Here is a 62,719-nt window from a genome sequence, read left to right as displayed (position 1 = left end):
GGCCCTGACTCCTGACTCCTGAGGCTGGAAACCTGATAAAAAGAGAGACAAACAGGTGTGTTTTCCTACTTCTGACAACCTCAGGGGTGTTTGTAATGTTTCCAACAAGTGGTTTAATCACATGTGGTGTTGGGAGCTCCCAGTATATTTCCACAGATTTTCTCCGTAAAGCTAAACTCTAAGCTCCTGAGCTCTGGAGAGGCACAACTGTAACCCTGACTGATAGATTCGGGCTTGTTTCCAAAGCAGCTTAGATCTATAACTGGATCAGAACTCTGCGTCTTAGCATTGAGCGTGACTAGCAACCAACTAGCAACACCGGAGGTGACTGTCAGACAGCTGAGGGAGAGTGAATCAGCAAGAAACTGCTTATCGATAAACCTGTTGTTTTTTTTCACTGGAGCATCTCAGCAATTCTGATTCATAAAGTTCACCAAAATGTTGTTTCTGACAATATTTGTTTCATTATTCACATACCACTGCTTGTGTTGGGGTCAATCGGGGCATTTTTTCATCAGTCACATATTGAACTTCATGCCAGTTTTCAAACATTAGTAGATAATGGAGAAGTAAAGCTCAGGGACTTGTTGCCCCAATATGAGAAAATGGCAGAAAATCTATGCTGACATCTAGAGCCTGAAGGAAGTATTTCTTCTTTTTCTTCACAGTTAAAGTCACAGGAGACGTAAAAAGTTTTTTTTTTAAAAACTCTGGCCAGGTCTTTACAATGTCTGTGCTTCATTCTTGCATACAGAGGGATTAAATAGCAAAAAATAGTGTAAGTTTAAAGATGCTTTGACATGCATTTAATGCTTCACTAAAGTCAAACCTAAAGAACAGACATGAAAAACTAGTTTTGCTGTATGAGTGAAGTTAAATGCATCATTAATAATAATAATTTAAAAAATATATTTTGTCTCTTACTTGTAGTTCTGTTTTTCAGTCTGGATTGTTTTGGTGTGAGTTTCAAAGGGATGGAGATATCAGCCTGTCTTTTCTCTAATATAATGTAACCAGACAGGACTTGTGGTGTCCAAAGTGCCAAAAAGTAAATTGGAAAAACTAAACAGCAATGTCTCTTTCCAGACATCATGACTCGGTTACTCAAGTTAATCCACAGATGTTGTTATGAGCAGTTTTTGTAGGAAATATCATAAAAAGAAAATAAGTCCAACATGAAACTGCTCGCTACAATGAACATCTGCGGTTTATCTTGAGTAACCGGGTCAATTCTTTGGCGCTTTGAGGGCCACAAGCTTGGTGCCATGTAGCTTTATTATATTCAAAAGGCTCAATCAAGGGAGGATCAATTCAGCTGATACCTCCATAACTCTTCACCCAAACCAAAGCAATCAGGTAAGAGAAATCTAAAATATGTACTTCTGATTTTTGGGTGAACTTTAATCAGCATGAGCCTATTGCCACCACGACTCACAAACCCCCATTTAAACACTCTCATACTATACACTGGTGGATGAAGTATTCAGAGCCCTTAATTAATTAGTTCTAATACCACAATGTGAAATTATTCAATTACAAGTAAAAGTCCTGCATTCAAAACTTACTTCAGTAAAAGTACAAAAACATCAGCATCAAAATGTAGGCCTACTTAAAGTATCAAAAGTAAAAGTACTCGTGATACAGAATGGACCCACTGTTTTATATATTCTAAATATATTATTAGTTTATTTGTATTGATGCATTCATGTAAGCAGTTTTTTTAATTTTCGAAAGATAGGACCAATTTCATCTACTTAATATACTGTTATGAGGATTAATTTTAAAAATGTCAAATCACTTTAAATGTATCACTTTTTTTACTGTAAAATCTCAATCTGAAAAGTAACTAAAGCTGGCAGCTAAATGAAGTGGAGTAAAAAGTATAATGTTTGCCTCAAAATGTAGTGGAGTAGAAGTATAAAGTTACATAAAATGGAAATAAAAGAGTAAAGTACAAGAACCTCAAAATTGTTCTAAAGTACAGTACTTGAGTAAATCTACTTAGTTACATTTCACTACTGATACTATATCAATATGCAAATCATCACCTTTTGCAAGATGAAATATACCCGTAATTAATTCACAATTGCTGAACAATCTGTACTGTTTTACATACAATTAGCATAAAAATGCACTTTTTTCAAATGTCTTTATTGGGTTTTTGCACAGAAATAAATAACACACAATTGGCAGTTTCTTGTTTACAGTGTTAATTCTTTTACACCCCACTCCCACCCGCACCACTCTTCGGTCCCTTCCCCTCTCAGAGGTCGGCAAATGTACACAATTTTAATACAAACTCAGATAAGATTGTTCTTTAAAGTGGTATTTAACATTTTATGCCTTTGCACCACGATGAGGACTAACTGACAATTAACAACAAAATGTAACAACTATGCGACAAGAATAAATCTTATACACAACACAAAACAATATCATACATCCCATAAGTCTCCATAAATAACACACGCTTCTTGCTTTGTCACACTCTTACGTGTCTCTATTTCAAGGTCAGTGACCCCTCTCATATGTAAGTATAAGCTGGTCTAAAAAAGACGTGAATCATAAGAGGATCTGTGAGGGATCACTGTATCACTGAACACACCTTGTGACCTGTTAACCTGCTAATCTTTTCTTATATTTTCACACTATAGTCTCTCTTTTTTCTAACCTGAGCAGGACATCGTCTTTACAATCACTTTATAAAGTCGGTGACACATTCATGTGCTGTCAAATTCACATTTTGTTCCATTTCAAAGCATTGTGCACAAAGTCTATCTATGTTAAGAGACCGTAGCGGTCATGCATCTATATTCATCTGACGATGCAGTGCAACTGGGAGAGATCCGGGTGGATTCACATGTTGGTTCAGGTGGTATCCAGGGTGGCTGTCCTGGTTCCTCTGCCTGACAACAACACAGCAGTGCAGTGTGTCAATCCAACCAGGTGTCTCCCAGTCCAGCTCACAACACAGGCTGGTAGCACCCAAAGTCATCTTCTAATAATCTCATTCAGCATCAAAGCGATATGTACATGATTATGTACAAGATATGTACACAAAAAAAGTGCAAAGTAGCATTGTTCATACATCAAAAGGTCACACAGCTCTTATGTTTCCAGTTTTTTCTCTGTGCATCTTCAGAAGTTGAGTGCAGCCAAACAGATTTAGAGCTTTACTTATTCATCTGGTATTTTATCAAAGGGGAGAGGTATCAGAAAGACCAAAACTCATCCTGTCAACTCCAGAATCAAATCAGACTGATATATACATGTCTTGATTCTCTGATTTGAAGCTGCTTCTGGTGTGATTTCTCCCAAAGAGCAAACAAGTCGAGACGTAACATCACTCACTGGCTGGGACCTGAGAGCTCTGTGTTTCATCATGGAAATCACCAAAATGCCAGATGAAAAAGTAACTGATTATGGGGATTTTAGAAGAGTTTTCTCGGGGGCTTGATGTGTTTTAAAAAAAAATGTAAATGCTAATTTCTGACTGAATACTCCCATGATAAGGCACGGGACACGGGGACGGACTGTGATTCAAGAATAACGTCAAGCAAGGTCATCAAAAAACATCAAAAGCTGCCTCTCTGTTCCACTGCATTTTATCCACAGGAGAAAAACTGCATCAAAAGGGGTGGCTAGTGTTTAAAAAAAAGTGAGGATTTTGTTTTACTCTTTACTGCACAACAGCTGCTACTGCACGGAGCCTTAAGGCCACAATCTTTTCATCTCAAACACAATAAAATCATAATGAAAACCAGAACAAGGATGACACTGAACTTGAACCACACAGAGGGGGATTCATGACGCACAGAAAAACAAACAGAAACATAAAAGCTGGCGGCGTCACTTCCCTTACTCTTGTCTCTCCATGTTGCTGTTAAAGTTTGACATTTTGGGAAATATGCTTGTTCTGCTTTCTTCAGATAGCCGGTAGCCGATTAGCTTAGCTTAGCTTAGCATAAAGAGTGGAAACCAAGGGAAACAACTAGCTTGGCTGTGTCAATTCACTTGCTGTACCAGCACCTCAAAGCTCAATAATTAAAACTTTTAAAGTGTTTTAAGCTTCTTCTTTTTTTATTTACAGTGCCACTTTTGGTGGAGAAATTCTGTTTCACAGATCTGTCGATTGAATCAACTTTTCAATTAGTGCACAAAATGCTAGTGAGTCGACGACGGTCCTAAATTTGCTGTTTGGTGACAATTTCTTAACCACAACCACTAACTTCCTTGTGTGGCGACTGCTGGGAGCTAAGAAACAGTGCCAATAAGCATATTTCCTAAAATGTCAAACTTTAACTTTAAGAAAAAGACGTGTGTGTGTGTGTGTTCGTGCGTGTTCGTATGTAGGCCCCCGTCCTCCATCCGGCTCATCTAAAGAGGTGACTGGCTGGCTTGTAGTTCAGCGTGAGTTGGCGGGAGCTGTAGCCGGACATGCCGATCCCCATGAGCCCCAGCAGGACGGCCATGCGCGGCATCGCAGGGCCATCCCGGGTCTGCAGCACCGTCTGGGCTGCCTGAGTCTGAAAGAGAGAGCAGGGGTCACCACCACCCATGTAGCCACCACAAGCGCCGGCAGGCACCATCAACGTCAGCGTGCCAGCAGCGTTCCTCCTGGCTCTGGCTGCGGTAGAGTCCTTAAAGAGGTGACCCTGGTCACACACCTGCCTCATCCCAGCGATGGTTTTACCAAAAGGGAAGAGCCGCCCTAGAGTCTCCATTCTGTCAACATATATTCAACCTCATACTGCCTGTGTGTCAGTCCTGTGCAGGTTTGGAGACATCTCAGAAATTTGAGCCAATCCAAGACATGCCCTAAAGTCAGATATAGATTCAGTTATTTTATAAGCTCATTGCTGTTCCATGGGTTTCCAAATGTTGTGATTTTGAATTATTTTAGATATACTTTAAGCATTGGGTGTTCTTTAGCAGATTAAGCATCTTTCTAAGGCTAAATAAACAATTTCATTTATTTTAATTACCTGAAAAAGGCATTAAAAAGCTTAAAGTATGGACCTTTCCATAGCTCAGGAAAAGTATATATCTGAGACAGGACAGCAACAGAATGGTGTTTTCTTAGTCATAAGTGGACAACATAAGCCTGACCGATTACATGAACGAGTGAGAATAATCCAACATGAACTCTTTAGTGCAAATAATGGGGTTTGACATCGTCCATTAATCAAAACAAAAAACACAAGTCACATTGTAGGTTTCTAAATTCAGTCGCAGGTCTCTGAAATGATTGGGAACATGAGATCTCATGCTATTCCTCTGGAGATCCAATTAGAGGGCATGTACCTGACCCTGGAGAGCTAAGGCACGTCTGATTCAAATCCATTCAAAGACAGGCCGCTGTAATCCTCTATTCTAAATCTGCCATGACACACACAAATGGACACTTTGTGTACAGTGATGAGTCAGTGGCATCGGTTTAAAATAGGGACTGCTCGATACATCTGTATTACTTGTGATGCGGCACTTTTAATGCCATGTCGCTCCAAGTTTGGTTCAACATTTAATAATTTAGGCTGATAAATTACATGTTTTTCAGAGGTTCATAAACTCTGTTTGCTACAATTTACACCAACAAAATGTGCAGAACCGAAATCTCAACAGTTGTTTGTTTTTATAGGCTCTAATGGAATTTGCTCCACTGTTGCATCCCTGCAGATGCCCCCTGATGTCCAACACTAATCTATCCAAAGAAGAAAATCGCCCTAAAGCATCTTACGCACCTGGAGGTATCTTATATATCCGGGGGTCAGTCGAGGGATGCGAAAAAACATTGTTGTTCTCTCCAGTGTGTCACAGCTGAGACCACAAAAAAACCCTCTGAAACCAGCCCTCAGGACTGTCTGCTAGGCAACTTTATCACTGTGGAGCCCCTCTGTGTCTCTCTGGCCTCGGTTTTCTCCACCAGAGTGTGGCAGCAGCAGCAGCAGCAGCAGCAGCTCTCCCCTGTGTCCTAAAGACACGCTCCCTCACTTCACTCAGCTGCACCGACACCTGCACTGTGATGATCTCCCCTGAGGGAGACCGGTCCCTACAGGTAGCATATAAAGCCTTGGCTTCATTGCGTAAGCTGGTCACATGGTGCTGGACTGTGTTTGTGTCTCTTCGTGTGTATGTGCATTTGTGTCAGTGGAGGATTAGCAGAGTTGGGGTGGATTATACCTGTGGGAGATGTTCTAAGTCCATTGGCCACCAATTATGTATGGAAGAAGCACACAAGCACATCAGCTGGTGACAAAGAGACACTGTGGTGACGTCTGCTGGGCTCACTGAGAGGCACTTTAACAATTAGGTGCAATTAAAGGACAAATCGCATTGCAACAGTGGATGCTGGCACGGATGTATATAGGCATAACAAAACAAAAAGTGTCTGGGTTGCAACAGTTTGAGATTTTCACGGTACGACAACCGTCTCAGGCAGTATACAATATTACAACATTATTAGCAGTAGTAGTAGTTACAATAAAGTTTTTAAAATGGAAATAATTAAGAAAGCTGTACCTCGCCAGTTTAAAGAAAATAAATAAGGATGAAAAAGGATCAGGATCTTTCAAAAAAATTATCTCTCTTTAGAAAGAAATAAAACAAATATTGTGTGTGTGGAACAAGTTGACAAGTTTGACATTTTTTACAATATGTTATCCGTAATCAATCCATACATGTTCTATTCCTCTTGAGGGTCATGATAGGGGGCTGCAGCCAATCCCAGCATGCACTGGATTTAAAAATACAAAACAACAACTTCTAAAACAGGCCCCTACTTCATCACTTTGTCTCACCTTCATTTGTATGGACATTTTAGAGTCACCATATTACCTGACCTTGTTTTGTTTATTTGTGTGTGGGGGTTTTTTCTTCACTTTTTCAATCAACTTTGTATAGCAAGGTGACTATTATAGATATCTATAGATTTGAGTTTAGACATTAATCTTCTTCTCAAAGAAATCTTATCTTAAAGATGAATCAGAAACAGCAAGCAGTTCAATAAAAAATCAGTTTAAACAAGAGTATACAGCACAATCTTAAATGTGCACAGTGAACAACATTTTCAGTGTTTGTTGGATGTAACGTATGTGCTGGGACTGGAGATGAAATAGCTTTGAATAATGCATCAGATTTCAAGTTTTGAAATGTTAATTATGTTGGTCTCTGTCCTAAAAAAGATGTAGATAAATTTAATTTAATAATCCAAAATAGAGATGCAAAGTAACTGAAGAGGGGAAGCAGAAATTAATAGGCATGTGCTTTGTCAACATCATTCTTGTTACAGGTTTAAAAAATAAAAAATAAAAAACACGATAATGAAGCCATCTCAATTTTTCCTGAGGAAGTCAGGCCTGTTTTTAAACACAGACTAGAACATATTTTTCTAAATGTCTAAAATGTGACGAAGAATTACTTTCAGGACGCAGAGCTTGTGTGTCTCCTCTTGTTATCTCTTTGGTGTCACGAATACAGGGTATTGCCACTGCGTCTTCTAAGAAGGATTTCACAGACTCATCAATGAAGACATGCTATGCACTGACAGGTTCGCTACAAGCTGCATCACAAAAGGAAGAGCGTTTACTTGAAACTTAATAACCTGACTCTACCTGTCTCAGTGCTCACATTCTGAAAATACACTAAAAAGAAGATTAATTTTGCCTGTGGGAGAAAAGTGATTTATCTCAATGTGCAGACAGTCTGGAGCCAAAAAGGTTTGCTGACATGTGTGTCAGTGTCTTTGTTTGTCACATGGAAAGCATAGAGGCCTATTTTCACAAACCACTGTGGAATACAACTGGAAATAGGCTAACAATTGTTGTGAAGAACAGCTCAGGATCCCTTAAATCACATGCCAAGAACGGATTAGCCCAATGTAACAGACATGCAAGACTGCTTAAAGCAACGTCTAATCACTTAATCACACACACACACACAAAAAACAATGCAATTAAAGTTTTATGTAAATAAGTCCCAGCTGATGGTATTCTGAGGCACACAAAGATCAAAATCATGAAGTTGCCATTCTCACTTGGAATTTATTCATTATTTACTATTGAAGTAGACCATAAAATGCTAATAAAACCTTCTCACCTAGAAGGACCCGGGGGGTCCTGATCTGTGGCAAACCAATGGAAAATAATCAGCGGATACTTCAGGACAGCACTAAATCTGAACCAGTCACATATGTTGGACGTGACGGGAGAGAGGGGGGGGGATTAATAATTCAAAGATCATAAGTAGTCTAATATTATTTATTTAAAGTAAGGACAATTGAGGCACAAGATGTATTGTTAATTACAATAGTTATTTTCAGTATAATTAGTATTTCAATTTGTTTTTATTTATTTCCATGCCAAATTTTCCTCTAGAATGATTTGGATATGTATATAACTTTATAAATGCAGTTTAACCCCTTATTAAAAAAATAAAAATAAACTGCCAGCTACTTTGAAATGCTTTTTATGTAATGGTGATGTCGTAAATAAATGAATAAATGAATTCAAAGGAACAAAAAATAATCAAAGCAGGTGCCACCAATGAAATAAATACAAATAAACCAAACAAATGCAACAATAACAAAAGCACTCAGGCACTTGTACAGACAGTCGCTACATCCCGCGCGTCATTACCGCGTACCGTCAGCAAAGGAAGGACCCCTGAACTCTGTAGAAACAGAACGCGGGCTAATGTAAACTTCAAAAAAACAGAGTTTCTATAACAAAGTCTCCATGCAAATAAAAGTCAAACTGGGGGAGCTTGAAACACATGCGGAATTAACGTTTTGTCGCTGCCGTGTCGCCACAGAAGAGTGAAGTTTTTCTTCTGAGCTGGTAAAAACTAGCTGGCTAATTTTAGCTTAGCTAACAGCTAAAGCTGCTACAGCTGCGCAGTTTCGTTTCACAGAAAACACCGAAACACCCTCACTGACACTAACCAGACGAGTCTGTTCACTTTAGCTGTGTTTAGCTGCTGCAATATATCGTGGAAAGTGGTATGGGCCGACTTAACCAAACTTTGATAGCCGACTGCTGCTAACTGCAACATAACCACAGAGGTAACTGCTCATATTTGCAGGAAATTTATTTTTAGATGGTGGCATAATTGTCAAGTTCTCGCAACGTGCATGATCAAGACATCGCTTTTGTTATTTGTTGCATTGAATCGACACAGTTTACACCTTTAGCAAATGTAATTTTAGCACACGGAAGTCGCTAAATGTCGCAAGATAACTAAACGAGATATTTATATGATCTTTAATGTGAAGACTTGTTGACAATAAACATTTTTGATTCTACAGAAATGCAGTCACCTAATATCTAAGCATAAATATTTTGGAATGGGCAAGCATGGGCATTTCTAACTTTCCTCAAATTCCCTTTTTTTGCCCTAGAAAGTGAAGTAAACAGTGCAGATAAAATGACAACACTACAAATGGCCTTGTTGCAGCTACCTGCAACACACTTTAATATTTACTTTTAACCATGCTTACTATTTAGTTTACTGCTTTGTATATTTTGCTAATTTTGCAGTATTTTTATATGGTATTTTCTTTATTTAACTGACTAATTTATCGTGCCTGCATTGTACACTTTCTAGCAGTTTGACACAATATACATACAAGTATGTATATGTTTAGTTCAGAGCAGAATATTGGATCCACAGTACTAGTGGACAATGTTAAAAGGCTGTCTTTGTATGAATTATTTATATTGAGCATGTGACAAAATATGTAAGTCTGTGAATATGCATTGCTACCCTTGCAAACCTAATGCCAAGTGTCAGAATTTAACAGCTGAAAGTGATGTGTTAAACCGTTACATTTGCAGACTAAAGCTTTACAGATGTTTATCTGTAAAGCTTTAGTCAGCAAATGTTTGGCATATTTACTGAAATAATCATTAATTAAACTGAATGCATGTGGTATCCATTAATCAGTAAATTGACTAATTGTTCAAGCTTCAGCACTTTCTGTAACAAAACTTTGGCTTGCTGCCTTTGTTGTTTTCTTGACATGTACAAGAAGATATATTCTGCTGCTCGGTTTCTTTAACATTTTGTTGAAGTCATCTTAATCCATGGTTGGGTATTCTTTTCACACTCTTCTTGTCCTCTCCGCTCGGTTTCAGCCAGGATGAAGCGAAGAGCTGCTGAAGCAGCGTCAGCTCTGCTGCAGGGGACGAAGAGGCATCGTGAGGACAGCAGCTCAGATGAAGAGTCACAATTATCAAGACATGGTAGATGGATTCATTTTCCTCTTCCAAACAATGCCTTTCATGATTTTAGCTAAAAATCTGATGTTTTGCATGCCAAAGTAAACACAGAAATATTTCTATGCTATTCGATTCTATGCTTTCTATGAATAGATAAATAGATGATGATATTCTTATTAAGTTGTGATTTAGGGTCAATTGATTTAACCTTCTGAAACTCAAGCACTTTGCTCCTGTGACATTTTTACTCACTGTTGCTCACTGGCCTCGTTTTTCATGCCATATATAAGAAGTCCTGCACCTCTATGGAAACAACACAATCATGATTGGCTGTAGGAGGAACTTTAAAATGTCTTTTATAAAGTATAATACAGTTTTAATGATATAAATCATTTTTTTTAAAAAGGTATGTTTCTTTGATAACTTTTTTTTTTTAATTGGAAAAAAGCTTTTCATAGTATTCAGAAGTATCTAGTAGTAGTATCTAGCTATGATTAATAAATTTGCAGATTAAAAAAAAAAAAAAAAAGAAAACCTGCCTTTCAAACACGCCAGTGGGTTGTGGGTTTCAGAGGGTTAAAGTACATCTTTCAAGTAGGTCAGTAGAGATATGATTTGCCATGACAGTTTTTTCAAGTGTAGTCGAAGAACCAGAAGAAGAAGAGGAAGCGACTCTACGGCTGTGGTTTTGTTTCATTTTATAACTCAATTCTGCACAACGTTGCAATACTCAGAAGTGAATTGAGGAGCATGATTTCCTTCTGTAGGTTTATTTATATATTGTTTACTTTGGTGTCTCTGTCTGCTCCTGTTTCTACATGAATTGTTCCTGCCTGTGTGTCCTTGGTTTGTCTAGACTCGAGCCAAAATGATTCCCTCAGTGACCAGGAGGATCACAGACCAGGATTCTCTATGCCCTCCATATCGTCCTTTGATGACCAAGACACTGACCCCTCACAGGCTTCCTCCAACTTCTCCATGTACAACAGTGTGTCACAGAAACTTATGGTAATGAGGCACACACTAACACGAGATATTTAACTGTCTCAGAATCTGGGTTACAGAATTTTGGATTGTCTTTTCTTTACTACCATATGCTCTCCCACCCCCTCCACCTTTAGGCCAAGATGGGTTTCCGTGAAGGTGAAGGTCTGGGGAAGTTTGGTCAGGGACGCAAAGAGATTGTGGAGGCCTCTACCCAGCGGGGGCGAAGAGGTCTTGGTCTCACGCTGCAGGGCTTTCAGGGGGAGCTCAATGTCGACTGGCGTGATGAACCAGAGGTACACACAAGTAAATAATAACCATGAAATGTGTTCAGTGGCTTTTTCTGTAAACTGTCAGTTAATTTTCTTCTTTTTTTCACTCCTGAGAACAATTTTCTTATGTGTACATCATGATGATCTGATGAACTGTTTTCTTCCTTTGTTTTTAATTTTTGTGTTTGTCTGTGCAGCCCAGTGCCTCACAGAAGGTAGACTGGTTCCCAGAATGCACCACAGAGAACCCAGATGCTGATGAGCTGAGGGACTGGATGAAAGTGGGAGATGTAAATACAAAAAATTCAGACATTCACTTGTGACATACCATGACTGAACATTTGCTCTCAGTTTGCGCTAAAAATATTGGGATATATATCTTATATCGATATTCAGCATAAATATATCGAGATATGACTTTTGTTCCATATCTCCCAGCCCTAATATATACATATATATAGATTATAGATTTACTGTACACTGTGTGCACTCAGACACACTCATTCGCCTCATTTTGTTTTCAAAGTTTTATTTTTAACTGCTTACAGAGAAAACTTAGGATTGAGGATGAGACAGAGTTTTGCTCTGAAGATCTCCTGCACACTCTTCTAAGGTGCAAGGTGAGTTGTAATCTATCTTTCATTTTATTCCCTTTTTTATTTTATACGTTAACAGCAGTTGATAAGCAGTTGGCTTGAAGGCATTAACCAAGCTGAAAAAAAAGGTGTTTACTTTATTGATAAGCCATTGATTTCCCTTTTTCATCACTGTATTGTTGTAAAAAGAGGATATCAATGGACCTTTTTTGTGTGAAGTTGCCTCCTACGTTTGATGGACACAAACCATGACACTGTAATATATTCCTGAGTTGTTTAACCACTGTATGTATTTCATGTTCAGACAGTATTTGATAACCTGGAGGGCGAGGAGATGAGGAGAGCAAGGACACGCTCCAACCCGTACGAGACGATCAGAGGAGGTATCTTCCTCAACAGGTCAGTCTTTAGGTAGTTAACAATTTGGATTATATTATAAAAGTAATTTGTGTCTTTTTGAGGATTTATTGAACTTAATTTCTTTTGCACTTATTGAATTCAAAGGTTAATGTCTGCTTTTTAATAACAGCAAATGCAAAACACAGCTTTGTGTGTGTGCATGTTGATCGATACAATGAAAATTCTGTGAAAATAAGTCACACAATTCAAATGAATAAATAGAGTATATGATTAATTCCTGCCTTGTGAAAAAGTTTTGTGACAAGTTGTTACACAAATATCAAGAAATATAGTTGCTTTTTTTTTTAACAAACACTTCTAATTGCTTGTGTTTTATTACCATTTTATTATGAGCAACGTGTTCCCATACCTAGTAGTTAATGCCAGAAAAATAGATTCCAGCTTTTTAATGGATTAACATGAAAAACAGCTGCAACTAAGGATTAATTTCCATTATCGATAACCTGCCAGATTGTGTTCTCGATGAATCAGTTAATTGTTTGGTGTTTTCAAAGTCCAAGGTGATGATATTTTAACTTGTCCTGTTTTTTTCAGTCTAAATCCAAATATATTCAGTTTAATATGACAGAAACAGCCACAACTTTTGCTTGTAAAATTACTGTTAACGAATGTTATAATAATCAATTCAATTATTTTTTTGTCAATCAACTTGACTAGTCAATTAATTGTCGTTGCAGCTGTAAAGAATACTGTTTATCATGCAAACCCTTCAAAGACAGTGACAGGTTGTATTTTGTTCTTTCTGTATTTAGAGCAGCTATGAAAATGTCCAACATCGACCACTGCTTCGACCAAATGTTCACCAACCCAAAGGACTCACAAGGGGTAAGTTGTTGAAAGTAACAGCTGAAATGTGTTACACTGAACATTTGTTCACACAGATGGTGAGACAAACCTCTCTCATTATGTAGAAACCTCTGACAAAGGACCGCGAGGGCGAGCTTCTGTACTTCGGGGACGTCTGCGCGGGGCCCGGAGGCTTCTCGGAGTACATACTGTGGAAGAGGCGCTGGCACGCCAAGGGCTTCGGCATGACACTGAAGGGACCCTGTGACTTCAAACTGGAAGACTTCTACGCAGCGCCCAGCGAGCTGTTTGAGCCTTACTACGGTACGCACACATCACGCTCGGGAAGGAAACTGATCACGTCTCAGGTGATTGATGACTCAGTGAAAGCTTGAACTCTGTGTGTCCCAGGTGAGGGAGGGGTGGACGGGGACGGAGACATTACTCGGCCAGAAAACATGACCGCCTTCCGAAACTTTGTCCTGGAGAGTACGGAGAGAAGAGGGCTGCACTTCCTCATGGCAGACGGGGTGAGATTTTTTTTTCACGTCGTTTCCTTTTTTGACAGAAGATAGATGAGGAATTTTGTTGACTGATGAATCACTGTTGATGTGTCGACTGTCTCCGGTAGGGTTTCTCTGTGGAAGGCCAGGAAAACATCCAGGAGATCCTGAGCAAACAGCTGCTGCTCTGTCAGTTCCTCACTGCTCTCTCTACACTCAGGACAGGTGTGTGAACGGATGAGTTAGTCTGCATACCTGTCTAACAACAGATTCTATTTTAAAGATATATAATATAGGTTTTGCGATGAATGCAAACCATTAGATGCTATATCTATGTTTTATTCTAAATCCCCCTTTTTTGTTTCTTGTCTGTTATTTATTCTATGTTCCTAACTATGCTGTTTTGTATTGTTCTCTGTTTGTTAAATGAACAAAATCCAGAACATATAAATGTTGTAAAAAAAAATAAATATATATATATATATATATATATTTATTATGAATTTTTCAGCATTAAAACATCTAAAAATGACAAGATGATGTTACATGATTAAGAGTTGTTTACTAAAAAAATCTCAAATGTTTTCCAACAATTTTAAAACTTATTTAATTGAAGTAACAGTTGAAGTAATAGTCATACATTTACTTTATATGCAGTTTTAAGTGAGGTTTTTATGATACACTGTTTAGATGTTGGTTGTTTTTAGATATATATATATATATATTTTAACTGGATGAAGGAATTTAATCATCGAATGTCTGATATGTCTGTCTTAAGTTATCAGAGAAAAGAAGTTAGCAGCAACTCTGCTTGAAGAATCAGAGAAATATTTTTAATGTGAAACTGCTTTATTCAGTGTTATTACTGGTGTTAATCATCGGGTCCGGTTGTTTTGGAGAGGAACAATTTGTGGAAAATTCGGTTCATGGTAGAAAAACTTTTGAAAGTAAAGCAATGAAAGAATCCTAATAGAGAGAAACTGACTGCAATGGTGGTGAAGACAACACCTCTGATGATCCCACGCTGCTTGACAACATTACCTAACTCTTCTTTTATTGTTTATTAACTCTGGTAGAGAACTCATTGTGTTTCTAAATTTTCTAAAACCTCTGTGAAACTGATGAAAACATTCCTGTTCAGTCTCGATTAACCATCATATTCATGCTATGGTCTTATTGTCTTTTTGTCTTCTCCAGGTGGTCACTTTGTCTGTAAGACCTTTGACCTCTTCACTCCCTTCTGCGTGGGTCTGGTCTACCTGGTCTACCTCTGCTTCGACAGGATCTCTCTCTTCAAACCCGTCACCAGCAGACCTGCCAACTCGGAGAGGTGAGGCTCCGTCTATGTTTAAATATACAGTGTTATCTGATATCTAGCCATTTTCCATGGTTTTCTTGATGATGATTATGGTTATTATCAAGAAAACCATGGAAAATGTCTAGATATCAGCTCTTAAATTAAACTCTTATAAGCTAGTTTTGTTGTTAGCATTATATTTGTCCAAACAGATGTATCTTTTGTTGTACCAGGCATTAAAATTAACAAGAAATTGAAGAAAACATGGGTGGTCTAATCATTTTTTGTCCATGACTGTATGTGCGAGATCTGCCTGTAGTTACTTATGCAGTATTAATGACAGGGTTATTATAATATTTTAAGTGAATATTGATACTAAAGTAAAAACATTGTGTAACATACGTTGACCTCAGGGTTATTGTTTTTTTTAAGCTTTATTGCCTTGACAAATTTTATAAAACAAATCAGAATCATAATATTTTTCCAAAACAAAGCCCAATTAAAAACAAGTCAAAGCCTGAAACAGTTATTAGGTCATGAAAATATTATAATATTTTTTGCGCTGATGGGGGAAACAGTTTTAGCAACATATAACCCTCTATGGATCTCATTTTTATTCACTCATTGTCAGCGGTTAGTACATTTACTCAAGTACTGTACTTAAGTATAATTTTGAGGAACTTGTATTTTAGAGTATTTCCACATTTGTAACTTTATACTTCTACTCCACTACATTTTGAGGCAAATATTGTACTTTTTTAGTCCACTACATTTAGCTGACAGCTTTCGTTACAGTTCAGGTCGAGATTTAACACAAAAACATGTTTTATTTAAAATCATCATCATTTTTTTAAATTAAACTTCATAACATATGTTAAGTAGTTAATATGAGCTTTATCTTTACACAATTACATTTTAATTGTTTAATCTGCTTGCATAAATGCATCAATACAAATAATCTAATAATATATTTGGAATATATAAAACGATCTGAGTGGGTCCATTCTGCATAACAAGTACTTTTACTTTTAACAATACTTTAGTGCATTTTGATGCTGATGCTTTTGTACTTTTACTTAAGTAAGTTTTGAATGCAGAACTTTTACTTGTAGTGGAGTAATTTCACAGTGTGGTATTAGTACTTTTACTTAAGTAAGAGATCTGAATACTTTCTCCACCACTGCTCGTTGTCATCCGCAGGTACATAGTGTGCCGCGGTCTGAAGCCCGGTTCAGACGCCGTCAGGGAGTACATGTTCAGAATCAACCTGAAACTGAACCAGCTGAAGAACTCCGACAGAGACGTAACTGAAGTGGTTCCCCTGAGCATCATCAAGGACGACGCTGACTTCTACCCATTTATGGTCAACTCCAATGAGAGGTAGAGACACGACAGTGACAGCGGCTTTTCATTATTTCATTTCAAACTGTGTGACTGACAGAAGCTGAATTAACTCTCACTGCAGCCTCTGTGTGGTCCAGATCAAGGCCTTGGCTAAGATTCACGCCTATGTCGTAGACCAGTGAGTAACTTTTCACCTTCTCATCTGTGTGTATTTAACTCTGCTGTGGTACGGCTATGTGTGATGGCGTTAATGTTTGTTTCTCTAGGACCCTGTCAGAGCCGCGGCAGGCAGAAATTAGAAAGGAGTGTCTAAAACTTTGGGGGGTGAGTGAAAAAAATGTGATACATGTGAAGTTGGACTAAAATAGAGCTAAGAGAATTAAACTGCATTATTTAACAAACTACACTGTATGTCCATTTGCAGGTGCCAGACAAAGCCAGAGTCACTCCTGCTTCCTCAGACCCCAAGTCCAAATTCTATGAACTGGTTAAGGTCAGTTAATAAGTCTGGGATTAATGAAGAAATACAAGATAATGCTGATAAAACTGTCAGATAATTTCACGCATCGCGAGGGACAATTTGGGCTTTTTTATATTTTCAATCATTTTGCCTGTGTTGATGCTTATGGAGTTTTTTTTGTTTTTCAAAATGTTTTTATTCAATCTCAGCTCATATAATTTGTCTATAATAAACTATGAAGCCAACATATAAACATTCAGACCCATAAGGACAAAAAAATGTTCCATTGAAACCCATTAAAACCACAAGTTTTGATCCCATGACCATTAAAACATACAAGCATGCCCTCTATTAACATCAGACTTTCAATCTAGAGCCATGGCTTTAAATTTGTAGTTTTTACTATCTGCCACTAGACGAAGCCATTTCTAATGTTCATCCAAAGGGGTAAATACATGCTGTTTTCCTGGTTTCCACTGGAGTTATTACATGTTATGGAGCTCTGCAGAGGTATTGCTAATCATAGACATAACCTAGACGGTGAAAATCCCACTATCATTTAGTATGCAATCTGTATATATATATATACATATATATATATATATATATATATATATATATAATTTTTTTTTTTTTTTACATTAACAAAAAGCAACAGAGGCATTTTGTCAACTAACAGGCATTTAAATGGTTAAAATTCTGAAAATTAATGATTATTTGGTAGTTATGATTAAGCCTGATGTTGGTTAAAAATTGAACTTGGTGAAAGTGGAAAATAATAGCAGCTTTTTTATCAGATGCTCGTAAAAAAATAAGAATACATCAAAATCAATGTCGCAGTTGTGACAAATCTGAGCCTGTGAAATGCACTTAATGTGAGCATTAAGTATACAAAAAGTGCTACATTTTTTTGTTTTTATTTTAATTTAAAAAGTGACCTTTTAAAGTTGAAATTGTGAAAGATGGTAAGACGGAAAATGAAAAAATAATAGGAAGTGTAAAATAAAAAAAATATGACAGACTTTCGCTGCAGACATTTTTGTCCTCTAACGACATTCGTGCAACTTTATTGAAGGTTTAAAATGAAATTAAAATAAAAAGTTAAGCATTGTTGTACACTTTAGTAAATCCCAAACAGTATTTCCCGGATTTTGCAAAAATAAAATTTTCTCTCCACATTGATTCCAGCAATGGAAAACACTTTAAAAAAAAGTTTATTCAAAATGTTAAATCTGTCTCCATATCTGTCCTCCCACTCTCTTTTTTACATCTGTTGCACTTCAGAACCCAGATGTGGAGTCGTTCCAGTGTAAACTCACACCTCTGAACTCCACGACTCTCGAGAAGTTGCGTCATATTCTCGACCACAGGTGCATTGTGGGAGGTGGAGAGCAGATCTTCCTTCTGGCACTCGGCGTAAGTCTTCAAAGGCACAACATTTTTTTAAAAATGCAGGTCTTGAACTGCATCTTATTCAATCCTCATCTTGGACCCAAATAATTTAATTAGTATTTTTCTAGATTTTTTTATATATGACAGCTATATTGTTATAACAAACAGAATTGAGACATCCAGGCCAGTATCACCACATTCAGCTATTTACTGTGTTATTGTTCCCTTTCCTTCTGGAAGAGATTAAGGCTGACAGGCCAATCTCTCCCAATGTTTTTATTCTTTTATTCAGAGTGATAGCGATGACCGGAGAGGATTTACTTCTTTTTTTAAAGAGCTTGATAGCCTGTGATTGAACCTGTTTTCATCTCTATCTGTTCTCTCCATTTCCCACTGGCGTGTGTAGAAGTCTCAGATATACACATGGGATGGGAAGATGCCTTTGCGCTGGAGGAAACTGGAGAATTTCAAGCTCGAGCTGCCAAGAGATACACTTCTGAGCGTGGAGATCGTCCAAGAGCTGAAGGGCGAGGTGAGAGGAGGGGCTGGAAACATCACGAAATCTGGGAGCCAGCATCCCAATCACTTAACTCCTGGCTTCAGCTCTGCTAATGATTAAATAATAACTAACAAGTGCTCTCATGAGATGATTTGTACTTTTGTTTTTGGACCGTTTTCTCTCAAAACTCTTAAAGCTCATTTGTCTCTGTAGGAGTTTGTAGTCAATATTATCCATGTCTCCATAACAGTGGTAACAGAAACTCCATTCAGAGAACAGTTGCTTTTAGAAATTAGAAATACAACTGAATAAACTAGTTATTTGCTGCCCATTGTTGTGGTTTTTCATGTATAAATACAGTTTCTTTGGTCCTCAGGGCAAAGCTCAGCGCAGAATCAACGCTGTCCACGTAATGGATGCACTAATACTGAACGGCACTGATGTGAGAGAGCAGCACTTCAACCAACGGTGGGACAAATTTTATGAATTTATACTTATTGATCTTCAAAATTATGACAAAAGTGGATTACTCATGTCTCTGTACAATTTACTTTTCACACCAGTTTTCTATAGTTTACTAAATAATGCCCGTTATCCAGGATCCAGATGGCTGAGAAGTTTGTGAAGGCAGTGGCCAAACCCAGCAGACCGGACATGAACCCTATCAGGTATTCATTTAAATCAGTTAAAGCATTTTGAATGCCGCTTTGTAACTTATTTGCAGGGATTTTATTCTCACTGAAAGAAGAGAGGATAGTTAGAGAGACTTTATGACAGTGTGAGAAGCTGAAAGGTCACACTTACACAATACTAGACACACCGCATCATAAAACATTAGGGAATGTTATGGACATTTAAACACCAGGCTTACAAGTAGCTTAAGCTCAAAGTAATATTTTCTGATCATGTAAACCCCACATGGTCAGCAAGTCCATGTGACATTAAAATCAAATTCAGCATTTCTTAGATGCTGACAAATATTGCATATGAACCATAGACTGTATAAAATATGATATGGACTTGATTTTTTGACATCCCAACTAGTTTAGAGGCCAAAGTGTATCTTTAATAAGATGTGATGCTGAAACTTAAAGCCTTAAGTACAAACACACTGAGAGTGGATAAATTTGTAAGTTGTTTAAATTAGGTGACTGAACTTTTTTTTGCAGAAAACAACATTTAAGACAAAAAATATTCCTCAACGCAAGCCTTGTCATGTAGATATAGGGGATCTATTGGCAGACATGGAATAAAAGAATCATAATTCTGTTTTCCTCAGTGTATAATCACCTGAAACTAATGTTGTGTTTTCTTTAACTTAGCATGTTTCTACAGTAGCCCAGAATGGACAAACCAACCACTGGCTTTAGAGAGAGACTCGTGTGTTTTTACATTACCTTACGGCCACCGTAGGTTCTACTAGGTGAGGTTAGGGCTGTTTGGTTGCTTGCAATCTGCAACCTCGCCACTAGATGCCACTAAAACCCACACACTGAAACATTAAACCATGTCTGGAGAGGATCTTCAATGTAGCGTCTGTCTTTTCCCTAACAGAGTGAAGGAGGTTTACAGACTGGAGGAAATGGAGAAGATCTTTGTCAGGTAAGATAGGAAAAATAATGTTGGACAGTGGGTCCAACATTATTTTAAAAATATCAGGTCTAGTTTTATCAACAAATCGTTAAGGATTTTTCTTTTTCTCATCCAGACTAGAGATGAAGGTGACAAAGAGTTCAGGAGGAGTCCCTCGTCTGTCCTACACGGGCAGAGATGACCGACACTTCCTTCCCACCGGCCTTTACATCGTTAAGACTGTCAGTGGTAGGTATTTGTTTGCGATGAAGTTCATAGATTAGTTATTAGTGTTTAATCAGTGTTTTTGCCTGAACACTGGTAACACTGACTCCCACGACAAGCCTACTGGGTCATAGCCTCAACAGTCCTGTGGGCTAAATACTTAAATAAGTTATGTTTCAATTAAAAATGTGCATAACATCTCCTCCCTCTTCATCCCTCAGAGCCGTGGACGATGGCATACAGCAAAAACTCCAAGATGAAGTTCTTCTTTAATAAAACCACCAAGGACTCCACCTATGAAATGCCACCCAACGCTGCTGCCCCCTTCCAGTATGTAGCATCTTCTTTACCCATAAAGAAAACTATTAATGTCTGATTTAATTAAGTGAGTCAGAAAATGCATGTGAGGAATTATCTGTTAATGAAGTTATTGTGTGTCACAGCAGCCCTGATGATCTTATGTATCCTTTGTGTTCGTCCTCAGTGTTTGCCACTCGGAGCGGCTCTTCTGGGCCTGGGTGGACGGGGTGATAGTCCATGACTCTCAGACGCGCATGGACCCAGAGAAACTGTCCAAAGATGATGTTTTGTCCTTCGTCCACCAGAATCACCAGCCCTGAAATCCTCTCAGAGCACTGGAGCTTCACCAGCTACAACCTGGACAAAGATTGCACTAATTTGTGAAATGATACAGAGCCTTTAGAAAGGGTTATCATACAATGCCTTAATTAATATTTATTTTGACAGTAAAAGAGGGATTCATAAAATGCTGCCAAATCTACCGACACATAGATCATCATGAAAGTTTTCTATTAATCCCTGCTTTTGTTGTCCAGTTAAATATCAATTAATAAACTGTTTTAGAGACGTCGTTAAAGCTCTCTTGTTCCTCTGTATTATGTCGCTTGGGAAATTATCACCAGGCTGTATCTGGAGTCCTGAAGCTCCAGTGATGAATTGTTTGCTGCTATTTCCAGCGGTAACATTTGGACTTTGACATTTGACAAACCACTCTGTCTTTCTGCCTTTTCCACTGCCCTTGGCTTTATGAATCGTAATGAATACGACTCGCCTCATAGGACAACACAGAGACAAAAAGCTGCTGCCGCTGTCTCTCCGTTGGATTGCATGTTCCTGTATATCAAGTTTTTACACTTCCTCGTCCCCACAACGCTTGTGTGTCCTACATCAACGACGAAAGAGATGCATCTGCAATTTGGATACTGCTAGATAGAGCTACAAATGTTAAACTATGCATTCATATCTGCAAACACAGTCTCGCTTGCCTTGCTCTGCACCTCGTCTCCATATAGACCAGCATCTGTTCACCCATTCACACCAACAGGCCTCTTTGTCAAAACTGTAGCTGAAGCCCAAATACAACAGACAAGTTAATGTTCATTGTAAAGGATGTTCTGATTTATCCTTACCATCACTTCCAACCTTCATGTCGGGCACAGATGTAGCAGCTTTTTCTCGTTCATTACTGAGCTGATGATATGTGAGTGTGTGTGTGTGAGTGTGTGTGTGTGTGTGTCAAACTTTTCAAAGACGTCCTGTTAGGTTTTAGGCTGTTTTTACTCTGACTCCTCTTTGTGATTGTGCCTCATATTGCCTGGACTGTGTGTTTCTTAAAAGCCGCAAATGACTTATTTTTTCTTGTAAAGTTAGCTATCAGTCCCTATGATGTAAATAATTATAATGTAGTAAATAAATGGGAGATGCTCTTCCCAGAAATAACTTTGAACTGCCTGGAAGATTTTGATTTTTTTTTGAAAAACTGGCTGGATGAAGCTGTTTGCACACTATATATGGTAACTTAATTATGTTTTACATACAGACCAAGAAACCGACATGTACTCTAACACTTGACTACTTCAAGCCCTGGGTTTTCTGTACACCAGGCATTGCAGTAGTAATTATCTAGGTCACATGCTTCAGATTATTTATCTTCATTTAGTCAGCCTGATCAGAAATCCTCATGGCTGCCAGTGATGCAGAACATCTGGACTAGGCGGTGAGTAATTGTATATTAATCATAGTTATTTTTAATTTAAAAAACCTATAAAATCCTAAAAAAACAACATATCTATCATCCTCATATGCTGATGAAGAAAAAAAAGCATCTAGCAATTTTTGAAAATCATGTTTCCCCCAAGATAAATTGTCCAAGAAAGTTGGTCAATGTGTACTGTTCAGACTTTAGTTTAACAGAAAATGTATTGCTATTCTATGGAATATTAGATTACATAATAATTATATATATAATTATAATTATTTTAACGTGTTTAATATTACACTAAACAAAAAATGTAAATGCAACATTTGGTTTGAAATGATTTTTTTTTTCTATGCACACAAAAGGGTTTTCCCCATATTTTGTGTACACATTTGAAGAGATAATCCATCCACCTGACAGGTGTGACAGGATGATCATTACACAGCTGTGAGTTTTGTTCCAATTGTCCACCAGAGTCATTGCCTCAGGATTTCATGGGTTAATTTTAGGGATTGATTCATATTGCCTAATAAATATATGTTTTAAAGTTGAAGCTTCAGATTTAATAAGCAGCCTCCTAGTTTTATTGGATTTCAGGCTGTTTAGTAACAAGCAGTTTCCAAGCAGACTTCTGGTTTGCTTGGATATCAGACTGTTTTGCAACAAGCACATTTTATTATGAATTTCCACAGTGAAACAGACAGTTTAATTTTTATTAATTTTTAACATAATGTATTTTACTGTACAGTCTATATCCAGGGGCATTTTATTCTGATATTCCACAGTGAAAAGTGTTTTAAGTTTGTGAGAAGATACCTTAGGTCTTAGGTAGAACAACTCCACAGTGAACAGTCTGTGAATATCATGCAATTTATCTTTTTTCCATATTTATCTGGTATTTGGCCCTGGTTGTGTAACACTTTATTCTGAAAACTGAAAACCGCACGTCGACACAACAAATCTATTTGCAATTTGATTATTTCACGTTGTGTGTTCATGTAAAGTTAATTCTTCATCTCCTCTCTACAGGTAAGAGTGTTATATTGAAAAAAGAGAAAGAATAACAGTAAAGTTTTTATCCTTCATGTCAGCTCGCTCTGACCAGTTTCAATGAATTTACCATAAATATTGCAATACGGGCGCACTACATTATATAGGGGCGGCTGGTTTGACTATGGCAGGGATGGGCAACTTAAATGCTAGAGGGGGCCACAATTTACCACAGGGCCACATATAGGACCATGCACTTAACCAGATATGATGAAACTGCAATTTTCAATATGTTTACAGTACAGTAACTTAACATATTTCATGCTCAAATGCATGTATAACAGTATAAATAGGAATAAAAAAGGTTTGAAGCAAATAAAAAATAACCACTTACTGTGATTTCTTTTTTTTTCAGTGTAAGAACAGCAGACCAACATTAATTGCAAGAAGTAAATTTGTAATTACTGCATTTTTAAGAGTTCATGCTCAAATGCATGTAGTTGTACTGAGGACCACTTCAAGTGAGGGTGCGGGCCGTATGCGGCCCCCGGGCCGCCAGTTTCCCATCCCTGGGCTAAGGAGAGCGAATAACGACTCACTTGACCACAGTCACCTGTCGGGTGGATGGATTAACTTGGCAAACGCTCAATAATAAAATTCACGAAAAAAAAAATGTCAATAAACATTTGTAGAAATGTTTGCTTATGTTCAAATAAGTAGTAGATATAAGTAGTAGCATTAAAATATTTTAATAACCTATTTTCCACACGTTACAGACATAGACTGTATAGAAAGTTACAGATCGGGACTTTTATTTTGAAGTTGCACTCGCTCAGCCAATCAGATTTTAGCTTTATGTAACCGGAAGCAATGTTATGAAAACAAACGCGCTGCACGCCCAGACAGTTGTTACCAAACGCGTTCATTTTCAGGTAATTATGTATTTCTTTGGGCATTGTTCAATATTTTGATACTTACAAATTGTAACATTGTGTTTTAATAAAAGCTTAAAGTTAGACGGTGAAGAGTTACATATTATCTGAATTTTAACAGAAAATGTATTTGGATAGTTGTTTTATAAGTGAAGATGCGGTTGAATAGATGACTAGTCTCGTGACATGATATGAAGCGCTATGTATCCGTTCTTTTCTCTAACTAAACGTATTGCAGGTGTTGCAAAAGGTGACTTTTGTCGTTATTTTACCTCAAAGAGACAGTTTTGACCAACCTGACAAGTGTCATGCTGAAAGCTGTGGGACAAGTTCTGTTCTCATCTGGACTGCAGAACCCGAAATACACAGCAGATGAGAAAAAGGTAAATGTTTTCCAGATTGCCTTGTATAAAAGGACAGTAAACCTTTGGCCTGATGATGGTTGTACTATTTGCTATGCTGTCATGTGACAACAGATGTGTTACGGTAGTGCTGGAATTAAGTTAAATCTGCACCTTATGCATGGAATATGCAACAGAAAGACTGGAAACTAACTGACTTAATTTCTCTGTGCACTTTTAAATCCAAAGTGATTGTTATTGAGGCCAATTCCACAATATGCACTTGTTTCTCATAATGCGTTTAAGGTCTGTGTCTTATGTAAATATGTAACTGTATTTTGTGTTTGCTGCCTCTTGGCCAGGGCTCCCATAAAAATGAGGTTCTTAATCTCAATGGGATATTTCCTGGTTAAATAAAGGTTAAATTAATAATAAAAAGTTTAATGCAAGTAGATTCTACGTTCATCTTCATCATCTTAGCATAATAAAAGCATTCTCTTGTAAATATGTTAACATTTCTTCACTGGTTTCACACATTTTTAAAACATTTTTGTTTACACAGCCATCATAGAAAGACCTTTGTTTACCGGTGTCAAACAAAAACACCTATCATCACATCGTGCCTGTTTGCTTGCATAATTTGACCTGTGTAAAAGTCGTTTTGCACAACTCTTCAATCAGCTTTCAGTTATAGACCAGGTCAAATCCTAGTATATGCACAATGCAGGTGCAGAGGGAAACAGGGTTTGTTATTTCTCATAAAAGAAAAGAAAAGAAAAGAAAAGAAAGAAAAGACAGTTCATGCTGCTGGATTTTTTTTTGGCACATACTATAATTATGTATTTAATCATCTAGGCAAAACTCCTGATCACTTTGGGCTGCAACTAATAATCTGCTGATTATTTTTTTCAGTTAATCCTTGGGTCTATAAAACTGTCAGAACAGTGAAGACAATCCATCCCAGTTTCTTAAAGTCCGGAGTGATGTCTTTAAATGTCTTGCTTTGTCAGTTCAAAACCCCAAAATATTCAGGTTAACATAAATATAAACATATAAAACAGACAATGCAGGACATCTCTATAACTGGAGGGCTGAAAACAGCATTTCTGCAACTTTTTTTGTGAAAAATGTAACAATTAATTGATCATGAAAGTAATTGGTGATCATTTTTCTGTTGATTAATAAATCAATTTACTTATTGTTGCAGCTCTACTGATCAGTTCACCGAATGTGGTCCAACATGGACATTTTCCACTAGTATCTTACATTATATTGATTAAATAGTTTATTTAAAAAACACACCAAACAGTTATTCATAATGAGTGCATGTATGTTTTATTTATTTTTGCAGGGAGAAGACTATGAGATTCGTACCTACCACGCCACTAAGTGGGTGAGCACCACTCTGAGTGGGATGCAGTGGGACGCAGCCATGAACTCTGGCTTCCGCCGGCTCTTCAGCTACATTCAAGGAAACAACAACAACAGTGAGTGTCATTTATTCTCTTCCAAAAAATGCCACAGGTGTGGAGACAAGAAAAAAAAACAGGTAGAGTCTAACTTAAGTTTCTTTTGTGATGTAATCCTATATTTTATTGAGACGTTGTCAGTTAGGTGTTAAAATGTTTAAGACTTTTATTTTGTAGTGTTTTACAATAAACTTGATATGAAGCCACAAACTCAAATAATTCTAATCCCACGCAGTCATGTTAGTAATGTTTAAATGTTGCAGAGTGAAGTTATGGATAACTTTGGCGTGAAGACAAAGAGAGTCGATGAATAAATGCAAGAGTCGATGAGAAAGTGCACTTTAGTTCTTGCTCAGCAGTTTGTAACAGTGCCACTGCTTTTGTCTTACTCAGCAGTTTACAGCAGCATTATTTATGAGAATATATATTGTTTGTGCTGTTGAATTCTGAGGTGTACAGTGTAAGGAGAGTGTGATGTGTAAACCTGCTGTTTAATCCCCTACATCTGCCACATAATGTGGTTATAAGTCCACCATCTGTTCAGGTATAGAGTTTTCATCCACCAGCTGGCAGCTGAGGATTTGTTTAGAAAATTTAATATCTGAGCATCTTTACCAAAGCTGATTCAGAAAAATCTCAATTGCACTTTATTTTTTCTTACATATATTTCACTTTTTTTTAATGTTTTACACCCGTCAGATGTGTGTGCCGCATGTGTGTTTCTCTTTTTCTAAAATGTATTATTTAAAACCGCTACAAGCCGTTTTTAACTGGTTATGTAACAATCTTAATTTCATTCTGATGCCTTTATATGACCTACATAACAAACAAGACCATCAGTAAGAAGACTTTTAATATATTTGTGGTATGGCTGATACTGGAGCAGGGTCAGCAAAGAGAAAAAAGAAAAGAATAGACCAAAGAACAAATAAAGCTGAAAGTGACAGTGATAAAGCACACCTGAGTCAACCTTGGTCGCTCTTTCAACAGATGGAGAGAATTGCAGCATTGGAAAGTATTCAGAACTGATCCTGAAAAGGCCCCCTTATTCCTACACAAATGTGCAATATGTCTATTTTATTTACATGGTATTAAAAGTCTAGAAAATGCTTAATTTATTAGAACTGGTATATTTTCAAGGGTAGGAATACTCTTAAATTTGAACAAACTCTTTAAAAGGAAATTGGATTTTAACATAATCTTGTGATACAACACAATCACTCATGTAATCCAAAAATATTTAAATATTTGGAATAAAACAATATGTGTTTATTTATCATTTCCAACCAGAGAAGTCCTCTATTGATCCTTTCCTTTTTAAAATTTAGGAAGCATTAAATAACCATCATCAACAGCTGCTAGTAAAATAAAGTGTTAATAAACATTGATTTCTTTGGTTAAAAATTAATTATGTAAACTTAATATTTCATGATCGCCTTAATAGTGAAAAAAATAGATGTGATGATTAAAGCTTTAAAAGTCTGGAAATGCTTGGTTTAGATCCCTTTAAAAATGCTTGTAAAATGTATCAGTTTCTACATTTACAAAGCTGTATAAACGCTGTTTTAAGAAATACATTTTGAGACATTGATTTATATCAATATATGACTTTATGTCATATTACTTTATAGATACATACCTCACGTCATTACCTATACATCCTGCTTTATTCTAAAAAGAAAAACAACTTAACTTAACTCACTTCCAGAATAACAGCTGTGGTGCTCATGGAAACAATACCACTTTTGTCCACAGGGGTCGCCAAAATCAACACAAAATGAAAGTTTCGTCTTGTTGCTTTAAAATGTCTTATTTACTTCTTTGTTCCTCAGAGGTGAAAGTGGAAATGACGGCTCCTGTGACCTGCCGCGTGGACCCCGGAGCCGGTCCCGCATGTGAATCTCAGTTCACTGTGTCCTTCTTCATCCCAGAGGAGCATCAGGAGACTCCACCAGAGCCCAGTGACCCCGAGGTGTTTGTGGAGCACAGGAAAGAGTTCACCGCATATGTCAGGTACAGATTGCACACAGAATTGATAAAATGAAGACTTAAAATCCCTGATATGCAGGACTTAATTAAACCCTTCTCTTGTTTGTTCTTCCAGGACATACGGTGGTTTCTCCAAGGAGAATACGAAGCGTGAAGAGCTCGAGAAACTTATGGAGAGCCTGAAGAGGGACGGAGTCCAATATGTCGAGAATCCGTACTACGCAGCCGGGTACGACAGTCCCTTCAAACTGACCAACCGCAGAAACGAAGTCTGGGTCCTCAAACAAGAACAGGAGTAGGAAGGTTAAAGGTCATGCAACTCAATTACATAATCATTTGATAACACTGCACTCATGTCCAAAAGGGAAATAAATATTGTAATTATATAAGAATGATAAACAAACTGGAAGTTTTAAAGGTCATACTGACGACTTACATTTTTATTTAACATTTTTACCATACCTTACTGTTTTGATTTGTTTGACTAAAGGTAACTGAATTATAGACTCACTGAAAGTCAAACAGATGTTTCAAACAGATCATAAATAAATAAACCGCCAGAAAAAGCTGTTTGGCAGTATGTCCAGCAGGTGGAGCTAAGTAGTCAGGAAACATTTCTTTCATCCGGTGCATCTTGTCAGGACAAAAACCAAAAGTGCCTCTGCATTTTTTTAAATGAATGACTTGTTGAAAATACATAATTTGTTGATTGCTCAAGAAACCTTGACATTTAAATAATGTGGTAACATCTGTGAAGTTGTTTTCACCTAAACTTTAATGTTAAAAGACTGTGTACAGGACATCCAATAAAGGATAGATTCACATGCTGTTAGCATTGTCTTAAAACAATAATTGTTCACTATAGTTTTCCCTTCTGCATGTGCTGGCTGCAAAGAGATGCTTGATGATGGGGGACAGAATCTGTAGTCCTAAATCTGAGTACAAATGCACTCCAAGTTGAGCATAAACCAACACAAGGCTTCAACAATGTATAGATTTATACAAAAATTATACTAATGACAGACTAGAAGTGTGTGGTTGGGTCTATTTCTGCAGATAGTCTGCCCTCTGCCTGTATTTTCTCTTTTTATTTGATATTTGCTGCATTTAGGGCGTTTCTGAGTGTCAGTCTTTGGGCACGAAGCTACAAAAATGGCAGACACAGCGCCAAAACAATAGAGATATATCGAGGCAGAACGCCATGCGTACAAAGCTAATTCCTAATTTAAGGTTTGCTTTCACTTTCAAATTCGAATGTTGTGTTTTAGTAAGAAACACATATTCAAAATATGATCATACCCGGGTAGGCCTCATAAACAGTTTATCATTCATGTACATTTACACATGACAGACTGTTTGTTTGTCTTATTCTGGTTATGAGCCTATTCAGGAAATGTTATTCACATAAGAACAGAGAAATTGGGTTATTCATATTCCCCATATACACTATAAATAATGGCAAACTGGTTGGATATCACTGCATTTTATTAACACAGGTGCTGTGATGTTAACAACCACAAACTGGAGATGAGAGCTACACTACACTGTAGATTTACTACCACTATTAATAATTTCTTCTCTGCTCAGATCGGCAAAACCTTACTGCTCTGAGTGCATCCACCATCACGCTTTCTCTTTCACACACACACACACACACACACACACACACACACACACACACACACACACACACACACACACACACACACACTCAGCTATTCCTGAAAGCAGCTACGCTTCTCTTATAACCTTGTCCTCCACACTGATGCCAGCATGTCACTGTCACTACACAGTAGACAGTTTCTTTCATTGTCCAAAGACAAAACTTCTATTCTTCTATTCTTCATTGCTCCAGAAGTGAGACGCTTTAGCTGCGGCTTTTTATTTGTATTTCTGTGATGTCACTTAACTGAAGTCGGCCTCAGTAGATAACTGGAATAAAGTGTTTACATGCAACAGTATCCCGGTTCCTTTTTTGACATTAGAGTCACCTCAGAGAGAGATCTCTTTGCAGCCAGTTCGGACAGGAAGAATGATTACAGCAACCAAAAACGCTTTCAGTGTACAGATGGCCATGCTAGTGTTGTGTTAAGATTAAAAAATAAATGTGAACCTATCCTTTAACTTTGTAGGTCAGCGACAAACTTTGACAGCAGGTTTTTTTCCCCTTCTGTCAGTCGGTGTTCCTGCTGTGAAGGTGACTCTGTCCGCCTGTCTGACAAAATGTTGGTGAATCTCAGTTTATCTGATCTTAAACCTCACTTACTGTCACCGCTATCACACCAGTTATGATGAGTCATTGTAAATCTGGACCAGTCACACCTGACTCACTCAAAAAAAACAAACCCTGATGAAATAATGGTTGTAGCTACTTGCCTGTTTGTTTTAAGCTATTAGCAAAAAAGGGATTCTTACAAGCTAACAAAACATGTTTTTTTAAATCCTTTTATACATTAAATCATATTTGTAGCTCATGATGTTGGAATTGTGTGTGTTAATTGTGCATTAATATATAAATCATGTGGCGATATTACTTCCCTGCAAACGATGTTGAAGAATGTAAAATGTATGACCTCATCAATAATAAATATGACTCGGCATCAAATGATTCAGATAATTTATTACCTCCATCCTAATTGTGTAATTATGTTTTCATCATCCCTGTTTCGTGATGGGGTTCTTAAAATGTGGTTTCAGTCACAAACTGCGGAAGCTTCGGCAGGAGTTGTTTATCTGATCTGCAGTGGATACAGTTCAGTCCGTCCTCCGCACTCTGATCATAGTGACCTTTTATCACCCGGCTGAAATCCTCGCCCTTTATCCTCTCTCACCTTCTCCTCCTCCTCCTCCTCTCTCGTCACCAGGTTCATGTTTGCTGAGTCAATCTTTTTATTTGTGGCAGAATTGTTCCCAATATCATGTTCAGACGCTCAGCAGAAACGACGTCTTTTTTTATCCTCTGAACCCACACACACAAACACACACACACTGCCTGTTGTTCGTCAGCCTGATCGATCTCGTTGGCTGTGCTCAGTGAGGTGAAACATTGCTGCGGACAGGAAATGTATAATGAGGCTGACTTCTTTATTCCAAACACAGGTCGTGTATTTAATTTTATCTCCCCTCTGCAGCCCGGTGGGGACCTTCAGTCAGGATACGTGTAAAAGTACTTCAGAACAAAACTCATTTTCTGGCAGAGATAAACTGGAGGAACTTGGACTGGTACAATCATTTTTGTTGCAGTTTTAACAAGCCATATGATTAAGTAATTTATTTGATTTAATTTAAGGAACAGTTCACACCTCTTGCCTGTAGTGCTATTTATTAATGTAGATAGTTTTGGTGTGATTTGCCAGGTGCTGGAGATGTCTACCTTCTTTTGAATATAATGGAACGAGGGCTTGGGGCTGGGTTTGCATGTTCTGCCTGTGTCAGTGTGGATTTTCTCCCAGTTCTCCTCCTACCAGAGTCCAAAGACATGCAGGTTAACTGGTGACTCTAAGTTGCCCAAAGGAGTGGGTGTGAACATGAGTGGTTGTTGAGTGGTGAATTTTTTAACATTCTATACTATGACATTTCTTCTGAGTTTTTGATGACAATTTTTCATTACTTTTCATGTCTTTTTTTACAAGTCCATAATATGTATTCTATAGCGAAAAAACACCATATTATGGGATGTCCAGAAATGACCCCCTCACAAAATAAGTCATACTCTTTGTCTAGTAGACTCTTTGTCTACTTTTGTCTAAAACGGTCAAATTTTAAAATGCTTTAAATGGCTCAATTATAGTCTGTTGATACATATTAGAGCATAATATGGCCAGAAAAACACCATATTATGGGATGTGAAAAAATACCCCCTCAAAAAAGTCATACTATAGTATGTCGATTTTTATCAAAAATGGTCAAATTTTTAAATGCCTAAAAATGCTAGAAATGGGTCAGTTATACTCTGTTGATACATGTGGTAGTATAGTTTGTCAAAAAATAGCAGGAAAAAACACCATATTATGGGATGTCCAAAAATGACCCCCTCAAAAAAAGTCACAATATGATGACTTTTTTTAATGACATACTATGCTGTCACTGCTTTTTGGACTTTTATTAACATGCTTTATGATGACTTTTTAAAAAGGCTATCATGCTATACTTACATAGTATGACAAATGGGCATTTTTTTTGACCGTTTTGGACATTCTATACTCTAACCATTATCAACATACTCGTACAGCGCTTTTTTGGCATTTTTTTGAAAGAAACTACACTGACTGTTTTGTGACATTTGGCAGGGTTTTTAAATATATTTTTGGACATGCTGCTCTATTACCATGACCAACATACTACTCTAATGCATTAAACAAACTACACCATGACCCTTTTTAAAAAACTATTTTGACATACTATAGTATGGCTTGTTTTCTTCTTCTATTATTGGACAAACTATAATATGATATCTATCTATTATATATTTTTTTGGACATACTATACTATTAACATGATCAATGTACTATTCTACTGGCAGTTTCAGAGACACTCCACTTCATCCAAAACTGACTTTTTTTTTTTTAGATATTTTTGGACAATACTATATATGTAATATACAAAACTATAACCATGACCAGCGTACTATTGTAATGCGTTGTCAGGCATTTATGGACAAACTTCACTTTGACCCTCTTTAAACTTTTTTCGACATTGGTACAATTTACTTATTGTTCATATTTTTGGATATACTATAGTATAAACAGGAGCAACATGCTATTGTATGGTGTTTTTGTGGCATGAAATCAATATATTCCATTTTGTTCATTTCATCGCCTGTTCATATTAACTTTGAATGTATGTCTTGATCATTACTATCTAATGAATATTTACATGAGTGATTGTGTTGATGAAAACAGAATATGTTAAAAATCAAGGAGTATTCAAATTCACACATATTCCTGACCTTAAAAACATAACAGTTAAAAGTATTTTCCAAACTTTTGAGACTGTACAAGCCCCGCAGGTGATAACTATTCTATTCCTGGACTCGCAACTTTGTTCCAGTCAATACAGTTCTGTCTCATTTATCACTTCATACTGTATGTGTGTGTTGAATATAAGAGGAGAGGAAAAGCACTGAGGTGTCAATAGTGCGATTAGGACTTAGAGCAGTTTGTATTGATTCCTGTCTGACAGCCAGATGGACGCGGTGTCAGAGAGCAGGTGACTCTGCTGAATTGGAGGTGGAGGGAGGGACTTCATTGTAAATACTGAGAGGCGGTCAGTGTTTCCACGCCCTTGGGAACGTAGACTCGACATGCCGAGTTGTCGAAAAAGGCAGAGAGGACCTGCGGGGAATGTTGAGCGGCTGTTCAGTCTGACAGTCACTCTGCAGTCAGTGGAAAGGTCTATTATGGGCTGAGCCTGTGTGATTCAGTGTGTGTGTCCTAATAGGATGTCCAAAAGAGACATAACTGATGACCCTTGTGGGGGGAGGGGTAAACGATGGCCTCTGGAGCTTTCCAGATGACGGACGAGTGTGGGTGCCATGGCGACGGCGCTAATGAGGCTGTGATTTGGGGTGCTGGGCTGGCAGATGGTCGTGAATCACACACACACACACACACACACAGATAGAAATGACACAGAAACCAGCTCTTTAAATATCACCTTGTTTTTATTACACAGACATACACAAGAGCATTAGCAGCTCCACTCCCACTACTTTCTGCTGTCCTCCCGTCTTTTCACATGCTCTCTGCGATCGAGATGGGTTTTTCCCCGTCATGAGACAAACCCGGGCCCCAAGAAGTGCTCAATCATGGCCGGGTGGGAGGTGGGAGACACACTTTGGTCACAGGTGATTAAACCACAGGGTGTTACGGCTGTTAGGAGGTTATGATGTCTCACGCCTGTCACCTCAGTTTATGACACTTAAGAGACCACATTTACTCAGCTGTGAGCAACAGCGTGGGATTTGCATGACTCAAGATTAAGGGCAGTAGAAGGCTTTAGCATAAATATTGACATTATTGCATTTTTTGTTACTCTGCAGCACCTTTTTTTTAAAAAAAAGAGAAATGTCCTGGTGGGATCAGCGTAGTAAATGTGGCCCTCCTAACCCTACCCCGTGCCTCTGATCGCCGTGAAATGTTTCGCAGCCCTGCTATGTGAAAATAAATAATCTACAAAAAGGAAACCACTCCCTTCCAGCAAACACAGGGCTCTAAAAAATGTACAGTTTGAAAATAAGTCAAAATGTTACTTAAAACTCCTTTCTCTATGTATTTACACACAGAATCATATAAAACTGCAAAAGGATAAACTTAGCAGAAAGGTCAAAAGCATTATATAATATAAACTTTAAGCCCTAAGAAGCTTCTAGTAGTTCTCAGCAAACTTAGCGACAACTGGACCGAATGCAGGGTGTCAGACAAGCAGTCACACTCTCAGATTGTGTTCACTTACAGATTATTTTTCAGCTCTTTGGTAACCAACATGACCCCCAAAAGACCCAGACAGTAAAATAAGCATTTCTTCTAATGTAAATTCTGCCTTTACATTTATATATTGATACTTAACTCCCAAACACAAGTCATGACATCACTTGTTTATTAAAACAATCTCTTAAAACATAGTTTTTTAAGTCACAAACAAAGAAAAAGACCTATGCACAGTGCAAAATCTACAAACTAAAATTCAGTTAATAGAGGTTTTAGGAGCCTTTTTTATAGTAGAGTAAATTTGCTGTTTTGGTTGAGTTTTTTTCATAATTTTTTTTTTTACTTCCTGGCCATCACTAGGTGACAGCACTGAGCCCTCTGCACTTCCTACTGACCACTGAACATACCAGCTGTGCAAACTAAACCTCTGACCTAAGAGCAGAAAGCAAAACCTGGCAATAACCACAGCTCAAACTGTACCGTGGAGCTGTCTGTCTTGTTGTACCACATTCTCCGGTTCTTTCCACAATGTTATGGGCTGTTTGAAGCCAGCGCTTGCAAACCGTGGTGCTTTCAAACACTTTCCAGAGCCAACAGAAGAGAAGCAGAAGCTGAGAAGATTCACGGGGCGAGCGTCCAGCACGCCTCTACATTCCACTCTTTCCAAGCTACGTAGCACCACAGCAGCAAAGTTACAACTTTTGACTTCCTTCGACTCGCCCTACCGTCTTAACCTCGTCCTTCAAAGAAACTTAAAATTCATGCGTGTTAAGGACAAGATGAAGTTAAAAAAACAACAACAGCAAAACAAATGGAAAACAAACTAAAGAACACCAGGCGTAAAAAGAAAAACTATTCTTTTAACACAAAGGGTGAGTCACCAAACGAAGGACAGACCGAGAATCATGGGAGTCTTGAAAAGCTGCAGCAGAACCAGTTCTCCACTTCAGACTAGCCCGGTCCACGACGGGGCGACCTCTGACCTTACATCAGGATCCGACATGTCCGCTCCCCCAGAGGCAGCGCCGAGGGGGTGGGGCTCAGGAAGGTGTCTCTATTGGCTCCTCTTCCTGCCCCCTACCTGGTTATGACGAGTGAGTCCAGCTCCCTGAATCTAAGGGGCGGCGTTTGCTCTTTAACTTCTGCTCTCTTCAGATAAAGTGCCATTGGAGTTATTGAGTACAGGGAGAGTCTGAGCCGTGGGTCCAGACACACTTTCTGCAGTGTCTCCATGCTCGCTCTCTGCCAGCTCCCCCTCGCGCTCGCAGATTACTGTCATTGGGCTGCTGAGGATTCGGCTGCGAGCGTTATACTTGCTGCTGGCAGCAGAGGGCGGCGTGCGAGAGCGGCCGTACTTTAATCCGCTCATAGAAAAGGACGATGACGGCGGCGAGGACAGAGCCAGGGCCTCGTATCGGCTCCACTCATCTGTCGCCCTTTTACCGCGGCCGGGGGAGGTGCTGGGGCTGTGCGGGGACAACGGCGACCCGGCGGGGGAGTCCAGCGCCGACTCGGAGTGTGTTCTCTGGAAGCGAGGGTCGGTGGAGCGGAGCATCTCGGTGGCTGACATCCTGAAGCTGGTCTCTGAGCGGCTGCCCTTCTTCAGCAGGAGGGCCTTGAAGGTGTCGCTGCTGGTGGAGGACTTGCGGAGGTTGCGCTGGATGGAGCCCGACTGACGGGGCAAGGTGGATGCCAGCGCCGGGGACCCGCCTGTTGGAGTGGCGGGTGGAGACTGTTGTTGGCTCCCAACCCGGGACTTGTCCTCCTCTGACTCCTTGCGACCCAGGACCTTGCGCTTCGACCTAGGATAGGATGTGGATATCCAGATTAATGACATGCTTTTGGAAATTCTGCAGAGTGAGTGAGAGCAAGCAGGGTTATTTGATTTGTAAAAAAAAAAAAAGGTAAATTAAGGGCAATTAAATGTTGAACTGGTGGAAGAGCAAGAAAAGGAATTGCAAGAGTTGGGGGCAGTTTTGTCAGGAAACAATCATCAAATCCAATTACTCACATTGAACTTTGGCAAATGAGATTTAATATATAGGGTTTGTACAGATTTTTAAGCACTTTCAAGGTTGTTAAACCAAAATTGTCCAGACTTTCAAAGCCTTCATCATCACATTTAAATTGTAACTACAAAGCAATTGTGAAAAATTGGCTTTGGTTTACATGAGTATGTAGATAAAACGCCAAATTATGTTGAAAAGTATATTCAAATTCAAATATATTTCCTAACCTTGAAAATATAATGGTTTGATTTAAGACTTTGTATGAACCCTGCACATAAGTGAGCAGGGAGCAGCCTGTAGTTACTGCTCAGCTAAGCCTTGTGAATGTTTCCATGTTATCGTAGCTTAAAAAAAAAAACACAAAAAAAGAGAGACTGCACTTAAAATACTTGGCCTACATGCCTCAAATCTTTGTCCCAAATTTGCCATATGTCAGCACTGCCCCCAGCAATCATGCGCCGCAGCACGAATCTTAAAGAAGTGAAACAATCAGGAGCATTGAGTGGCGTAGATGCTCAAAAAAGGAGCGCAATGAATAGAAGAGTTATACATTTTAGTTAAAGAAATTTCCGTTGAGTTTTTACAAGAGAAGCTGCAGACGCTGCAGCTCTGCAGGAAAGCTCGGACGCGGCACAATGAAATTAATCAAAAACACAAACTGGGAAAAGTGCCCAAAGCAGTTTTAATCACACGGACGATTCAGCCTGCTCTCAACAGGGGGTACCAGAGTGGTTGACTGCACCACTCAGCCTACACCGTCTATAACTCCTGCACTAAAGCATAGCAATAAAGCTGCAACTGGCAGAATACAAGGGATTAGGGCTAGCAGGGAAACAGCCTTATTAATCTGTGGGTTGCACTCTGGGATTACTGTTGATAATCCAAAGGTAGCATCACCACGATGGCAGGAACAAGGCTTGCTAATTAGAGAGAAGGGGCTACTTGCCACTTCGCACCTCTCTAGAAAGGTTGCACCCACCCACTGCATGCCCCCTCTGCACAAGGAGGGAGAGAGGAGGAGACAGATGATTAAAAGCATGAAAAAATACAGATTCTGTGATAAGGGAGAGCAATTTGATGCTAAAAGTAAAGGGAGGGCGCAGTGAGACAAAATCCTTAATCCTCAGATTAGATCTACAGCAAGAAATTCTTCCATCAAGGACAAATAACCTGTAGAGAATACACTTGGGAAGGTCAAATGAGAGGCAGAACTGCAGGGTATGAAGGTTTTGTGAAAGAATCTAAGCTGCTCTCTGTTGTAGTAAGACTGAAAATATGTGTCTGTGCCCTAAATTCCACCTCCATCGAGCGTCGTCCCCGGTGAGCATCCCTCGCCACATTAGCCCATCAGCATTACATAAGACTTTTCTCACACACATTCACACGTGCATAAGCTCACACACCTGAACTCAGTCAACCAAGACGGCTCGATACGCAACTCACTGTTGGTTAAATTCACGACTATACAGGCCACACGAGGAGAGGCGGCGATACCAATCTCTGTTATAGAGGTAAACAAGGCAGCAATTTAAGGCACATCCCGGGGCGCTTGATCGATTTCTTTCTCTTGGCTGTATTACATTTGGTTTGGAAGATCTCCCCCCAGACAGGTTGTATTTTATGCTGCTGCTGTAAAGGCATTTCATTCAGGGTTTTCATCAATCTCCGTTTTCCCAGAGAGGGAGGAGGAGGGGGGTGAAATGACAGAGTGGAAAACAAACGTATTGGACAGGTGAGAAGGGGAAAGGAAACATGTCAGAGAGGTGAAGAAGTAACAGTTTGGGAGGCACCAAGAAAGTTACCGTCCAAAAAAATAAATAGATTAATTTACAAGCTTACATTCTGATATATAATTGTATCTTGATGATTCAAAACAATGTATCTTACTTAGAACTTCTGAAATGGATTTTAATTAAGTGATAGGTATGTCGTTAAGAGCCCCATTCTTATCTCTCAAAGTGATATTTGGGATTTATTGAAGTGTGGTTGTATGAGGAACTTATCCACTGTCAGCCTACCTGCAGTAGATGGAAGAAGCTAAACGATGTGCTGCTGTGGATGAGGGCAGTTGCAAAACATATTTTTGCAACCTAAAAAAATAATATCGGTTGAAGTGTATGCTATATACTTCATTGTCAAGTTTCTGGTCTCCTGCTGCCCCTATCAGTTAATTTATGTCATTGTGTGATTTTGGTGTTTTAAAGGATTAGTTCAGATTCAAAGCCACACAATTACACACACTAAACAATCAAGGCAAAGCAGATCCCATGTTCTGTGAGGTAAATTACTGTTTTTGTAAATGTAGTCTGGTGACTTTGAAGAGAACATAGAGTGGCTTCAGTTGCCTCTGTGTAAATTTAAACAGGACTGTCTGATGGCATGTTAAAGCAGCGAAACTATTCTAAATATAGCATTCACTTAAACGGATTGAATTTTTTTTTTAGGTGGCTTAAATACATTTTTCTGCTGCCCCCATCTACAGCAGTACATTGTTTAACTATTATGCTGTTACCCTGCCTGCTTCTCCAAACTGGGGGCGTGTTGACTGCCTTCTACTGCAGGTAATACAAAGACTATAGATAAGAACCGTATACAACCACACTTCAAAAAATCTGAACTATCCCTTTAATTTGTTAATTAATCTTCACAGTGGTTGATTCCTCTCATTCTGACACCACCGTGTCATCACTTCACACTTATCACAAATCTGTAAAATTATTCTATACGTTCTATACGAAGGAGGTGCAATGGAGGAGAGCAGTAAAGCAAGTGATAAACAAACAGTTCCACTGTGAGGTTTACACACACATGCTTACACAATCCTGCCATCCAATTAAACTGCACAATAAATCGCACTTGCACACGTGATGTGTGCGCCACAAATACATCGACAATCTGTCGCCAGCAGAAATAAAATCCCGTGAAATGAAATCCTGTGATGCTCAAGAGAACTCCGACTGCCGCCGCACGTGACCGTGAAACACAAACTGGCGGGCTGCATGAGAAATTTATGTGCGCTCCCCTTTGAAGCACGTATGCAATACATGTCAGAGACGAGTGTGTACAAGAACGAGAGAGAGAGAGAGGGGGAAACAGAGTGAGGTAGAACGACAAATCTCTCCGGTGGCCTCTAACCTAGATTAGGACCCGAGGGTGTCGAGTAGTTAAATAATGGATGAAGCAACTGCCTTTTTTTCCTGCTGAGAATGAGCAACGCTTATGTGACTCCACTAACAGATGCCTTGATAGCCATGTGACGACTGACTCATTGTGCTTCTTGAATCAGCCTCTTCACTGACCAGGAACAGGGAAAGCCACTCCGGGCTGGGAGCCTCCAGAGCGCAGCTATTTGACAGATGTGTGTGCTTGCAGATGGGACATCGCTGGGTAAAGTTATGACTGAGAGGTGGAGGGCAGAGGATGAGGAGGAGGAGGAGGAGGGGGATGGAGATGGAGATGGAGATGGAAAAAGAGAAATCATAGGCTGAAGGGAGGGAGTTCAGGGTGATACATTGTGGTTTACGAGGGGGTGAGAAAGACGGGATGAGATTCTGACAGAGAAAGAGGGGGAAGGTAGACAGAAAAACAAACAGAAAAACAGAACGACAGAGGGAAAAATAAACTAGAACAGTGGAATAAATTATATATCAGGAGTTGAAGCGGGTCAGGAGGAAACATGTTGGAGTGGATAAAGTAGTGACAGGATGCGAAAGGAGAGAAAATGCATCTTGGTACCTGTGAATGGCAGCAAAAAGGTCCTCAGTGGTTCGGGCCCGTGTAGGAGTCGGGGTCGGGGTCACCATGTTCTCCTCGGAGGCCCCGTTGGCTGACGGGGCCGGAGACGATTCAGCCGTGCTGGAGTAGAACACCTCACCTGAGAGAGAGAGAGAGAGAGAGAGAAACACACACAAGAGTCAGAGGAGCGTAAACACACACACTTCAGGTTTACTCAACTGATACTCATGAATCCACCGTCCTGTCGCATTAACCTGGCTGTCAATGAAATCTGAAGTGGTACGGAGGAGGTGTCGGACTGTCTTCTTACATTCTCTTTCTGATTTCCTCTTTTCTTCTCCTCTAGTTCAGCCTCTTTTCTCCTCCTCCTCCTCCTCTCAACCTCCGCGCTCACGTCTGTGCTTCGACTGCCTCGGCCGCTGCAGGCAGTCTCACTTTACGCTCTCCCCCATCCTCCCCTCCATCCCCTTACCAGATCTGTTCCCCCTCCCCTTCCGATACGATGGAGCCCCTCCCCCCCTCTCTCCCTCCAAACACGAAAAAGCATCTCCCCTGGGACGCTTGCCCCCTCCCTTACCTCAGAGAGAGAATGAAGGATGGATAGATAGGGAGCAGGACAGAGAGAAAGAGAGAGAGAGGACTGACTGCGGATGAGAGAGATTAACAGTAAAGAAGAGGAAAAGGCAAAAATGGATATTTGGAAACAAGGATGGATGGTGGAGAGAAGTCGAGTAGACAGGCTAAAGTGTGTGGAGAGGGGGGAGAGAGGAAAAGAGCAATGCGGGAAAAAACGAAGGGACAGTAGCCACAAGAGATCTCTGCATACAAAATGTAGAAGAGAGAGTAAGAGGGGATGAATCAGGAGGCTGCAGCAGTGCTGTCCCAGTGATAAGCCGTCTCTCCTGTGCTATTTTCACAGTTTTCAGACCGTTAGAAGCTTGTGGTTTCAAGTTTGGATCCTATTGCTTTTGGAGGGCAAAATTAATTTCACAGCTGTCTGAGAAGCCGGCCGCACAGCTGGCAGGCAGCAGCATCACCACTAACCATATAGGATTACTGTAATGAGCTTAACTAATAAGTAAATGAAGATCTTGACTGACATTTAAATTCAGTTCTGTATGTGTTTAACTTTGATTTGATGATAAAATCAATAAAAAATTAAATGTCAGACTCACCAGTGTCGTCCTCCTTGGAGCTGATGGATCCAGTTGTGCTGCTCGCTCCATCTCCCTCCTCTTCCTCTTCATGAGTGTCTCCATTGGTACACAGTCCATAGTCGACACTTGTCTCCTGGCTGGCAGAAGTAGAAATGTCGAACTCGTCTTGGGTTGCTGTGAATGTTTCACTGCTCTCTGCTAGAAGCTCGGAGCTCTTTGAGGTTTCCTCTTCCTCCTGTTGCTCACTTTTAGTCTCTTCTGTCTTTATTTGAGTTTGCGGCGCATCTACTTGGTCTTGTAAACGGCTGTCCTCATGCTGAGATGCAACCTGTTCTTTAATTAGTTTGGGACTAAACGGTGGGAGAAAAGAGATTTGGGGTTTCTTGGAGACAACTGGGGGCTTCTGTTTGACAGGAGAGCTTTGGGAGCTCCGCGGGGGACTAGGCAAAGATTCCCGCACTTCGACTCCTTCTTTACCATTCAAGAGAATGTAACTCTGATCCTCGGCTTTTCCATTTGTGACAGCACTATCTGGTGTGTCATCTGTGATACTGCAGTCTAAAGACAACTCTTCTAAGAGCTTTGACACAGGGGATGGTGAGGAGTTACGTGAACCTTCTTCAGGGGAGCAGTTTGACAGGTGTATCACAGTGGGATGCTCCAGGGAATTAGACTTCTCCAGGGTCTGGGGCTTTAGACCCTGAAGGAGATCCATGCCTGTTTCCTGAGCTTTGGTGTGGTCCGATTGGCCGTTAATCTCCTTCTCTGACCGTTTAACGGAGCGAAGCTGAATGCTCTGCAGCGCAAACGGGGTGATCAGGGGCTTGGGTGACTTTGTAGGGCTGTTAGAAAGAGCTGGTTTAGGAGCATCTTTCCCCGCCTTGACATAAGATGGGGAGGAGGAAGGTGGGGCAAAAGCAGGCAGTGGAGGAGGTGGAGGGGGCCCCATGGAGGGGACAGGTGGGGGAGGTGGAGGGGGAGGACTGAAGCTCGTATTGAAGGATGAGCTGGAGTGGATTAGCATTTCAGGGGATGGAGGAGGAGGGAATTCTGGGGAGGTGGAGGAAACAGGGGGTGGCATCAAAGTTGGACCCTGGGGAGTGGTTGGCAACGGGGGAGCTGGTGGAGGAGGGCCTGCACTGGAACATGGTGGTAGAGGGGGAGGGAAGGGTGGAGGTGGGCTCAGAGGGGTGGTGGGAGCTGACGAGGAGGAGAGGGGCAAGGGTGGAGGTGGTGGAGGAGGAGGTCCGGAGCTTTTAAGTGAGTCCGAGGTGTTGGAGGACAGGGAGGTGGAGGAGGAGGACATGGATACAGAGGACAGGAGAGAGGACTTTCTCTCCGGGACTTTGGGCCTGGGCCGGCTGCCTGAGGGAGACATGGACCTGACAAAGGAGGGCACTGGGGTTCCAGCTGTCGGGGTGTTGGACTGGCTGGAGTAGCCGCTAGATGGGGAGGTCAGCCTGTGCACCCTGTCTGGTGAGGAGGTGGACATTTTGGGCTTCATTGCCACCCCTCCCTCCTGGCCTGGAGCTCCGGGGGCCTGGCCGTCGTTGAGAATCTCACCTCCGTTCTGTAACTCTCCCGGGTGAGCCCCAGCCGACATCTCTCTCTCTGTGGCGTGTACCGGAGGTGTCTGTGCCCTCTGGTCTCCATGGTTACGAGGGTAGTCCATGTAGTAGCCCCAGGAATCAGCGTAGTCTGAGCGCAAGCTGCTGGTGTCGCTGTGAGCGGGCGTCACGTGGCACAGCGAGTACACATTAGACACGCCGCCACAGTTGGCGTTAGCAACCAGCGATGCTGCAGAGCTGCCTGCACTGATGCTACTGTGACTGCGTGGCCGTAGCACCCAAGGGTCATCATAGTCGCTGCTCGGGCTGTGAGAGGGTGAAGAAGGCGAAGCCCCCTTTCCTTTCCCTCCTCTCAGCCCCATCTGAAGGCTCTGCTGCAAGCTGGCAATTAGAGTCTCATTGAGCATGGCGCCGTTTGGCTCCTTCGCACCGCTGATGGCGCTGACGCCTCCGAGGGGCTTTTTCGCATTTGCCTTCCGCCGCAGGGAGTCTGTACGAGCTGGGGGCAGCGGAGGCTTTTTGGCCTTGCGGAGGGAGATGCTGCGGGACAGCGATCGATCACTGTACAAGCTGGCAGAGTCTTCCTGATTGGCCATCTCGCGGCACTCGTACATGCTGTGCCTGGTGGCCCGTCCGGGTGCCGCACCGTGCCCGCTGCCGTGGCTGCGAGAGCGCAGACCGGAGTCCATGTGCATGGAGGTGTAGTATCCATCATTGTCTTGGGAATAGAGGGAGCTGGAGTCAGTAGTGGTCCTGGAGGAGAGGTCCAGGCTGCTGTACAGCTGGTTTATAGGAGTGGAGCAGCTGGAGGTCAGCGTGCGGTGCGGAACCACCACGTTTTCTGGCGTGTCGTAGATCCACTGCTCCTCTGGCGGACAGGATGGCGGCGTGGGGGCCAAGGTGCTGTGGCTGTGTATACTGCTGTCCGAGTGCCCTGACTCGCTTGCAGGTGCTGTGACTACTAGACAGCCGTCCTTTGATGTGTGAGTGGGGGTAGAAGTAGCCAGGGCTGGGCAGGTGGAGCTGTGGGAGAAGGCTGCTGGGCTGGAGATCATGGAGTCTGTGTTGGTGGAGGAAGCCAGACTGAGCGGGCGGGCTGTGGGGTAAGCTGAGGCTGGGGAGTGGGGGAGCTGACCGGAGGTGTTCAGGGTAATGACCTCAGAGGAGCTGGACAGGGTGGCATTGGGGATGACTGAGGTGGAGTAGGCAGCGTGTGGGGACACAACACATGCTGGACCACCACCCCAATCACTGGCCTGTGTCCCCCTCACCTCCTGAGACTTGGGCCTGGGCAGGGTGCCTGTCCTCGGGGCGTTTCTCATGTGCACCACTGTATTGTCGACCTGAAGCTTTCCAATCTGCCTCTGAGGTGTAATTTGCTCCTCGGACTTGATGGGGGTGCTGCTACAGATGGGGTCAGCGCTGAGGGACACCCTGGCGCCCTGTCGGGGCAGACTGTGAAATCGTGAAGGATCTCTGTTGTACTGCGGCAGCATCAGGATCCCGGAGCTGTCGCTACTTGAGATGGATATACTTCCTGTTGAGGAGGAGGTGGTGAGGCCGGCCATTTGAGCAGCAATCCCCTGTCCTCTCTGAGCTCGGATTCTTCTCATGGACGGGGGCACGATCTTCACTTCTTCTGTCTGGCAGCCCGAGTCTCTGGTGTCGGAACGCCGGAGCGTTGAGTTGACGCTCCCAACTCTGCCCAAGGTAGAGTACTGTCCTGGGATGAACATGGAATGTGGCCGGAGGTCTCCGCTGTGTCCTTTTGCTGTCAAAAGGAAGAAACAGAATCAATGATTGATCGAAAATACCTCTCTACCTGCACAAAAACCTTCTACTCTCCTGTCTATAACTTCTTCGACCACATTGCCTTCTGCTCCTCTGGCTGGACTGATAGATAAACTGGTCACATGGAAGCTAATTAATTTGATTTGCTGTACTGTCTCATGCGTTAATAACTTCTGGTCTTCGTCATTAAGAAGGAAAGGGTATGAGGGAAGACAGAGAGACTCCCTACTGTGTTTCACCTCCTATTCTTGCTCTGTTTCCGTCTGATTAAAAAAAGCAAATAATACCCTGGGGTCCAGCACACGCAGCTGGGAAGGTAAGAGGCAGCCAACAACAACGCATACATGATCACAAACACACATGGTCATGACATGGTCATACAGGACAGAACGTAACTGTAACATAACATAGTATGCAGACTGATATACAGCCAAGGACACACAGAAATGCAGATATCACAGACACACACACCGAACATACCGGCTTGTAAACAAACAATTTGAAGAATGAGTTGTAAAACGGGAGATGATGTCTAGTGTGTCTCCCATCTGTGGTGGCTCTCCTGTTGATGCTCGTATCCCAAAACATACACACACTCTTGCGTCCTTTCTTCTCTCTCTCTCTCCTCCGTCTCGCTCCCTCTCTAAACCACACATACACTCTCTTCCTCCTTTGCTAAAAGCTGGAGTGACAGCTTGGCTGCTGCTGCTGCTGCGATAGATTAAGCTGCAGGTCTACTTCGCAGGCAGCTCTTGTGCAAGGAGAGGGAGGGGATGAAGCACTGGGACAATTACCCCGGCCCAGTAATCATGACATTCAGAGGCTGTCGTCAGCTGGTCACTAACCAGACTTTAAAGCTCATTTCCTATCAGCCTTGGTGATCTTATCGAGAAATGACATTCTCCTTAAAGCTGCTGCTGTCCCACAGCACAGGGACGTGTAAATAAACATCAGCCATGCGATGCTGTCAGCGCAGCACAGTGTCAGCTTAGTAAGCTTAGTGCACGCTTAACACCCAGTTCAGCTGAGTAACTAAGAGTAAGGGACCTGCGAAACTTCATATTTCTTATATAGCCCTCATGTGTTTGGAGGGTTTGAGGCTCTTGTGTTCTGAAAAGGGCAGAAGAGGTTCATAATCAGGGTCCTGCTGCCTCCTAATCATTACATCTTTGTAAGTAAGTAAGACGCACATGCTAAGATTATCAATATGGCCCCAGGATTAAGTCACAGCCATACAATTAACCCCCTACAATTCACAGAAAGAGGTCTGCAGAAAGTTGAGCTGAAAGATTATGGCACAATGCGTATTTCAGAGTGGCAAACCATGCACTTAACTTCTCCTATGTGACATGATTTTCCAACAGGCGAAGTCTAAAAATGTGATTATAGGAGTGCAAAAGTTCTCAAGAGGTGGAAAAAGGGCAAAATTAAAACCACAAAACTACTGCACAGAATTTCACAACTGGTCCCTGGCTGTGGATGCAGTTAAACAGGGTGGAGGAGAGCAGATGAGGACACTTATGGTATGAAGAACTGAAACAGGGAAAGAGTGAACATCTGCAGGGCCTTGATCCAACACTGTGGACTTGCATGTGTTATTTTCCCCTTCTCAATGTGACTTACTCAGACAAATACTGGTGGGGTGAGTTCACTCTCCCCTCAGTGTATACAGTTACAAGCATGAAGCCGTAGAGTATGTGAAGTAATGAAAGAAGGAGGGATGCTTGTCCAGAGTGTTGGTACAGGTCTGTGGACAGTAGAGGGCAACACAAAGCCCAACAGTGATCCATACCTAGCTCATGGTTGAAGTTGTCAGGCAGCCCTGATATAGTCTTTCTGCGTTTGACCTTCTTGGGCCGGCGGGACACGGTGTCAGTGTTAATGAGGGAGCGCCGGATGCTCGCCTGTCGGTCAAACACTGCCCCTGGTAGCCGGGAGGGCGAGAGCAAGGCAGGCGGACACACAGGCAAACAGCACTCGGTTAGTTGGAAGGAACAAACTCAACAACATGCAATTTTTTTTCAAGTTGAACATGCGACATTAACAGGGAAGGAAAGGGTCAATTCAACCGACTTCTCACCTCAGTTCTGTGGTATCTGGCTATTTAGGTATCATGCAGATAGCTGTTGTTTGGCCAAGTTATGAGTTATCTGTCATACATTTTCTAGTTCCACCCCAATACAATGGAAGTCTCAGTTATTCTACATGATCCACAGAACATGCTGCTGACAGTTTTCATAGAGACTAAAAAGAAGTTCCACTTAAAATTATCGCCCAACTGATACAGGATTTTTGAGGTTGATATTATTTAAATTATTGGGGAGTTTAAAAAACAATATCTGTTAAATCAAACAAAACAATCTTGATGTGGATCTCTTCTGGGGTTTTCTTTTCTTTTTTTGTTTTGTTTTTTAATTAAAAAACTTAACAGCATACGTATACAGTGATTAGGGCTGGGTAATCCCCACCCCTGATTAAGTATTTGTGTTCTGTTTTTTATGATTTAAAAAAAAAAACAGCTAATACTAGCTGACATATCAGCTTGACCAAAAACTGTCCACAGAGAAGACTGTTTCTCTGTCGCTCTGATGCCACAAATAAAATCCCAATCCTCCTTATTTATTGGCGGCAGAAATATTAGAGTAATATTAATAATAGTAATATAGTAACTACTACTACTATACCACATTTCAAGCATCTTTGAGTTTTTATAAAACCGCTATATAAATGCAATGTATTATCAAATATCTAACCTTGGGCAAATACAACCAAAATTATCTGCATGGCATTATACCATTGTAGGAAACAAGAAATGTTTGGGTGACCAGACCCTTTAATCATCCATTAGCCACTTTACCAGCCATTACTCAGCAAGCTTAATCAGGTAATATCTTAAGGCTGGTCAAGTGGGGATAGGCAACGAAAACCTATCATTACTTGGCTGATTGTTTGTGTTCATTTCCAACCCTGATTATAAGCGACTGGGTCGGAAATATACATGTGAGATGTGTGAGATATAGAGTACATGCCGTTATCACAAACACACACATGCACAGGACAGATAAGAGGTGAAGCAGGCACACGCATGAATACCCATTCATTCTTCTAAATATCTTTCTCTGTCTCTGTGCAGCTTCCCTGAAGGCAGACTAATATCTCACAAGGAACTGCTCTTCTTTCTGCTATTTGGCTAGCTGGTGACAGCCTGCAGGCGTTAGGGAAATAGAAATTGATGTGAGGGCAGATAGTGTCTATCACAAGCCCCCTCAAAGTGACAGTAAAGTCCCCGATCTCTCTCTGCGTCTGCATGTGAGTGTGTGTTTCCTCTCTCATTCTCAGTAATGTAAAGCGACAGCAGATGAAGTCAACAGTGATTTGTGTGGAGTGGGACCGCATTAAGCCCTCATTAGCGTCTGAAGGGCGACGGGATTGCAGTTGTATTGGTTTTGACAACAGCAAATTTCTGCCATTTTTGGAGTCTTTATTCATCGTTTCTACAGCTCATTAAAATATCTGGCTGATGTGAGTTTATGTCTTATGAGCGGAACATCAAACAAACTACAGTGTAATATATTACTCATCAGAATTGGCAGAATAAGATGTGTTATCTATATATATGTGTATGTGTGTGGCGGATAGCACTAAAAATGTGGCATACTAAAAGGGGAATTGCATCGACATGTTTTGTTGTGTTCGGCTGTCAAAAGACCCTGTGATCTGACATAAAGTCAGTGGAAAAGCCTTGACCCTTGGATAAGCTGTCATACGATTTTCACACACAAATGCCCGCTCACAAGCGCATAAAACAAGGTGAAGGTCAGTCTGCAAGAAGCATGATAGAAGAGGAGAACACACACAGAGGTGCAGGAGGAGAGGCAGACATCCATGACTGACACAGACAGTTTTTCCCTCTGTGGATGAATGGATACTGTAATTGATTAGTCTCTATCCACTCAGCTACAGAGGGCTGATAAATGGAGAAGTCTGACATTTCCTCGTTTTGCTGCCTTACTGAGAATTACATGAGAAGATCATTAAAATCACTTGAGGTGCACTGATCGATTGGCCCCTGATCTAAACCGGCTGGTTGTCAGCTGATCAGCCATGACCGGGGGCTGACCAATCAGTCTCATATAGCCCATGTTTTTGCTGATCAACTTTAGGAATATATGGGGAAAAATAATTTAATGTGTACTTTGAGTTAGTCTCATCCGCGAATATCGAGGGGACAGGGTTTATAACCTATACTGCAGCCAGCCACCAGGGGGCGATCAACACACCTGGCTTCAGTTTGTTGGGAGTCTATGTTTGTCTATGTTTATGTTTTTAACAATTGGTGTCAGCCAAAAAAAGAAAAAATCACAATATGTGACGTGTTAATATAGCAGTTTTTAAATGACTGAAAAGCATTTTTTAATTGCAACACTATCATGTAGCACCACTATCATGCTAAAACGTTTAATTGTCCCATCACCCGTAGCTGTATTTTGTGTAAGCTAGGCTCGATGTCAGATAAGATAATATATGACTTTATTTATCCCACAGTGGGGATATTTAGTTCTCACAGCAGCTCAAGGTACAGGCACACAGATACAGAAGACAGAATGAAGAATATCAAAAATTAAGACATATGCATACATTCGATACACATTGTATACATACATTTCTGCTATTTGGCAGTTATTATTAATATGTATTTTTTGTGTTTGTTTGTTTTCCTGAGAGTATCTTTACATGCATTTGCATTTTTACAGATCTTAGCTTGGCACGGAACTATTTCTGTATTCAACTCACAGACACAAAACTGGTTCTGATCTTCTCATGTAACTCTGAATAAAACAGCAATTAAATGTTTTTTTTTAAAGTCAGAGAATTCCTTAATGACAAACAAAACAAAATGTGTGATTGGTGGTGAGAGGTTAATGTTACAGGACAGACACCGGGAATGAGCGAGACCACATCAAACTCAAAGTAGTTTGACCTTTCTATGTTGAAACTAGAGGACCTTGAGATTGGTTTTCATCTAGAAATGGCGATTGGTTGCTAGTCACTAATGATCAAGAGATGGACAGAATGGTTGGATGATCGTGGTCTAAGAAGAGGTCATACCTGTGACGTTGATGGCGACTATGGCTGTGGGCACGGCCTGAGCAGCCTGCCTCATCTTCTCCTCTGGGGTGGGCAGCGGGGCGCCCTTGTTCCATATGACCTGTCCGTCAACCTCGTATGCCTCCCCTTCTTCACCCCCTCCCTGCGGGGTCTGGGGCCTCATGGAGAGCTGCGATTTGTCATCCTCCGCTGATGAAGCTGTGGACTAGATGAGAAAGAGGACGAGTGGGTTTTAACGAGACGTCAAGAATGAAGTGGAGCAGAGAGAGCAGACGTCGGGAGTATGGAAAGGTAGAGGAGAGGAGAGATTATAGAAACAAAGAATGAAAAAGATAATAAATGTGACAGGTAATTGAGACGAGACAGGGGAGGAAAGAGATTTGGATGCAAAGGGGAGAGACAAGACAGGAAGAAGGAGTGACAGATGAGATGATAAACAAGATTTAGGGTAATGAAAGGCAGTGAAAACAAACATAAAGTCATATGGAACTGGAGCATAGAACTGATGGATAAAGAAAAATGTCAAGATAATAGACAGAAAATGAGAGTGTGAATAGAATATTATAGCTAAATGATCCTAAACTATAAGTAACAGACTGCACAGACTTTATTGACACACACAAACCGACTTTAATATATTATATTGCTGTGACCTTTAGAGGCTTGTGGTGCTGTAAACATGTTTCACAATCAATCAAACCCGAGTGGAAACACTCACACACATAAACACACTCTCGCACGTACACAAACATTTATCAGAGTAAAGTGACAGAGCGTTTTAAGGATGGCAGGATAAAAGCTAGAGAGCAACAGCGAGGATAAAGAGAGAGAATCACTCATGCATTAAACTGTGTTGTTCACAGACTAACAGTTCTCAATCCTGAAGTAGAATTTACTGCAGAGAAGCAACAAACAACGTTTTACTGCAGCACCCAGGCTTGAAATTGAGCTGTTAGTCAACAGAAAACCAGCTACTTCTAGTTTGCTGTCGATGTCGATGTCAATTTGAGATTTTTGAAATCATTGTTTTGAATCGAGAGTAAACACGGATTGGGATTTAGAGCACAGTGCACTTTTCTAAAAGGCAAATTCAAGCAGTTAAAAGCACTTTTCAAACCTTGAAGACACTGCATAAAAATGTAAGAGTTTACACTGACAGTGAGCACAAATAATCCCCAAATTGTTCTGATTACAGAGTCAATTTCAAGGTCAAAATCATTAGCTGTCACGTTCACTGCGTTACCCACAGCTTGCCTGGCTGCATCTGCAACAGGTTGACCTTTGCCATCATGGGAAAAAAAATCCTCAGTGTTATTCTGTGTGAAAGTTGTTCAGAATCTCCCAAATAGATCCAGCAAACATTCCTATGTCCACAACGGTTCATCCTGACGATCCCAAACATTAGACTGATGAGAAATGACGACTATAACCACATGAATGGATAAATTGGGGGAGGCAACAGTGTGGGGCAGGAAAAGGGGAGGATGCAAAGATAGGATCTCAGCGATGGTTTGATGGCGTGTTATTTTGCATCGTGGCTCAACCTGAAGCCTTGTTTCTCCTTTTGGAGCAGCTGTCAGGCATAGTTAGGCTCACTGGCCTCAGGACAACAGGAAGTGACAGAGAAGAGAGACAAACAGCGGAAAGTAGAAAGGCGGATAATGAGAGATGGGAGTCGACGGTTTAGAAAGACAACTGCGCGTTATGAAGGTCAAGAGGTCGGGGCGGGCATGAAACGAGCGGGCCGACATAGAGGGGCTCGGGGGGGACAAAGGAGATCCTGATAATGACTGGGAAAGACCCCCTCAGGACCCCTCAGGAGAGAGGAGAGGAGAGGAGCGGAGAGGAGAGGAGAGGAGAGGAGAGGAGAGGAGAGGAGAGGAGAGGAGAGGAGAGGAGAGGAAAGGAGAGGAGAGGAGAGGAGAGGAGAGGAGAGGAGAGGAGAGGAGAGGAGAGGAGAGGAGAGGAGAGGAGAGGAGAGGAGAGGAGAGGAGAGGAGAGGAGAGGAGAGGCATATCTGTCATCAAACCATTTACACTTCACTTCACACTAATGGTCTGCCAGTAAAACGAGCAATAAATAACAGTTTTGGTCCCTTATTTTTCTTGTCATTATTGAATCTGTCCCTCTTATTTATCTTTGCCTCTCTTTCTCCGTCTCTTAGTCTACCAACCCTGCTCTGAAATTACAGTACCCTGACATGAGACAAACAACAGCCCCACCAAGTGTAGAGGAAAACACAAATATAATGGAAAAAACTGTATTTATTCTCTTTATACACATGGCTCTGTCTGAAATATTATGACAGGCCGGAGAACGAATGGCTAAATCACATTTTTAACATGACTCAAAAAATGTTTCGGTATGACTCTAACCACGAACCGTAACCACTAAGCCTATCCCTAACTTTAATGGATTTTAAAAGGTATAATTCTCATAAATCTTGTTATGTCAACCGAAGAGAAAGACAAAAGTGATTTATTGGATCTATGGCGTGATTTCCAAAGTAGAAAGTAATTCAGAAAGAGAGACAGAAGTTATTCAAGTACACTGAGGGAAACATGCTTTCTCATTTCTGACCACTAGATGTCAGACTGACACTTTTGAAATCACTGGAGGTGAATTTCTATGGGCTTGATCAGCTGCAAAGCATATATTACACATCTGTGTAATCAAAATAAAGTGACTGAGTTGACAGTTTTGTGTATGTGTGTGTGTTTGACAGTTGTGTGTGTGTGTGTTTGTGCGCAGTATTTGTGTACCTTCTTGTCATTGTCATCCTCCTCCTCATCCTGCAGGCTGCTGGTAGACTGTAAGGGGTCAGAAAAGGTGGGACCCTGAGAGTAGTACTGAGAGCTCCGGAAACCATCTTTCCTCAACTTGTCGCATTCTGCAGGACAAAAACAGAGAAACGTTATATAGACGAAACAAAGATTTGCATCTTTGTGTCAAAGAAGAAGTATTTCCACTTTTCCTTTTAAGTCTCTGTGTAAGAAGACTTACTCATAGTAAAGCATCACACTACCTTTCAACAGAGCTTTGGTTGAATGTGATACAGTTGAACAGGTCACACTTTTCCTTCATTTATCATAAGAAAGAAACTGCAAGAGCAGAAATTCTTGTTGAATTTTTTTTTTTACATTTCCGATAGTAATTGAACAAATTGTGTGTGTTAAACATGATTTAAGCTTAAAAAAATTGATATTTAATCAACATGTCTCATTTAAAATGCTGCCAAAAAATAAACAATTTCACGATCAAGATGCTGTAAAAAAAGATTAAATTCTGTGTTCATCAGCTGATCTGGAAAGCCATGAATGATTCAGCTGACATTTGTCATGTGACAAAAAATTCCACAAATCTTTGACTAAACTGCTGTTTACACAGAGCTGAGAGAAGAGAACAAGGTTGGTACTTAGCAGAGGTCTTAAAATTTAAGTAGTTCAATATATACGGAGCCCCCAATAGTTTCTAATATTGGTAACACTTGTGGGCACAAATGACATTTTGACTCATCTCTACTTCTACCCATGATTGTACTGATTCCATAGAGGTGACTTGTATATCGCAGTGAAAAATGAGGCCACAGTGAGAAAAACGTGACTGGAGCAAAAAACTGCTTGGGGCTCAGACACAATATAAAGACTTACTGATCTAATGATATATGTATTTTTTAGGTTGTCCCTAGATGTTTTTATTATTGTCTCTGCACCTTAATCTCTTAATAATGTACTTTATTACCCGTGTCTTTTTTATCTACTGCTGATTTTAATTTGTCCGAGTTTTCTCTTAGTCTTTTGTTTTTTGTTTCTGGTTTCTGTAGCACTTCGAGATTTCTTTATGAAAAGTGCTTTAAAAAATAAAATGTATTATTATTATTATTATTATTATTATATATTGTGCGTATTTTACAGTTAAATTTGTGCATAAAATATTCAAAATGAGTCATTCAGTAACACTATAGTAGGATGAATGTGTGAAATATCTATAGGACATACACGCAGACGTAGATGTGTAACACTTATCAACTGTGTCTATGTGTGTGTGTGTGTGTGTGTGTTGGTCCCTGTTGGACTGCCAAGAGCTGCTCACACCTCCTCTCGTCACCACCTGCTGTGACGGGGGTTGTGATGAATGTGTGTACGCCAGTGTGTGATAAGAAGAGAGTTTATCCATGAATGTGTGTATGTAACCAGAGGAGGGGGTATCAGTTTCAGTCTGTCACACACAGATGGCAGAACTGTCCCTCTTTCTCTCCTCCATCCCCCCGTCTTTCTCTGAGGGGACATTTAGCACATCATCTATCTCTTCCTCCCTCTGCAAATATCTACTAGTGCATCCTTTGTCTTGTCTTGTAATAGCTAATTATACCCATGTAGTACAGCTAAAACACACAGTAGAGGTATTTTTTGTGCATTTTGCTGATGTCTGTAGCCTTTAACTTCAATATGTATGAATCTAAAAATGTCCTTCTGCTACATTGGTTGCCTATCAAGCAAGTCTTTTCTTTTTGTCTTTCTTTGCATATAATCCCTAAACCATACAAATGTAAAAACCTCCCCAGTCTTTTATCTGGCATCTTTAGGATTTATTCAGTGTGTGATGCACAATCAAAATCCCTTTTGGTGACTGACACACGTGTGCCAAAGCCCATGCACATCACTAAGCGCCTGGCACCTCAGAGCTGCTGCTTTTGATCCCTTTTGTAATGTGCCATCTATCTCCATAGTTAATTGCAGCCTGTCTGTGCAGAGGGACACGCTGGTGCATGTATAATACTGTCAGCTAATGGATCCTAATGGGGTTGGCAAAGGTAGCAACTGTAACAACAAAGCTGATGTGGTAGCGGTGTGGAAGAGGGGAGATGTAGAGAGCGTGATGATAATGAGGACGATGACGGGGAGCCGAGCAGTTGCCGTGATTGGTATTGCATGATTGGCGACGGTTGATAAAATAAATAAAGCCTTGATGAGCCGCTTGTTGCTAGGCAGAACTGAAGGGAGGGGACTTGTAAGTGACACGAGAGAAGACAAGCGGAAAGAATGAAGGATATTGAGCGTAAAACATAACATTATAACATGTATATCTGTATATATGGGTGTTTCTGTATTTAATGTATTTATATTAGCAAATAACAACTGACCCAAGCAGTAGTTGCTGTTAATGTAATATATGGAAAACTACACAGGTTTGGAGCCTAAGTAAGCTGTAATAATTATATTTTAAAATGTCACTTGATCCTAGTTATGTGTCTATCACTTATCGGTGACTCAATGACCTTTGCTGTGACTTCTTTGCTCTTCAAGCCATCATATATTAGTAGCTCTCAAGCAACTTTTCATTGAATGCGATGACTGTGTTTTTTTGGCCACATGGGGGCAGCAGAAACATGCTGCGTCTAAGTTGACATGGCCAACTTGTGAGTAAACAGTTGCTCGATAACACATCCAGAAGTTCCAGAGCAACATCAAATTTATTTGGAGTCAAGGTATGAAGGTACAAATGTATGTTTGCTCTCTCCTAGAGCCTTATTTGGTCTCCCTGAACTCCTGAAGAAAGTGTCTGGTTCTTAACAACATGCTTCCCTCTGTTCACCAGCTCGTCGCTACTTGTGTCTGTCTGCTGTTTGTTGTTGAGCTGGTAGTTTTTTAGAGCTCTTAGCTGAAAACAGCTGTCCTCTGTGGCCGAAATAATGCCATGAGAGTGATACGAGTGAACCAAACCAGCTGTACACGGTTGTTTTATCAATTTAATAGTAGACAACTACATGAACCGTAAAGCTGAGGGAGCTAATTCAGGTGATAGATTCATATTGAATAAACCTACATAAATAGACATAGTAAACGACCTGCTGTCTGTCCCTGGTTTTTACGTAAGGGCCCTGATGTATTTCGACCAGTTGTCACGTTTTCTGTAACCCACCAGCCGCCTGCAAAGGTCTCATCGCTAAACAGAAGCTGAAGCCCATGTGAGTGTGTGAAAGAAACAAAGAGTGGATGCACGTTGTCATCTGATTAGTAATTGATTATTTGGCTTTGCAGACTCATGCTGACGGCACTGGATCTCGTGACATGTGACTGACAGCCGCCTGGTTTAACCTCCCGATATAACCTCTAAATTATAAAATACCATCACTATTACACATATTAATTAATGTAAGATTGGAGAGATTGTTGTTAAAAATGTAGGAAGAAAACACTAACTCTCTCTCTCTTAAGGCTTGACTCTAGTGAGGTATCTAACCTCTATTCTCCACTTCCTGGGAGTGGACGAGGAACTAAAGAGCTTAAACACACAGAAAGACTCAAATTTACAGCACAGTTGCTCCCATTGGACACCTGTTGTCTTTCAGTTAGGACCCCTGGGGCTGGGTGGTGATGATGACAGGACAGTGACAGGATGAAGGGGGGGTGGGGCTCCCAAATAAATAATCCAGCCTCCCAGGTGGTGTTTGTGTGTTCGTGTACCTAGTTACATCAATAATGCAGGAAGTAATATGCAACAGCCCAGGGGTCAGACAATGGGAAAAAACCCTGTACTGTGTGTGTGTGTGTGTGTGTGTGTGTGTGTGTGTGTGTGTGTGTCTGTGATTAAGCAGGTGACTAATGCTTTACACACCGAAAGCATCAGGTTACAACCAGCTTTGCCCCCATTTATCGCTCTTTCTCCCTTTATCAGGCCCTTTTTTATCTGCTGACACACAAGGCCAGCCTCGCATGTAAACAACAAGTCTTTACTGTAACACATCCACCCATGTACGCACACATACACACCCATATACACACTATTCTCACACCTGTCTCTGTTATCGGGGAGAAATGGACTTTCCCAGGAACGCTCAGCGAATTAAGCTTTTCCTGTTTCCTGCTCTGTGAATGTTGTGAGGATATTAAAAAGTCGTCACTCTGCTGTTACTCGACGCCCTGTGTTTGTTTGACAACAAGGCTGTGTCTGTTTTTCTTTAATTGTCCTGGACAAACAGGAAGACGAGGATCTCACACTGTTGTGTTGTTGGCTAAACTTTGCACTGAACACAAATTAAAGGTTTGGACAATTTTACAATGTTGTAGACAAACACAGCTGATCTCTTCCTTGATGTCACAATGACTAATGTGATGATGTCTACAACATTCCCACTAGTGAGATGTGTCACTGTGTATATTCATGTTAATTTGGCTGATATGGATGTACATTTTTATAGAAAGCTATGATTATCACTTATTTAAACCATCATTCTACAGAAACATCAGATGAGTTTGATTTATTAGTTAATTAAATGTCAGAACATTAACATTGCAACAGGTCTGGTAATCAATTTATTTTTCAATTGCTATTCAGTCAATTTTCAAGCAAAAATTAATAATCTTGTTTAAGTTTGTCAAATGTGAAGATTTTTCTGTTTTATAAGATCGTAAATTTAATTGATTTGAGTTTTGGACATTGGTCGGACAAGACAAGACGGTTGATCAGGTCAAATTGTGCTTTTTAAAATGTCCATTTTGGGAGATGTGATATTTTACCCATTGCCAAACACTCAATTTTAAGGTCATGATTCGATAACATTTTTTATTTAAACTAGCACTGAAAGCTATACCGTCAAGTCTTGATTCTTAAAGATCAATGGATTAATGATTTTATGCCATGAAACTGCCACTTTTTCAAACCATTCATAAAAAAATATTGTAATAAAGTGTGATATATTTTACTGTTGGTTTCAGCTGAATCATTCATGGCTTTCCAGATCAGCTTAGGATCTTGTTAGTGCAAACTGCTTATTTCTGGAAGTATTTTAAATGAGTCATGTTGATTAAATATCACTTTTTTTAAGTTTAAATCATGTTTAACACGCATAATTCATTCAAGGACCATCGAAAATGTGAAAATACAACAAGAATTTCTGCTTTTGCAGTTTCTGGCTATTATAAATGACTTAAATATTTTACTGGAATGTGCAAAACTTAGGCCATATGGTCAAATTTCCGATATCTCTGATCTTTGACTGAAGAAACCATCAACAGCCAAAATACGATGAAGATTCCTCATGTAACTGTTGCTTGGAGGTTGTTATTTTTTAACCACATGTGGCCTTAGACATGGGGGTAGAAAAGTGGCTAATGGATTCAAAAAGTGTGGAAGGCTGTCAATATAAGTTTACCCTGATATATTGTAATTCCAAACGACTCAGCTAAACCTGATTTTGTCTGTTGGTTCTGTCATGCTCTCTGAAGTGGTCCAATGTGAAGGATCTTTACCTCGCAGGGCGGTCTTGAGGTTGACTTTGGCCTGGCGGTGGAGGTCTTCTACGCAGGGCGGCCTGCTGCCTGGCAGGAAGACGTTCTCCTGCTGGTGCCACGGGGCCGTGTAATGAACCGTCCACTTGCTCTCCTCATCCAGGTTGGACACCGCTGCAGAGACACAAAACAGAGAGGAACATTTAGTTCATCTTGAGCTATAGTTCCAATTATCGACCCTAGAGGAACTCCCGAAGGATGTTTTAATACGTCATGTTCGGGGATTTCATTGGCAAGGATCCAAAAAGCAGGAAAATATACGGAACATCTGCCTTGATCATATATTGTATATGATGTCATATATTGTATTGCTTGTTGTATGTTTACAAAGCTTGCACAAGTAATAATTCTACCCCTTTTAGTTTTTCTTTGGAGGGTAAACCAGAAAGCCCCCCCTTAAGAAAACTCTTTTAACTTAAAACACAATTTCACATCATTTTGGACAATTATTACCACAGTTTAGTGAGAAGAAGATCTTATCAAGAATAGTTTCATTGCCAAACAAAAAGATTGTTGTTGTTCACTAACTTCAAAACCTTTGCAAAACAGTAACATATGGACTACAAAATGTCCTGTACACACAGTACGGGCTACTGGAGGGATTTGTTTATATCTGGCAGCAAAAGCAAGAGGAAGGAAATGGAGGTGCTTTGCATCAAGGTGTCAGTCTCCACACCAACAACATGACACATATCTGAGACATCACACTGTAGGCCACACAAGTCCGAAGGGGAGGAGGGAGGAAGTTGGAGGGAAACTTTAAATCCAGCTCAGAAATTCAAACTTACAAAAGCTACTTCTACTCAGAGAAACAATAAGATATTATAACATCTGCACGCACTAGCAACCAGCAGCACTAGTACATCTAGTTTCTTTACAAGACAAAAACACACAAAACAACCCCTTTTCTCTTGTTCTTTGTCATTTTCTAGAGCAAATCTCTCAGTCAGACATCACCAAATGTTTCCCTTGCTTCTGGTGGTGTTTTGTAAAGCTGATCATCCAGAAGTTGAAGCAAAATGAATGAGCCAGCAAAACGACTGAGGTGTAAATATCAACATCAACTACCACACTTCCCAAAAGTTAGGCTTACCAAGTGAGCGTATCCAAGCCAATGTTGGTGATCGTGGATGCAGGACTATCTCCATTTAGACTGCTATCTGTTTGTCCCTGTCCAGAGCATCACACCGTGTCCATCTGACTGGCACTGAGGGAGACGTTTGAGGGAACCAGGAGGAAGGGGACGGGTCGTGAAAGGGGCTGGCTGACTGTGTGGACTGTTTTTGTTTGAGTGCTCTTTCACAGGTGCTAATGAGCCAAAGTAGGATGCAAAGTGTGTGTGTGTGTGTGTGTGTGTGTGTGTGTGTGTGTGTGTGTGTGTGTGTTTGTCGGGGGGAGGACAGAAGGCCTCCGAGGTAGAAGCACAGGGCGGGGTGCCTATAACTGCAAACTGGTCGTTTTGGGGAAAGTGTGAGACAGTGTGTAGCTGCTTTGATATTCAAATAAATGTCTGATAATGTCTTAAAGTCTCCTCTGTGACAAATCCAACTTGCTTATATGTTCCTATCCCTTACAGCAAAGTTAAGCACAGTTTTACAGATTTATTTATAAGGGACAGTCCAGTGTGCCAAGTCCTGCTGCTGCCGGTGACTAATGGCACCTTAACGTCTGTCTCTGCAGCTCATTGAGAAACGAGCAGCAGTTAACTGCTTCTTAAGTAAAGGAGAGGGGTCATTGTGTTTATTCATGTTCCCACTTACTTGGTTACCAAACACTTTTTAAATAGATTTTTTTTCTTCAGTCGAAATCTTCACTTTCTTTTCCAAATTTTGCTGCTACAACTCTGACTCTAAAAAAAGTTGTGACACTGTGAAAAACTTAATAAAAACCTTTATTTCAACATAGAACCAATTGAATACAGAACGAAGACAAGATAGTTAATGTTTAAAAGGATAAACTTTTTTTTGTTAATAAATAAACTAAGAGTACAGACACTGCACTACTACAGCAAACCTGGATTCCACAGTGCCATATATATTAGGATGTTTTCTGGTAATTCAACAACCTATTTTGATCTACTCTATAGTTCTCTCTAGCTTCACTCCCACATGCAAGGATCAGCTTCACCCGACTACGGCGTATTTGCAAATGTGACCCAAACAGAAGGCGAAAAGGTCAGTCCACCGCATGCCAGAGGGGGTAAAAAAACACACAAACGTCTAGGGTTCGTTGCATGTCAACATTATGTAAGGGTGTGTGATGGTTGCAAACTTGTGTATATGTATATAGAGTGTCTACCCGTGTGTCCTTGCACGGGCTGTGATGCATCGTGCCAGCACTAGTCAGAATAATTGATCAAATACATCACGAGGCAAAAATCCTCTGACCACAAGTTAGGGCTGGAGTGTTGCATGGAACACACACACACACACACACACACACACACACACACACACACACACAAAAGCTGCTAGGAGTCGGTTTTGCAGCCCACTCTAAGATAAATGTCACAACACACCTGTGAGCAAGGCAGTGACGCCCCAGCTGTGTATGAATAAGAGCACATTTTTTAATCATCTCGCCATCAGTTTTACATAATCCTTTGCTAATATTCTTGCTCTCTCACACACACTCAGCACAGGTAGCCCTCCCCCACCCTTCTTTCTAACTATGAGGTTTGAATAGACCTCACTGGGGCTATAGGCAGACCAAGGACATGGGGACCGTAGACACAAAGCCTGTATTGTCCCTCTGCATCAGTCTCCACATCAGGCCTTTCAGTGCCACAATACGCCCTAGCCCCTTAACGCACACACACACACAGTCCCACACACACTGGACTGTGGCGCGAAAGTCTTTCAGAAGTCTGCTAATCCCTCTGTCCATTGACATCCTGGCTCTGAGAGCAAACAGGGAACTGAAAACTCAAACAGGCTGCAAGGTGCATCAGAGTAAACCATGCAGAGGATGCACGCAGGAAAACTCATCTGCATGCACACACACACAAACACACAGACACACAAACACCAGAATTATTAGCGGTTATGATCAATAATCTATGTTAATCCTGAACTGGGTCCCAGATGACCCACCAGTCAATTGAGTACTGACAATGAATCTTTCTGTTTCGTAGGGGTCAGCACGGGCTTAGTTCAGGTCAATTTATGAGATAAAACAATAAAGTCATTACAAAACTGTTGCTCAATTTTGAAATCAATCACGTTATTATTTTAGGTAACATGCCACTTTACTGGTTGTCCTGTAAAATCAGTTTTTACTTCATATTTACAGTAAAAAGTAAAATGTCAAAGTTACACTTGATGCCCCATTTGCTTATTGTTTATTTTTTTCAATTTGCAATTCTACTTTTTCCTCCTTCAGTGTCTGAAAAGTTTGTACACTCCTGATGCCACAAAAATTCTGCAGATATGAGCACTGCTCAGCATTAAGCTCACTCTCCTCTGGTCTGCAGTGGAGGTGCTCTGCTGGGGAGCAAAGTGCAGGCATGTGCAAGATGGCAAGATAAGATGTTAGAAGCATAAAAACGCTGAGCTAATGATTAACAATATCACGTCAGCCTTGAAGGTAACACACGCTATAAATACACCTGAGATTAGAGTCGGCACAAGCAGCTTGCCCTGCATGAAACACGTCTTTGTTAAACGTCCTCACGTGCAGCCATTAAGAAAATAATAGCATTGGAGCGTTAACTAATCTTCCGAATAGTAATCTACTGCATGGCACACAGACCTAGTATTGTTTTCTTTGATATCAAGCTCAGATTATCTGAAACATTTTGCACTAAATAAACAGTATTAAAACTTCTAAATTCTTCCGAGAAGAAGAAAAAGGGGCTATTTAGAATCTGTGATTATAAATGCTTCCAGCTGCCACCTCTACAAACGCTGTCGGGTCATTTAGTGCTAATAGTCGGCGGCTCGGTGAAGTCTTGGCCCGGTGGTTACCTGGTAACAGGGTGCAACAGAGGGTTGTCTCTGGGCACAGCGGAGTCCACAGGAAATCATTAGTTTGTATTAAAATCAAATACAAATAATTAAAGCTGGTACATGTGCACTTTTGATACAGAAAAGCTTTAATGAAGTGATTTAAAATGCTTATTTAGATGAGTGACAAAAACATGGGAAAATCAAACACTTGCATGTGATTATAATTCCTGTCAAAATGATGCAAAACAGTTAAAAAATCAAATTTAATGTTGCTCTAGTTTCCCTATGAAGTCCAAAACTACTCATATGACACATTATCGATCAATGTATAGCAGAAGTAAACATATCTTACCCTTCCTTTTGAAGTATTTAATCACAGATTTTAACGAGGTCCCAATAA

At 40.5% G+C, this 62,719-nt stretch overlaps 3 protein-coding genes across 7 annotated transcripts in view; 2 read left to right on the top strand and 1 right to left on the bottom strand.

The window, feature by feature from the left end:
- The first annotated feature begins 8,634 nt into the window (after nt 1-8,634).
- On the top strand, nt 8,635-22,311 carry cmtr1 (cap methyltransferase 1). Of its 3 annotated transcripts, none has more exons than XM_059357015.1 (24): nt 8,635-8,834; nt 10,131-10,238; nt 11,071-11,222; nt 11,336-11,494; nt 11,668-11,760; nt 12,019-12,090; nt 12,371-12,465; nt 13,239-13,311; nt 13,398-13,596; nt 13,684-13,802; nt 13,904-14,000; nt 14,973-15,105; nt 16,273-16,452; nt 16,538-16,594; nt 16,683-16,740; nt 16,841-16,909; nt 18,161-18,292; nt 18,675-18,800; nt 19,144-19,235; nt 19,367-19,435; nt 20,322-20,369; nt 20,476-20,588; nt 20,786-20,894; nt 21,049-22,311. In XM_059357015.1, the coding sequence occupies exons 2-24, from the start codon at nt 10,136-10,138 to the stop codon at nt 21,182-21,184; spliced, it is 2,484 nt and encodes an 827-aa protein (XP_059212998.1). In that variant the 5' UTR covers nt 8,635-8,834; nt 10,131-10,135; the 3' UTR covers nt 21,185-22,311. The 3 variants fall into 3 exon arrangements, with proteins under 3 accessions (XP_059212998.1, XP_059212996.1, XP_059212999.1); XM_059357013.1 differs by having other exon boundaries at nt 8,635-9,058; XM_059357016.1 differs by lacking the exons at nt 20,322-20,369; nt 20,476-20,588; nt 20,786-20,894; nt 21,049-22,311 and adding an exon at nt 20,090-20,305 and having other exon boundaries at nt 8,635-9,058.
- A 2,092-nt stretch (nt 22,312-24,403) lies between these two features.
- hebp2 (heme binding protein 2) lies at nt 24,404-29,136 on the top strand. The gene is made up of 5 exons (XM_059357158.1): nt 24,404-24,485; nt 24,765-24,868; nt 26,178-26,313; nt 28,128-28,308; nt 28,400-29,136. The coding sequence occupies exons 2-5, from the start codon at nt 24,794-24,796 to the stop codon at nt 28,581-28,583; spliced, it is 576 nt and encodes a 191-aa protein (XP_059213141.1). The 5' UTR covers nt 24,404-24,485; nt 24,765-24,793; the 3' UTR covers nt 28,584-29,136.
- Nucleotides 29,137-34,371: 5,235 nt separating this feature from the next.
- The window catches only part of nhsl1b (NHS-like 1b), a 127,727-nt gene continuing 99,379 nt past the window's right edge, over nt 34,372-62,719 (bottom strand). The window contains exons 1-8 of one of the 3 annotated variants that reach the window (XM_059356231.1): nt 62,672-62,719; nt 58,334-58,486; nt 52,844-52,971; nt 50,082-50,286; nt 46,765-46,896; nt 41,632-44,952; nt 40,457-40,595; nt 34,372-36,514 (exon numbers count right to left, since the gene is read on the bottom strand). The exon at nt 62,672-62,719 is cut by the window's right edge and continues 141 nt beyond it. In XM_059356231.1, the coding sequence (XP_059212214.1) occupies nt 35,848-36,514; nt 40,457-40,595; nt 41,632-44,952; nt 46,765-46,896; nt 50,082-50,286; nt 52,844-52,971; nt 58,334-58,486; nt 62,672-62,719 (4,793 nt within the window). In that variant the 3' untranslated portion in view covers nt 34,372-35,847. The remainder of the gene's footprint in view (nt 36,515-40,456; nt 40,596-41,631; nt 44,953-46,764; nt 46,897-50,081; nt 50,287-52,843; nt 52,972-58,333; nt 58,487-62,671) is intronic. The other 2 variants (XM_059356229.1, XM_059356230.1) reach the window with 2 other exon arrangements.

Source organism: Centropristis striata, chromosome 18, assembly GCF_030273125.1.
Source record: "Centropristis striata isolate RG_2023a ecotype Rhode Island chromosome 18, C.striata_1.0, whole genome shotgun sequence".
Classification (NCBI taxonomy): Eukaryota; Metazoa; Chordata; class Actinopteri; order Perciformes; family Serranidae; genus Centropristis; species Centropristis striata.
This window is presented reverse-complemented; position numbering and strand designations above follow the sequence as displayed.

Coding starts and splice junctions, on each gene's coding strand:
- cmtr1 (XM_059357015.1), top strand. CDS start 10,136: ATGAAGCGAAGAGCTGCTGAAGCAGCGTCAGCTCTGCTGCAGGGGACG. Junction 11,223..11,335: donor GTGTGTCACAGAAACTTATG/GTAATGAGGCAC, acceptor CTCCACCTTTAG/GCCAAGATGGGTTTCCGTGA. Junction 16,910..18,160: donor AATTCTATGAACTGGTTAAG/GTCAGTTAATAA, acceptor GTTGCACTTCAG/AACCCAGATGTGGAGTCGTT.
- hebp2 (XM_059357158.1), top strand. CDS start 24,794: ATGCTGAAAGCTGTGGGACAAGTTCTGTTCTCATCTGGACTGCAGAAC. Junction 24,869..26,177: donor ACACAGCAGATGAGAAAAAG/GTAAATGTTTTC, acceptor TTATTTTTGCAG/GGAGAAGACTATGAGATTCG. Junction 28,309..28,399: donor GAGTTCACCGCATATGTCAG/GTACAGATTGCA, acceptor TTGTTCTTCCAG/GACATACGGTGGTTTCTCCA.